Source organism: Lissotriton vulgaris, chromosome 3_2 (assembly GCF_964263255.1).
Source record: "Lissotriton vulgaris chromosome 3_2, aLisVul1.2, whole genome shotgun sequence".
Lineage (NCBI taxonomy): Eukaryota > Metazoa > Chordata > Amphibia > Caudata > Salamandridae > Lissotriton > Lissotriton vulgaris.
Genome location: NC_141690.1, coordinates 82,951,310 through 83,023,398, shown reverse-complemented (window position 1 = coordinate 83,023,398; position 72,089 = coordinate 82,951,310).

The window sequence follows — 72,089 nt, the reverse complement described above, 5'->3', positions numbered from 1 at the left end:
CCAAGAACGAAAACCAAGCACCGCCAAGAAGAGGGAGGAGACATATGAACCTCCCAGGCAGCAGCTGATTGGTGCAAAGGAGGCAAGGTTTCCAGATCCCGCCTCAAGGCATTCTGGGACATGTAGTCCCTGGTAGGAAAAAGCACATTACAACACACTTGGCACAGGACTTGAAGGCCTAGATTCCCCCTAAGAGCTACGGGTCCTAACAGTACCCCCCCCTAAAGGCCTACGCACAGGTCGAGGTTTGGAGGGATGAAGAGCATGGAACCTACGTATCAGTCTAGGGGCATGAATGTTATCAGCTGGTTCCCAGGTCCTGTCTTCTGGAGGGTAACCCACCCAGTCAATTAAATACTGGAGTCTACCCCTCGGCCTGCGTGAGTCTAGAACTCTTTGCACCTCGTATTCTATGTCTCCCTCAACCATGACAGGGGGGGGAGGAGGTTCCGGGAGTAGAGGGGCCACATAAGGTTTCAGAAGGGATGTATGAAAAACAGGATGTATCAGCATATCAGGGGGCAGGACCAATTTGAGAACCACCGGGGAAATGACTTTTTGTATTTCAAAGGGCCCTAGATAGCGTGGTTGTAATTTACGAGGCCCTTCGAGTCTCAAGTTCTTAGATGATAACCAAACCCTATCGCCTACTGAATAAACAGGAGCAGGTCTTCTATGTTTGTCCTCTTGGGCCTTCATTTGCTCTTTCGCCAGGGTTAGTTCTGATTTGGCTTGTTCCCATATCTGTAACAGGGTTTGGTGATGATCGAGAACCGCAGGGTTTAACGTATCAGAGGGGAGTACCTCAAGAGGGAGTATTTTGGGGTGATAACCAGTGGTGAAAAAGAACGGAGAAATCTTAGAAGCAGTGTGTGTAGAATTATTGTACGCAAATTCTGCTAGAGGTAGTGCTTGTACCCAATCCTGACATGAGGTGGTTATCAAACACCTGAGATACTGCTCTAAGGTTTGATTTGTCCTCTCTGTTTGCCCGTCTGTCTGGGGGTGATAGGCTGAGGATAACCTATGATCAATGTAGAGAGATTTGCATAACCCTTGCCAGAATCTAGAAACAAATTGGGGACCCCGGTCTGATACTATAACAGAAGGCAATCCATGTAACCGGACAATTTCTCGGATAAACACCTCTGCTAACTCCACTGCTGAGGGGATCTTTTTTAGGGGTACAAAATGGGCCATTTTGGACAACAGATCCACTACCACCAGAATGGTGGTATATCCATGAGTGTTGGGTAAATCTGTTATGAAGTCCATGCTAAGGGTGGTCCAGGGACAGTTGGGAACAGGAAGGGGCTGTAGTAATCCCACAGGTACGGAATGTGAGGCCTTTTGGCGGGCACATGTGGGACAGGTCTTGACATGATGCTTAACATCATGCGATAGTTGTGGCCACCAAAACCATCGTTGACAGAGACTCTTAGTTTTGTTTTCCCCCGGATGACCTGCTAAGGGCATATTGTGACACCATTGTAAAACAAGGTGGTGCAATTCTGTAGTAGGTAAAAAGATTTTATTGTCATGATACCACAGATTGTCCACGATGGTGTTTTTTGAATCTTGTAACCAGGTGAGCGGATCTAAAGGGGCATAAGCCTGTTCTAAGTGCTCCAAGAAGGTACGTGAATCAGGAATTCTTTCCCCTATAGCCACTAGTCTACTCTCAGGCATAAGAGGCAACGGCTTCTCCTGAACCCACTTGTTCTCCTTACCCAGTCTGGATAAAGCATCCGCCTTACCCTGTCTTATTCCTGGCCTGAAATGAATCACAAAATCATATTCCCCAAAAAATGCAACCCACCGTAGCTGTCTCGGTGTCAGGGCTTTAGCTGTTTGAAAGTATTGTAAGTTCTGATGATCAGAATAAACAGTGATCACATGAGGGGAACCTAAAAGGTAGTGACGCCATTTTTGGAAGGCTCGCTTGATTGCAAGGAGTTCCCTTTCCCCAATAGTATAATTTTGTTCTGATTGTGTCAAGGTTTTTGAAAAATACGCAATAGGATGGAGGGTACCTTTGATGCTGTCACGTTGCGATAACACGCCACCCACCGCGTATTGTGAAGCATCCACTTCCAAGAAGTAGGGTTGCGTTTCGTCTGCATGTTTCATAATGGGATCGGAAGTGAAACTGACCTTAAGAGCCTGAAAGGCTTTTTCGGCTTCCACATCCCAGATAAACTCAACCCCTTTTTTAAGCAGGCGTGTGATGGGAGCTACCAGGTCAGAAAAATGGTCCACAAACCTTCTATAAAAGTTGGCAAATCCTAGGAAGGATTGAATCTCCTTTACGGAAGTGGGACTGGCCCACTCTATGATGGCAGAAATTTTTGCAGGATCCATATGTATCCCCTTGGAGGAAATAACAAATCCTAAAAAGGCTACGCTGTGGGTATGGAAGATGCACTTGTCAAGTTTTGCAAATAGGTGATGTTCTTGTAGTTTTCCCAATATGGCTTGTACATGGGACACATGTTCAGACTCGTTAGAGGAATAAATTAGTATATCATCGATATACACAATGACAAAAATGTCCAGATACTCCTGCAGTATCTCGTTTATAAAAAACTGAAACGCTGCGGGAGCATTACATAGCCCGAAGGGCATGACGTTGTACTCATAGAGCCCAAATTTCGTTCGGAAGGCAGTCTTCCATTCATCCCCTCTTTTAACTTTGATCAGGTGATAGGCTCCTCTTAAGTCGAGTTTGGTAAAAATAGTGGCCTTTCTAACCTGATCAAGCAGCGTGGAAATGAGGGGAAGAGGATATTTGTTTTTTATAGTGGCTTTATTCAATACTCTGTAGTCTAGGCAAGCTCTGAGTCCCCCTTCCCGTTTAGGAATAAAAAAAAGGGGGGATGGATGACACTGGCGAGGTGGAATGACTGATGAAACCTTTGGCCAACATGTCTTGTAAATATTCTTGCAGGTATTTAGTCTCTGTTTCCGTAAGCGCATATATGCGACTAACAGGTAAATCAGCGCCTGGTATTAAATCTATCCTACAATCGTAGGAACGATGTGGCGGTAAGGCCACTGCTTTTACATCATCAAATACGTCAGCAAATTGTCTATATTCAAAAGGTAATGTAGCCCCGTCAATAGTGGTAGAGGCACAATACACAGGAGTATGCCAGTGGTTGATGTCTCTATAACAATGAGTAAGACAGTGAGCTGAGCGTAGGGTAACAGTTCTGGCTACCCAATCTATATGGGGATTATGAGTCTGAAGCCAGGGTACACCCAAGATAGCCCCAAAATTGGGGGTATCAATTAGGTCAAAGGATATGCTCTCACTATGACCATTGTCGCATAACACAAGAATGTCAGGGGTATGGTATTTCAACATCCCAGATGATAGGGCGGATCCGTCTACTGCTCTGACATTTTCAGGTACGTCCTTTTTTATGAACTGCATACCCAAGGATTTAGCTAGAGTGATATCCAGGAAGATACCTGTTGCCCCTGAGTCCAAAAGAAGAGCCATAGAATGTCTTCCCTGTGAAGGCAACACTAATACCACTGAAATGGTAAAAGGTTTGGGAATGGATGAATATGTGTTAGCCACATATTTAGAGGTCTGAGACAGATAGGGACTTGGAAGAGCGACCTCAGTACTCCCCAAGTCAACTAGTTTTCCGAAGGCATAGTCTTAGAGTATTTCGGCAACCCCCCACTCAAGGAATTTTTGGGCTTCACAGGACATTCACGGGCAAAATGGCCAGCCTATAGGCAAAGATTTAGCTTTCGCCTTTTTTCCTTTTCTTCTGGAGTTAATGGGCCACGAATACCTCCTATTTGCATGGGTTCGCTTGTGTCTTTGGGATCGCTCTTCACCTGCTTCGTTATTAAGAATTTAGGGAGGTCACTACGAGATTTTTCTCCCTTTCTTTCAGCCAGTCTGTGGTCTAATTTGACCACCAGGTCAATGAATTCAGCACAGTTTTCAGGAGGATCCACTATTTGTGATAAGATGTCTTTTAGTTCGTCTCGCAGACCTCTATAAAATATAGACGTTCTCTTATCATCCGGCCAGTGGGTCTCTGTCACTAATCTATTGAAGGCAGTGATATATGTCAATAAATCCTTTGACCCCTGTTTTAAGTTAAGAAGCTCGTTATCACTCGCCTGCATATAGGTGTGCCTAGAGAAAAGATTTTTCATTCTGTCTTTAAATAGGTTAAGGTTATATAGCACTGGATCGTCATTTTCTACCAAAGCCACTGCCCACGAGGCAGCATTCCCGCTTAAATAGGAAATGATAAAGGCGACCTTAGCCGCGTCATCCGGGAATGAAGCAGCTTTACACAGAAAAATCAGGTGGCATTGATTCAGAAAGACTTTGAATTTCTGACTATCTCCGCTAAATCTTTCAGGCATTGCTAAGGGAGTTTGAGGTGGAGTAACTACAGTAACCTGTACAGGAGTGGTCGGGTCCTGAGAGGCTCCCGAGGAGCTAACGCTAGACGCTGGAAAGTGAGAGGGTTGTATATAACTTTTTCTATGTCTAGCTTGTACTTCAGGGGTTTTACTGGCTTCTATTAATCGGGCGTTTTCTGCTAGTAACCTTTGGTTATCATTTCTGATTAGTTTTAGTTCCGTTTGCAGATTCACCACAGTGGTTGCTAACTCTCTTAATGTTACCTCATCTGTCTCGCCTAGCATGGCTGCGTCATCCATGACTGTCTACACTCGGGAGGAAAATAAAACGTGGGCTTGGTTTTCTGTCGGACTCACAACAGGTTCCAGGCAGAAACCAGCTTCCTCAGAAGTGTAGACAGTGTCTCTCTCTGTTACAAACGACACCACACACCCAGTGAAATAGAAACACACACAGGTCTGAGTGGTCGTTAGAAAAGAGAGAGACCAAAACCCATAGGTCTCCTGAATAGAAGATAGGGCACTTGGGAAGGATAAGCGAAGAGTACGCAGTAACCTGCAGAGGAGAAAGAAAACAACACATACAACAGGGTCTTAGCGGATTCAAAAAAAGGACACCAAACTAAGGAGACAATATGTGTATGTACCAAGTGTGCTGCAATGCTCTTACCTGCCCATGGAGTGCAGAGAACCCAAAAAGGTTTCCAAGAAAGAAAAGGTAAATACGAACCAAAAGATGGGTGTATACTTTGGTCTCTCCAAAACAAAAGGATAAGAAATTCCTTGGGATCAATAATAGTCTTGAGTCACTTCCCAATAGGTATCATCCCACAATAGATAAAGGTAGGTACAAGTTAATCCTCTCTGTGTAGGCAAAAAACACAACGTTCATGAATGCGTGCAAAATGTTCACCGAGAGACTTTCCAACTCGCTAACTTCGCGGCGGGTCTCAGTGCACCAAAAGAACTACGCGGAGAAATGTCCGCAAAACAAAGGCAGAGAGTTCTCAGCAGAATATTGCAGCGAGTAGGTGCGGAGGCACCGGGGAGCCGAAGAGAGACTGACGGCACCAGGCAGTGATTCCAGGCGGCACACCTGTGAGCCGTTTAGGGAGGAGGCGGGGTAAATCCAATCTCCACGTCGGGAAAGGGAAAAGGCCGGAGATTTGAAACAAAACTCCGTAGAGGATCTTGAAAGGGACCGCGTGAGCCCACGCGGTCTCGAGGAGAGCAATCTCCGGGATGGGGAAAGAGGGGAGACACACGACCACAGTTCACGGGGAACACAGGAACAGTATCAGAGAATACTCTGGTCGGGCACCAGGCAGGAATCCAAGAACGAAAACCAAGCACCGCCAAGAAGAGGGAGGAGACATATGAACCTCCCAGGCAGCAGCTGATTGGTGCAAAGGAGGCAAGGTTTCCAGATCCCGCCTCAAGGCATTCTGGGACATGTAGTCCCTGGTAGGAAAAAGCACATTACAACACACTTGGCACAGGACTTGAAGGCCTAGATTCCCCCTAAGAGCTACGGGTCCTAACAGTAAGGTGATTTCATGTGAAAGGCCAAATTATTCTTGTATTTGTTGCCAACAAACTCTTTATTGAAATCAGACTAGGGCTGTTGGCATCAATTGAGATGGAATATAAGATAAAGAGGGGCATATTTACAAGCCCCTTGCGCAATGTTTGACATGGGTGCAAGCAGAAAATGCATGCAGAGTAATAAAATTGCCACACACACAAGAATATGAAATGTCTTGAGAGATGTTTAAAGGGTTTTTCTAATGGCATAAATTGAGATAGAATATACCAAAAAAGAGAGGTATATTTACAAGGCCCTTGCGCAATGTTTGACATTAATGCTGGTATAGAGATAGTGTAATGGTTTCATTGGCGTATTTACAAGCCCCTTGCGCAATGTTTACTATTAATGCTGGTATAGAGATAGTGTAATGGTTTCATTGGCATATTTACAAGCCCTTTGCGCAATGTTTGACATTAATGCTGGTACAGAGATAGTGTAATGGTTTCATTGGCATATGTGCAAGCCCCTTTCGCAATGTTTGACATTAATGCTGGTATAGAGATAGTGTAATGGTTTCATTGGCATATTTACAAGCCCCTTGCGCAATGTTTGTCATTCATGCTGGTATAGAGATAGTGTAATGGTTTCATTGGCATAGTGACAAGCCCCTTACGCAATGTTTAATATTAATGCTGGTATAGAGATAGTGTAATGGTTTTATTGGCATATTTACAAGCCCCTTGCACAATGTTTGACATTAATGCTGGTATAGAGATAGTGTAATGGTTTCATTTACATATTTACAAGCCCCTTGCGCAATGTTTGACATTAATGCTGGTATACAGATAGTGTAATGGTTTCATTGGAATTTTTACAAGCCCCTTGCGCAATGTTTGACATTAATGCTGGTATGAAGATAGATGTGGTTAGCAGTCTTTTTCCTCTTCCTGCGTGTTATGTTTTAGTACCTGTTCAAGCGCCAGGACGCCCCTTTGCTGGGGCAGCTGTGCGCTGTATAAATATTATTAACATAACATAACATAACATAATGGTTTCATTGGCATATTTACAAGCCCCTTGCGCAATGTTTGACATTAATGCTGGTATAGAGATAGTGTAATGGTTTCCTTTGGCATATTTACAAGCCCCTTGCGCAATGTTTAACATTAATGCAGGTATAGAGATAGTGTAATGATTTCATTGGAATATTTACAAGCCCCTTGCGCAATGTTTAACATTAATGCTGGTATAGAGATAGTGTAATGGTTTCATTGGCATATTTACAAGCCCCTTGCGCAATGTTTAACATTAATGCTGGTATAGAGATATTGTAATGGTTTCATTGGCATATTTACAAACCCCTTGCTTAATGTATATTCTTGTCTGTGTGCCAGTTTTATTACTCTGCATGCATTTTCTGCTTGCATCCATGTTAAACATTGCGCAAGAGGATTGTAAATATGCCCCTCTTTTTTGTATATTGTATCTCAATTGATGCCATTAGTAAAATCCTTTACGCATCTCTCACACCATTTCATATGGTTTTCTATCTGCTATTCCTATCCCTCTCCATACATTCACTGCTTCCACCCATGTTAAATGTTGTGCAAGGCGCTTCTAAAAAAGGAGCATATTTACAAGCCAAATTAAACTATTAGCACTATCTCTATACCAGCATTGAATTTAAGCATGATAAACGATTTAAAAAGAAGTCCACCCTGTAAGCTAAAAGATACAAATTGTTAGCACACACAGCTAACATTATGCAAAAAGATGAAAATATAATTCCTTAATTCACTTACACACTCAGTGTGTTCCTTGTGAAAAAACTTAAAGCCAGGCATTTAAACAAAAAACATTTAGTATGGTAAATCGTTTTAGACACAGAAAGTGAGATGAGACACACACACAAACAGACAGATGGTGTAGGCAGAGATTGAGATGACACACACATACAAACAGAGATATGGTAGAAGGAGAGAGTGAGATGAGGCATGGAAAGACGGAGATGGTGCAGGCAGAGAGTGATATGAGACACACAAAGAGAGATGTGAACTAGCGTGTATATTGTTTTGTTAATGTAATTGCTATGTGCTATGTTGGTAGTGGTCTATATTTTGTCATATTTTTCTTTTCAACAGATTGTAAATATCTACAGAGTCATAATAGATTATGCCTACCAAGAACCGCAAACAAAGACTTTATAAGCAAGTTTTATCAATCAAGAGGACTCAATTAGAAGATTCATCCAGAAGACAATCTTCAGAGAAAAGAAAAAACGCTCCTGTTAATGCACCTGTGCTTCCTATTTTTTTGCAGGATAACTTGAATGGACTCTTGTGCAAAGGTAATGAGTTTCTGGCAACAAATGCATTACATCATCAAATTCTTAAGTTCAGGTGGGATATTTGCAACCATTGATGCATACATTGGTGGTGCTGTTGCTTCAGAAGAAGTGCTGGGAGTAGAGTCCTGCTCCTCTGATGATCTTTTTATTACAGCTTTACTCCAATTGTTTGGGTATATATTCTGGACATGGCATTCCATGCTATAAGTTCCAAAGCTGTACTGTTTCTGTGGATTCCCTCTTGAAAGTACTGTGTGACAGATTTTACATGTGACAAAAGGCGCATTTACCTTTTTCTCTCTTTCTGATTTTTTTTTTAATTTCCGTACTATGGACTCTCTCTGTGTTCTAGGGGTTTCAGGAACAAACTCTTCTGAAGACGAAGTAGAAGAATGAACTTTTTACACAAAACAATTGTTGCATCTGTGGTTCCTGTTCTTCTGCAAAATTACAATGGACTGTTGTACGAAGACTGCCAATTTATTGCAATGTATGCATTGCATCATTACATTTTTCAGTTCTGGTTGAATGTTTGCCACCATTGAAGATGGCATTGGTGGTACTCTGGTTCTTGCTGTAGATGTACTAGGAGAAAAGTCCTGCTCCTGACATCTTTGCACCACAGCTCTACTCCAATTGTTGGGTTGTATATTTTTTACATGGCGTTCCATGCTGAGGGTTCTGAATGAATATTTCTTATTAGGATTTCCTCTAGATAACACTGTGTCACAGATCTTGCAGGTGACCAGTGGTGCATTTACTTTCTTTTGATGTTCGGGAAAGCTGAAAAACTTCCAGACTAGAAAAAAGGTGTTGTTTCTCTGGAAGCCAAAGAAGAATGATCAACATGGGAGGGGTCTTTCAAGAATAAGAGTAGGAAGTATTATAAATCGATAAAATCTTTTGTTATAATGTCACATGGTTGGATGTAAGTTTATGGAGTGTTTACGGAGCGTTATGGAGTTCTCACGTAAGCTTATGTTGCGTTTACGTTTTATTTACAGAGCGCTTACGTCATCTTATGATGTGCTTACGTGGTACGCACCCTCGTGACATTTATAATTGTTTACATAAAGTTATATATGTTGTTTAAAATAAACATGTTCTTAATTATCTCAGTTAGTATGTTCCTTTATATTGTTTAATGATTATGTAGATATAATGATTTAGCACCCTTGTGAGATTTATAATTGTTTAAATAAAGTTATATATGTTGTTTAAAAGTTTAAAATAAACATGTTCTTTATTATCCCAGGTAATATGTTCCTTTATATTCTGCAATGAATACGTAGATATAACGATTTAAAGTTTATAAAACTTTCGAAGGTACATAAGAAATTCCTGTGTACATGCATATCTGTGCATGTACATTTGTGCCATGTGGCACACATACATGTCGTAAGACCATGTATGTGTGTGACATGGCACACAAGTCAGAATCAGGGGTGCAACAGGCTGTCAAAGTGACAACCTGTCTCCCTTGTCAATTCAGTAATTTTATTGATTCAGTATTTACTGATTCGGTAATTGCCATTGATTCCTATTGCCTCAAGACTTATAGGAATCAATGGCAATTACTAAATCGGTAAATACTGATTCGGTAAAATGACTGAATTATACAGATTTTGTAATTTCAAAAGAGAAATTACCTACATCCAAATTACCTACTCTTAAATATTGAAGTGGTATGATTTGGTATTTTTGAGTAGGTAAATCGAGATTACGTACATTTGGCCTTTTGAGTTGTAACATATGTATATACATATGTTAAATTTCAGTGTTTTGGAAGTAGTAAAATATACTATAGGTAAACAGCTTATAAGTTTATGCTGTACCACATCCTTATAGTTTTACACTTTGACATTCAGTATGACAAACTTTTACATACAAACATAAAAATGTAGTTATTTTTTTAACCAGTAGAGGTAGTTGTAAAAATAACTGTTTGGTACGCACCCTTACAAGATTTGTAATTACTTAAATAAAGTTATATATATTTCTTAAAAGTTGCTTAAATAAAGTTATATATGTTGTTTAAAAGTTGCTTAAATAAAGTTATATATGTTGTTAAAAATTAAAATAAACATGTTCTTTATTATCCCAGATAATGTGTACTTTTATATTATACAATGAATATGTAGATATAACGATAAAACTTTCGGGTGTAAAAAATGAATTGCTGTGTACATGCACATCTGTGCATGTACATTTGTGCCATGTGGCACACATACATGTCATAAGACCATGTATGTGTGTGACATGGCACACATGTCCGAATCAGGGGTGCAACAGGCTGTCAAAGTGACAACTTGTCCCCTTTGACTATTCGGTAATTTTACCGAATCGGTATTTACTGATTCAGTAATTGCCATTGATTCCTATTGGCCTCAAGGCCCATAGGAATCAATGGCAATTACCGAATTGGTAAATACCGATTCGGTAAAATGACTGAATTAAACAGATTCGGTAATTTTAAAAGACAAATTACCTACATCCCATTTACTTACTCTTAAATATTAAAGCGGTATGATATTGGACGCGATGTTGGTAGGTATTTACCGGTCGGTAATGGCTGAATTTGGCCGTTGCTGACCGGTAAATGCCTTTTCCTATGTAGGAGGCATTTATTTACCGATTTGGTATTTTTACTGATTCTGTATTTACCGAATCGGTAAAATTACCGAATCGGTAAATACAGACTCGGTAAAAATACCAAATCTGTCAATTCTAATGTAGGTCGCACTGTTGACAGTGCTAGAGGCGTCTAAGAATTCGTTATTTACCACCCAATACAATTGGGTGGTAAATAAGGAATTCCTGTGTACATGCACATCTGTGCATGTACACCTGTGCCATGTGGCACACATACATGCCCTAAGGGCATGTATGTGTATCACATTGCACACAAGCCAAAAACAGGGGTGCTACAGTGTGTCAAAGTGACACCCTGCTCCCCCTGGCAGGATTCGGTATTTACTGATTCGGTAATTACCGAATCGATATTTGCCATTGATTCCTATGGGCTTCAAAGTCCATAGGAATCAATGGCAAATACAGATTCGGTAATTATCAAATAGGTAATTACTGAATTTTACCGAATCGGTAATTAATTTGGTAAACATACCTATATCCCCATTGCCAGTTCTGAGATAACAAATTGGTATGATTCGGTATTTAAGAAGTAGTAATCTGGGATTACCTATATAGGGTCCTCGGTATTTATGAGTAGGCAAATCGAGATTACGTACATCTGGCCCATTGATTTGTAACATATTTATATACGTATGTTACATTTCAGTGATTTGGAAGTAGTACAGTATAGTATAGGTAAACACCTTATAGGTTTATGCTGTACCTTATCCTTATAGTTTTGCACTTTGACATTCACTATGACAAACTTTTACATACAAACATAGAAATGTAGTTCTTTCTTTAACCAGTAGAGGCAGTTCTAAAAAGAACAGTTTTTTTGTAGTTTTGTTTTGTTTGAAAAACGTAGAAAAATGAACTTTTTACACAAAATATTTGTTCAACAGGAACAAACTATGAAATTGAAAGAAAAAAATTATTTGCTGCATCTGTGGTTCCTGTTCTTCTGTAAAATTACTTCAATGGACTGTTGTCTGAAGGCTACTAATTTACTGCAATGTATGCATTGCATCATTACATTTTTCAGTTCTGGCTGAATGTTCGCCACCATTGAAGATGGCATTGGTGGTACTCCGGTTGTTGCTGTAGATGTACTAGGAGAAGAGTCCTCCTCCTGAGATCTTTGCACCACAGCTCTACTCCAATTGTTGCGGTGTATATTTTTTACATGGCGTTCCATGCTGTGGGTTCCAAATGAATATTTCTTATTTGGATTTCCTCTTGATAATACTGTGTCACAGATCTTGCAGTTGACCAGTGGTGCATTTACCTTCTTTTGATGTTCTGGAAAGCTGAAAAATTTCCAGACTACGGACTCCTTCTTCTTACTTGGGTGAGGGTTCTCTTCAACAAAGTCTTCATTAGAAGAATGGTCAGAGTCTGGATGTTCAGCCATTTGGAAGTATTTCTCTGTAGCTAGGAGCTGTAGAAAAAAGGTGTTGCTTCTCTGAAAGCCAAAGAAGAATGATGAACATGGGAGGGGTCTTTAACAATTGGAGTAGGAAGTATTATAAACCAATTAAATCTTTTGATTTGAGGTCACATGGTTGGACGTAAGCTTACGGAGCGCTTACGTTGCGTTTACGGAGCGCTTACGTAAGCTTACGGTGCATTTACGCTCTATTTACGGAGCCCTGACGTCATCTTACGATGCGTTTACGTATTACGCACCCTCGCAAGATTTATAATTGCCTAAAGTTATATATGGTCTTTAAAATTTTAAACGAACATGTTCTTTATTATCCCAGATAATGTGTACCTTAATATTGTGCAATGAATATGTAGATATAACGATTTAAAGTTTATAAAACTTTCGGGGGTAAGAGCTCGAAGCTTTTACGGTGCGCGGATGGTGCTCTTACATTGCGTGCATGTGCGACGTACCCTCGCGAGATTTGTTAATACTCAAAAAAGTAATATACCGTTGTTAAAAGTTTTTAAAAAACATTTTCTACATTTAAGCAGATATTGTCTACCTTTAAAATCTACGTTAAAAACGTCGATATTATGTTTTATAAACTTAAAAAATTTGTCGGGGTAAGAGCCCAGAGCGCTCACGGTGCGTGGACCCTGTAATTTTATTAAAAAAACTTAAAAATAAAAATTATATATATATTATATTAAATATATATATTCACTGAATAAACCATAGGTTTCAAGCCTTACATAGTTAGGTATTAGCATTTAAAAAACCTTGCAAATTCACTAAAAAAAACATAGGTTTCAGGTTATATATAGTTAGGTATTAGCATTTAAAAAACCTTGCAAATTCACTGAAAAAACCATAGGTTTCAGGTCATATTTAGTTAGGAATTAGCATTTAAAAAACATTGCAAATTCACTGAAAAAACCATAGGTTTCAGGTCCTATATAGTTAGGAATTAGCATTTAAAAAACCATTGAAATTGCTCCTATATAGTTAGTTGTACTAACTATATTTCGCGCACCCGCAATCCACTGCTGATGATGTCACATATTACATCATTCTTGACATGGTCAGGATAATGTCATCAGTGATGTCATCAGTGATGTCATTTGAGATGTCATCAGTGATGTCATCAGTGATGTCACTGACCATGTCATGAATGATGTAAGGAGGCAGGCGCATTTGCGGTAAGGAGTTGGTGGCAGCTACTCTCACCCCGCTTGGTGCCGACCTCGCACACAGAGCAGCCACGCTGGGCTAATTTAGAAATTTCTTGAGGGAGCTCGAGTTCGTTTTAAATATTTTGCACTTTGTCACAATTCCTGAATACTGATTTTTAAAGTATAAAATGTACTCCTGGACAGATATTTAGAGGCACGCTGTTTATAAATATTCACTTACTTGCATACATCTAGGCTACCAGAGTGGGACTGGTTTCTCTGCCTCCTGAACCCTGAACCGGCACTGCAGCCAATCGCGGTGTGTGGAGGGCGGGGCAGAGACGGGCCACACGGAGAGTCGAGCGGTTAGCGCTCTAGACCTCCGCATTTGCAAGGCTATTTAGCCCCTCGTCGGCCCCAGCGCGCAGCGTTGGTGCGCAGGGTGGCGCCTACACCTGCGCCTAAGACGAGCCAAAGACCAGCCCGTCTGCGCCCGTCCGCGACAGGACGGGGCCAGGGTCAGGAGACTATGGCAATATCCCCTACCAACACGAGGAATCCCTGTACTAGGCGCCTAACCTACACCTCACAGGTATTATTAGGGTTAAGGAACCAATTATCAAATGTATGTGATGTCACCTTACAATTCGACCTAGAAGGACCTTTTACATGCTACACTTGCCGTACACAGTTCGGCCTTGAGGTAGTGGCCAATAGCCATCAGCGGGATCTGGCCGCAAGGCGATGTAAAACACATAACACTGCCCCAGCTAAGACCACAGAGCACACTCCCCCTTCGGGGAGCAAAAATCTGCTCTGTAACGCGCGCTCGTTGGTGAAGCACGCCATACAGGTATGGGACCTGATATCCACAGAGAAGCCTGACCTATGTTTCTTAACAGAGACCTGGCTCAAGCCTCACTCAGTTCCAGCCATCACACTAGGCATCCCGATAGGATATAAGATAACCAGAATGGACCGCCCTAATAAATTAGGAGGGGGAGTAGCCATTGTATATATGAAGGAGCTAAACATCACAATCTTGGAGGAAATTAGTACCCCGCGGATGGAATTACTGATCCTTAAACGTACCTCCGCATCTAGGGAAAATAGAAGGGGTGCGGTATTGCATCGACCCCCAGGTTCGAGTGGAAATTTCTCCATCTCCCTTATGGAGGCTTTAGCACCATTTATAGAAGAAAATCAGAACTTCCTACTAGTAGGGGACTTCAATATGCATAGCGACTCAGAGAAATGCATGGAGGCTAGAAACCTCTTAATGGACATGGACTATTTAGGTCTTAAAAAGATTAACCAGGGATCTACACATGAGGCAGGCCATACTTTGGACTTGGTGTTCTCCAACTCACCTCTAACTACGTGTATATCCCCCACCCAGGTAGAATGGACTGATCATTTTATTTTAAAGTTCTATACTGATGCTTTGGATAAGCCACGCATACAGACCTCCTTGCCCACTAAAAGAAGACCCTGGCACAAATTAACGGTGGACACTTTCAGAGAAGCCTATCAAGCTCCCCTGATTAATGATTATACGGGAATAATGTCAACTGAACTTAAGCGGTTTGAAAATGCAGTTAGCGAAGCGATTAATTACACTATCCCGCTGAAAATATATAAACCCCGTCAGGCAGTCAAGCAAGAAATCTGGTATTCCGAGGATCTGAGACTGATGAAACAAAAAACCAGAAAGCTGGAAAAAGTATGGAGACAGTCTCGGAGGCCGGAGGACAAGCAACATCATATAACCTCACTTAGGTCATATCATAAGGCCATAAGGACAGCTCGTAAAAGCCACATCGCAATGCAACTCACAGAGGCAGGGAAAGACTCTAAAGTTTTATTTAAAATCTTACAAACTTTCACTAAGCCTGCGGCATGCGAGACTGTAGAGGTTGCATCTCAAGATCTATGTGACGGGATCTCACAATTCTTCATGAAGAAGATAGATGCGATCTACGGAAAGATAATGGCCTCAAAGACAACTGAGGTGGTTGATCCTAACAACCTTTCCCACAACAACACACAACAGAAGTCACAAGCTGACTGCCTAAGAAGCTTTCCCCCTATCTCCTTAGAGAAAGTTACTGCTTTAGTGACTGAGATTAAGAGTGGTAGCCCTCAGGACATCATCCCTGCCCGCATCATGCCTATGCTGGCTGAAGTCCTGGGCCCAGAAATCCAGCAGCTAATTAACCTGTCACTAAGCACGGGAGAGGTTCCGAGGGATTGGAAAAGGGCACTAGTGAGACCGTTGAGAAAGAATACCACTGTTCCTTGGACGGAACTTACCAACTTGAGACCTATTTCTCTCCTTCCCTTTATGGGTAAAGTGATAGAGAAATAGGCATTTGTCTAGATACATTGAGGAGACAAATGGACTGGATCCATCCCAGTCGGGTTTCAGGCCGAGACATAGCACCGAGACCACCTTGCTGTCAGTCGCAGACAATCTACACACGTTCCAGGATAAAGGTCATTCCGTTATCCTGGTTCTGTTGGATCTGTCTGCGGCGTTTGACACAGTGTCATATGACATCATGACCCCCAGGCTTGTTAACATCGGTCTGGAAGGTGGGGCTCTAGCGTGATTGAGGAGTTTCCTGACATATCGCACCCAAATAGTCACCTTGGGTGCCTATCAGTCAGAGGAGTTGGAGATCTCGAAGGGGGTGCCACAGGACTCTTGTTTGAGCCCCACTTTTTTTAATATCTATGTGGCCCCCCTAGCGAACATCATGAGGTCCCATGGGTTTATCCCTGTGTCATATGCGGATGACACCCAACTCCTCTTTCCTTTTAAATACTTCACGGATGAGGTCAGGAACTCCTTCTCCCAGGGGATGAAGGCAGTGGCCCACTGGATGGCATCTAACTTCCTGCAATGCAATGTTGCAAAAACTGAGGTGATGCTGTTCGGTGAGGCCAAACTCCTGTGGTCCCCCGACTGGTGGCCGCAAGATCTTGGCCCAGTCCCAGAGCCCAAGCAGTTGGTTTAAAATCTCGGTGTGCGTCTGGACCAGGAGCTGTCCCTTAAGCAACATGGGAACCAAGTGGTGGGGTCCTGCTTCCATGTCATCGGAATGCTGAGGAAAGTTTTTCCCTTGCTCCCTGACTCAACCAGGAGGACGTTAGTGCAGGCCTTAGTGTTGAGTCGCTTGGACTATTGCAATGGGTTGCTTCTATCAGCAAATGAGGGAGTAACTGCCAGATTGCAGGTAGTCCAGAATACCGCGGCCCGTCTTGTTCTAAATCAGCCCCCTCGCAACCCCTCCAAACCCCTCTTGAACACCCTGCATTGGCTTCACATTAAGCAAAGGGTGAAGTACAAGACTTGTTGCATTATATACAAGTGTCTCCAGAAGAAAGGCCCTGTGTATTTGTCTAACAGATTTTTCCCCTATAAACCCTTGAGATCCTTGGGATCTAGTGAACAAGCTCTGCTGCAGGTTCCGAGAGCAAAAAAGGTTAGACAGGGTGGTAGAGCCCTCTCAATTGCTGGCCCAACGCTGTGGAACAGCCTCCCACTTTCCTTGAGACTTTGCAAGGAGTATCTCCCGTTCAGAAAACAGTTAAAAACCTTTTTATTCCAAAACTAGTGTACATTTTATATACCTACTGTTATGTGCTGGAAGGTTGCCAAAGGCGCGGAGATACTCCTTTGGGAGGTGATCCTAACGCGTTATAAACCCGCAAATAAATAAATAAATAAATATGTGACATCATCAGCAGTGGATTGCGGGTGCGCGAAATATAGTTAGTACAACTAACTATATAGGAGCAATTTCAATGGTTTTTTAAATGCTAATTCCTAACTATATATGACCTGAAACCTATGTTTTTTTCAGTGAATATATATATATATATATATATATATATATATATATATATATATATATATATATATATATATATATATATATATATATATATATATATATATATATATATATATATATATATATATATGTATGTGTATATATATATATATATATATATATATATATTACCTACTGGCGGTCGCCAGTAGGTAGTTATAGTTAGGATAATTTTCAATGTTAAATCTCAACATTCTATTTTGAATAACTTTGGCGCCGGTTGACGAATCTGCCTGAAATTTTCAGGAAAATGGTCTCATGGCGGTCCGGTCCTTCCCTGAAAGTTTGGGGGGGATTCGTCAAGCGGGGGCCGAGATAAAAGGGGGGTCCCAAAACGCGTTTTCCCCATGTTAATTTCCATAGGGCGGTCGATTTCACTTTTAGCCCGAACGGCTGAATGGATTTCCACCAAACTTGGCAAAATTGTAGGGACTGGTAGCCCGATGTGCCTTTGCTATGTCTCAAGATATGTGCTCCAGTGGATTTTGAGTAATTTAGGTTCAAAAAAATATATATATCTATAGGCGCTCTCCCGTGCGCGCACCCGAGTGCGCTCCAGGCGCGACACGCGACTTGCGCGCAGGAAGCTGATTGGATCTCAGTTGTCTGTAAACATTCTAAACAGTGCGGAGCGGCCGCCATCTTGTGTCTCGGTAAAATCGAGACACAAGGGGTTTGAAAAAAAAAGGGGCAAATGACCATAAGGGGGAAGAGTAGACCCCCTCTGACCCCCTAGGTTTGATGTAGGGACTAAAATAGGGTCCTGCAGGGCATTAAAATTTTTTTTTCGTTTTGCGCGGGGGAAGCGCATGGTACGCGCACCGGCGAAGCACGGGGAAAATCCAGGACCATATTTATGAAGGCCTTGCGCTGTTAGTTTTGCGCTTCCTGTGCGTCAATTTTTGTGACGCACCAGCGGTGTAAAAAAATGCGCATTGTTATGCAATATTTAAAAAGTGACGCATCTATCTAGATGCGTCACTTTTTAAATATAGTGCAACGAGGTACATTTTATTACACTGCTGGTGTTATGCGTCACTTTTCTGTGCGCACTCCTTATGACATTCCAGATGTGTCATATTTAATGTATGACGAATCATGTTGCAGATACAATATGGCGCAGAGTTTTAAAAAGTGACCCATGTACCTAGATGCGTCACTTTTTAAAAATAGCGTCAGGTATAATGCATGCAGAGGGGGTGTTCTCCCGCAAAAAGCTTTGTAATAGCGACGCAGTGAAATCTTTGAGATTTCACTGCGTCAGTTTTAGGATGCTGTTGCGTCAAAATCTTGTGCCTGCTTTACAGCAGGTGTTAGACTGAGGCAAGACCTTTCATATGCTGCTTTCCCCATTTGAAAGGACACATTACTGGAGTTGCGTCACTTTTGTGACGCACTCCAGCAATGCGTTACTTGGAATGTCATAAGGAGTGCGCACAGAAAAGTGACGCATTGCACCAGTAGTGTAAAAAAATGTGCCGCGTTGCGTTATATTTAAAAAGTGAGGTATCTAGGTAGATGGGTCACTTTTTAAAATCAAGCGCCACATTATATCTGCGTGAGGTATAATGCATGCAGAGGGGGTGTTCTCCCACTAAAAGCTTTGTAATAGCGACGCAGTGAAATGTTTGAGATTTCACTGCGTCACTTTTAGGATGCTGTTGCATCCTTTAAATATAGTGCAACGAGGCACATTTTATTACACTGCTGGTGTGATGCGTCACTTTTCTGTCCACAGTCCTTATGACATTCCAGATGTGTCATATTTAATGTATGACGAATCATGTTGCAAGGAGTTACAGATACGTCAGTATTTCTGACATATGTGTAAACATAAAAGTGATGCGAGGCCGGCGCAAAATTTTGACGCAATAGCATCCTAAAAGTGACGCAGGGAAATCTCATAGATTTCAGTACGTTGTTATTACCAAGCTTTTTGCGCGGGATTGCCCCCTCTGCATACATTATACCTGATGCAGATACAATATGGCGCAGAGTTTTAAAAAGTGACCCATGTACCTAGATGCGTCACTTTTTAAAAAATAGTGTCAGGTATAATGCATGCAGAGGGGGTGTTCCTTGCAAAAAGCTTGGTAATAATGACGCAGTGCGTCACTTTTAGGATGCAGTTGCGCCAAAATCTTGCGCCTGCTTCACAGCAAACCTTTCACATGGTGCTTTTTCCATGTGAAAGGACACATTACTGGAGTTGCGTCACTTTTGTGACGCACTCCTGCAATGCGTTACTTTTGTGTTTACAGATATGTCAGAAATACTCCAGTTTATTCACTGTGTCATAACTTTCTTTTCTAACACTCACCTTCTTTCATTCCTCCTACTTCACTTCCTTTCACCTCTCATACCTTTCTGTTCTTTCTTACTCATTCTCCTTTCAATTATCAATGCACTATATTTCACTTACTCTTCATTTTTTAAGATTATAGCTCTTTGATGAGAATTGGAGGTAGTTCTGAAAAGAACTTTTGGTTTTCTTCTTTTAACTGAAGAGGAACAAAAACAGGGAATAGAAACTGCTCAACAGGAGCAAAAAGAAAAGAAAAAAATTAGGGGTGGGAAGGGCAGTGATGGTTCTCCAATGCCCGAACCATGAGCAGGACACTTTGCTCCCCATAGATGAGGAGTTGATTGCAGTATCTGCATCTGACGACCCCATGGTTGAATGCAGGTTGAATGTTTGCTACCTGCCCCTGAGATTGTTCTCTTCCAGAAGAAGTTGCTCCTCCTGTTGATGTAGAGGCCCCATCTCTGGGAACCTCCTGTGCCAGAGCCCTGACACTTTCCCGGGCAAAATTCTGGGGGTGCCTCCTCTCCACATGGCGAATCATGGTGAAGTTGCCAAAAGAGTATTTTTTTTGGGGGTTACCCCGTGACAGGACCTGTTTGCAGATCCTGCACTCTACTTTTGGTGCATTCACCTTCTTCTGGCCTTCTGGAAACTTAAAAAATTTCCAGATGAAATGTTCCTTCACCTTTGGGGTAGGAGGCTCTTCATCAATGAAGTCATCTTCACTGCTGGATGGTCTGGCAGCCATGATGAATCCAGGAATATGGAGCAGCAAAAAAGGCAGGTCTTTCAGTCACAAAAGTGAAAGAAGAAGTGAAGGAAATGGGTGGGGATTTCATTCATTGTAAAAAAAAACTGTTAGCAACCAATGAAAAGTGTTATTTGAGGGTCACATGACCCGACGCGTTTACGCTGCGCGCTCCGGAGCACTTCCGGGTGCGTTTACGCAGCGCGATCGTAGGCGCTTCCGGGGCGCAAACGTGGCGCGATCGTAGGCGCTTTTCCGTGCGTTTATGCGCCGCGCACGTATGCGCTTCCGAGGGCACTTACGTTGCGCGCCGAAGTGACGTCATCAATCTTTTATAGAAATGCATAATCATTTTCCATATTAAAAAAAACAAATTTTATTTGTATGGTACGAAATGTTTTGCATTATTATTAACTTTTCATTCATATTTTTTTTTCACGAACGACAGTTGCGCTCTAGGTGCGCTTTCAGATGAGCTCTCGGAGAAGCTTACAGGAGAGCTTAGCTGAAAGCTTCCCGGAGCGCGCACCCAGAGCGCAAAAGAAAAAAATTATAAGAAAAAATGAATACTTAAAAAAAAACAGCAAATTGTAAAAAAAAAAAGGTTAGAAACTCGATATACAAAGGAATTAGCATTTAAAAAACCTATGAAATTCACTGAAAAAACCATAGGTTTCACACCAGTTATAGTTAGGAATTAGCATTTAAAAAACCTATGAAATTCACTGAAAAAACCATAGGTTTCACACCAGTTATAGTTAGGAATTAGCATTTAAAAAACCTATTAAATTCACTGAAAAAACCATAGGTTTCACACCAGTTATAGTTAGCTGGAAATTTTACTGATATAAAACCATTGAAATTCCCACGTTATAGTTAGATGGACTCACTATAACTTGCGCGTGCAATGCACTGCTGATGATGTCTTATTAAGCCAGTTAACCAATCAATTTTTAAAAACCATCCATTTAGACACTTATTTAAACATTTATTCTTCCATCAACTTTTACATATACATATATAGAAAATATATTTATTTTTCAGAAAGACACACATTCACTGGATGGTGTCATCAGTGATGTCATGAGTGATGTCACTGACCATGTCATGAGTGATGTAATATGTGATGTCATCATATATATATATATATATATATATATATATATATTCACTGAAAAAACCATAGGTTATAGACCATATATAGTTAGGAATTAGCATTTACAAAACCTTATTTTACTCACACAAAACCATTGAAATTCCATATATAGTTAGTTGCACTAACTATATATCGCGCACCCGCAATCCACTGCTGATGATGTCACATATTACATCATTCATGACATGGTCAGTGACATCACTGATGACATCACTGATGACATCTCAAATGACATCACTGATGACATCACTGATGACATATCAAATGACATCACTGATGACATCTCAAATGAAATCACTGGTGACATCACTCATGATATCATTCATGTGATAATACAATGAACCTCTTCAGACTCTAATATAACCTTAGATACAATCAGTGTAAACAGACACTCACAGACTGTCACTCATCCATGGAGTTACTCACACAACTAGTCAGTCATGCAAACAATCAATCACACCTCCATTTCCTCAACTATACAGTTATACAAACTTTACTTATTCAAACATATACTAACACATATTTTCTCTCTTATACAATCCCTGATACAAGTTCACAATGATCCATACAGCCACTCACACATTCACTGGCTCTTATGCACAGTTATTTATATATGTCAACTCTCACATGTACTGTGTTTTACATATGTACTTACTTTGACATGTAGCACTGAGATATCCATTCACTCACCAATACACTCATGCACACAGTTAACCTCCCATAGAGCTGTTTCCACATGCACTTTTGAAACCATACATCTAGTGAATCAACTGCTCACACATCTATGCACAGAGTCATACACCTCCCAGCCACCCACACACACACTCAGTCTCCCATACAAATACTTGGGCAACCAATCAATAACCCATATAGTTAATCATCTAGCTACTGATCAACACATGCAGCAGTTTACAGAACAATAGACATAATGATGCACAAATTAAGACAGTTTAGTCACTAACCCATGCACTCAGTGAGACACATTTAATCACTCACTCATACAGTCAGTCATGCACCTACTAAATCCTTCATCCAGACACTTATAAATCCACTCATTCTTCAATATGTAAGACATATTTTAACTTTACAGAAACATACAGTCACTGGATGTTGTCATCAGTGATGTCATCAGTGATGTCATTTGAGATGTCATCAGTGATGTCATCAGTGATGTCACTGACCATGTCATGAATGATGTAATATGTGACATCATCAGCAGTGGATTGCGGGTGCGCGATATATAGTTAGTGCAACTAACTATATATGGAATTTCAATGGTTTTGTGTGAGTAAAATAAGGTTTTGTAAATGCTAATTCCTAACTATATATGGTCTATAACCTATGGTTTTTTCAGTGAATTTTCAAGGTTTTGTAAAGGCAAATTCCTAACTATATATGACCTAAAACCTATGGTTTTTCTGTGAATTTCAATGGTTTTTTAATACCAAATATCAAATGCTGTCAAATGTCAAGTACATGATAGGTAAAAACATTTTCGTGTTTATGCACGCTGATGTGCTTTGAACGCTGCCCCCCTTCCCCCCCTCTTTTCTCTTAGCAGTACTCTCTCTTTGCAGATAGTGAAGGGTAGTTAACGCAGGCCTTTGCCCCCGTTGTAATCCGTCGTGCCTGCTTCTCTCTCTATTTGATTGATTGCTATCCAAGCATTTACTGTTTTAGAATTGGTTCTCTTTGGTTCATTCTGTATTTACAAACAAGCACAGAGTCGCAATACTCTGTTTAGTCTTTGCAGATAGTGAAAAATAGTAATAAAAAACAAAAGGAATCGAGCAAAATCAGTAGGCCACTAATGGGATCTGTTTTTGACCTCGCTAAAATAGAAACATTAAGAACAACCCCTCATGAGAAATACGAAACTAGTAAGATGAACTTAGATCCACACCATGATGGCTGCAAGACAGCTCGACTCCGCCGCCCACCCCACCCCACCCAAAATAACGACAAACCCTATGCAAATATTATAAATATATACAACACACCAGCAAAGTAACAGGGTAAAACATTTTATTAAATAACTATTTACATAACTATTTTATACTTTTTGTTGCCCGATCCGGCTAGCTCAATCGATCGAGCATGAAACTCATGCACTCTGATAGCAAGCGTCGCTGCTGATGCTATGCAGACCAAAACTGGTTTTCAGTTTGTACATTCTTCTAGATTTTTCCATCCAAGGCTGGTTGAGTTTGTAGAACGATGGCTTCAAATTTTCAACATACGGTGTGGTGGCGCGGACTGGGAGGGGGCGCATGGCTCCTGCCCCCTCCCCAAGTAAGATTTTCATACGTGAGTGTACGTTCATGGTTTTGGTCCCTGAGTTGCTTCGATGTCACTGCCATGCTCAAATGGCATAAGTTCTGGATGTTGGGTGCTATAGTTCAGAGTTCTGAGCAGCGCTTGTAACACTGTCTGAAGCTTATTTGCACCTACTGCAGCTTCACTATTCTCAAAGTAAGTGAGGGCCGTTTGTGGACCTGACTGCATTTGAAAACAATGTGATATGGTACCTCCCTAAACCGCTTGATGGAGGCCCCCGAGGGGCGGTGTGATGGCACGGACTCAGAGAAGACGCTTGGCTCCGACCCCCTCCCCAAGTCTTATAGCACTGGTGTAGCCTGAGATCGCCCCCGACATAGGCGGCTGGCTCCCGGGGTCCGGCGGAACTTTTTGCCTTTTGATGACTCTTCCATTCTGGACCTTGTCCCACAATCCTGACCTGAAGACACGCTGTAGTGGGGCGCCCCTTTACCGTTTCAGTTGCCATTCCGCCCGCTTTTGCTACACTGTGCCTCTTCCGCCACTCAGCTGTTTACCGCCCGCTCTTGCGACTACAGCGTCTCGCTCACCATGTAGTTGAGTTGCTCCCGCTCTTGCGATGCAACGATAGGCGGCTGCCACAGGACTCTCAAAATGGCGGCCGGCTCTTCAGATTTGGGCGTGGTCCACTAAAATGGCCCTGGGACACCTTGGAATTCGGACGCTTGTCTTATAGGGCTTGGGTCCCATTCTCGAAAGCGTCCCCTCAGCCTTGAAGATTCTACAAAAGTCTTGGGGGCCCCCGACTCCCGCAGGCTTCTGGTGGGGAGCGGCTGCCATGATTGCTCGTGGAATGGCCACGACTGAGCTACAAGATGGTGGTGCTCTCATGCTGACGCCAGCTTCAGTCTGAAACATCCAGAAACACTGTAGACTACCAATTCGATCAGTTCCGGTAGCGCCCCAACATGACCCAGTAGAGAAGAACTTGCGCTCCCCTCTTTGACTGATGGTTCTTGTTGCCTGTCCCTTCTGTTGTCATTTAACAGAACTTTTTAGAAAGCTGAAAGGGGTTGTGTTCCGAACGCTGGTTGGTGGAGACATTTTGACTATATTCTGGACCTACGTTGTCGCGTAATGCGTTATATGACACGCCGCGTTAGCGCACCCGGAAGTGCTCCGGTGCGCGAAGCGCAGCTTCCCGGAAGCGATCCGGGGCACGGCGCGCAGCGCGTAACGTAAGCATAACAGGTCATGTGACTTGTTAATAAAACTTTTCATTGGTTCATTTTACTTTTGTTATTTGAATGATGAAAAGCTTGGTTATATGACCTAAAAATTCCGCTTTTTATTGGTTTCGAACATTATTTTTTCTTAAACATATATGTTATAATGTTCCAGGCTAATGTACTTTCCCGGAAAATTTACAACTGTCCTGCAAGTAAAATATATTCCTTTTTCGAGAAAAAGGGCGTTTCTTCGTCCCATGACGGAGCCGTTGAGTAAAAGAGGCTCGGCCTGCTGTCTTAGTCGCCGATACGCCTGATTATCAGATTCTTATCGATCACTTTATGTTGCAGGAGTGGAAAACACAACTGCCCTTGACCATTTATCTTTACTGCGTTCCTGCGTATTATACCTTTTATCCGTCATGTAATTGGACTGCTTTATTTCACTTGCCTTTTACTGATTCGAAAACAGTGACTAAAATTAAAAACTTTACCAATGTAAATACTACTACCATGTTTTGTTTTAAAAACCTTTATTGTGTAAATGTCAGTATACAAATACGGGCCTATAACCACGTGGGCCGTCCACGGAGCAAACTGAAATCGTATATGATGAGGAGACATTTACATTGTAGAAGAACGTAACGAGCGGGCCATTAGGTTGCAAGAACTAAGGTGTCTAACAGTTGCGGAATCGGTGGACGCACATTTTGTAATTAAAATACGACAGGGCCACTTTCAATAAAATTATCTAGATATACATTTGCGGGCAAGTACCATGGGTGACGTTAATTCGAACTTTCAATAGTACAGTAATCAATAACACATCAGAACTTAATATCAATAGGGATGTCGAAATATTCAATCAATTCTCGTCCCCGCCCGCCATGAGCATCAAAACTGCATTCATATCTCGTGATATCAAAGTTGTTCAACCAGTACACAACAAGGAGTTACGAGTCCCATTTATACCGGCGCCATTTTGGGCGAGGCCGGGCAGGTGCAGGATATAGTCAAAATTTCTCCACCAACCATCGGCCAGACCAGAACCCCTTTCGGCCCTTTATGCTACAAGATGATGTCTTCCATTCAGAAAATATTGTTGGCAGCATTTTGAAAGGAAAGATAAACAGCCGTTCTCCTAGTGAGTCTCACATTGTTACATTTAGGAAGAATGTTGAAGAGTAGTATGTTGAAAATCTGAAGCCATTGTTCTACAAACTCTCAACCAGCCTTGGATGGAAAAAAAAATCCTGAAGAATGTACAAACTGAAAACCAATTTTTGTCTGTATAGCATCAACAGCAACGCTTGACTCAGCTTTGTGTGAAGCCGCCATTTTGATTCAATCAATAACGCACACATTCAGGGACCTGGTCGTGTCTTCAGGTCAAACGGATTGTGGGACAAGATGCAGAAAGGAAAAGGAAAAAAGTTCCGCCGGACCCCGGGAGCCGGCCGCCTATGTCATGGGCAATCTTTGGCCACACCAGGGCGATAGTGAAGCTGCAGCAGGTGCAAATAAGTTTCAGACAGTGTTACAAGCACTGCTCAGAACTCTCAACTATGACACCACCTCGGTGCCATCCGGATCTTGGTGCCTTGTGCTGGTTCCGGCCTATTCACACATCGGTCCGCTACTGACACCACCTCACAGGCCAACGGGGCACCCCACGCCGACTTTCGGCGCAGCATTGTAGGATGGCCACACCAGAGCAGCAACTTGCTAAACACCACCTCGGTGCCATCCAGATCTCGGCGCGTTGTGCTGCCTTCGGCCTACTGTAGCCGCAAGTGCGAACACAACTCAACTGGATAACGAGTGAAACACCAAGGGGCGCCCCACTGCAACCGAGGAGCCTCCATCTTGGGGGCGACGCACAGCATCACCAATGCAGTCAGATCCTCAAACAGCCCCCACTGACTGACGCGACCTCACAGGCCAACGGGGCGCCCCACGCCGACTTTCGGCGCAGCATTGTAGTATGGCCACACCAGTGCGGCAACTTGCTGGACACCACCTCGGTGCCATCCGGATCTCGGCGCGTTGTGCTGCCTTCGGCCTATTCGCACATCGGTCCGCTACTGACGCCGCCTCACGTGCCAACGGATTTTCTACGCTTTTTATAGCCCAAAGCCGCATAACAGGTCATGTGACTTGTTTATAAAACTTTTCATTGGTTTATTTTACTTTTGGTTTCCTAATGATAGAAGGCTTGGTCATATGACCTAAAAATAACACTTTTCATTGGTTTAGAAAAAAAACATTTTCCCAAACGATGAAAGCCCCACCTTGTTTCTGGATGTTTCAGACTGAAGCTGGCATCAGCATGAAAGCACCACCATCTCGTGGCACCGTCGTGGTCATTCCGCGAGCAATCATGGCAGCGGCTCCCCACCGGAAGCCTGCAGGAGTCGGGGGCCCTCAAGACTTTTGTAAAATCTTCAAGGCTCAGGGGACATCCGAGTTCCAAGGTGTCCCAGGGCCATTTTAGTGGACCAGGCCCAAATCCGAAGAGCCGTCCGCCATTTTAAGAATCCTGTAGCAGCCGCCTATCGCTGCACCGCAAGAGTGGGCGCAACTCAACTACATGGTGAGCGAGACGCTGTAGCCGCAAGAGCGGGCGATATCCAGCTGAATGGAGGATGAGGCACAGTGTAGCAAAAGCGGGCGGAATGGCAACTGAAACGGTAAAGGGGCGCCCCACTACAGCACAGGAGCCGCCACCTGGGGAGGCCCGTTCACGCCGCCTCTCCCCCCCCACCCCCCCCCCCGGGGCGCCCCACGCCGTTTTTCGGAGCAGCATTGTAGGATGCCAAAACCAGTGCGGCAACTTACTGGACATCACTCTGGGTGCCATCCACATCTCAGGGCGTTCTGCTGCCTTGGGACTATTCGCACAACAGACCGCTACTGACGAGGCCTCCCCGCGCACCCCCCGGGACGCCCCACGCCGTTTTTCGGAGCTGCATTGTAGGATACCAAAAACCAGTGCGGTACCCAGGTAACATCACCTGGGTGCCATCCAGAACTCAGCACGTTGTGCTGCCTTGGGACTATTCGCACAAAACACAGCTACTGACCATTGTTGCTTCTTTTTTCAAAAAAATGTTTAAATGTATTTACTGTTTTTGTTGCGTTCTATATATTTATAAGTTATTAAAGTGTTATAATCCTACTACTTTGTTGGAGTATATTTTTAATGTGACACATAATTGTAAAAACTTTGATGTACAAAGAGGCATCCCTGGAATCTTCCGCTTCAGGCTCGGACCCACACACCCTCACAGTGAGAATCCCCTCCCCAAGCACAATACAGGATGGTTATCAGATAGTAGGAACCCGTATGGTGTGACGGATCTCAAGGGGTGGGGGCCTTCATCTACTGTAACTCCTTTGAAGAGGGATGATTCTCATACATGCCAACATTTCAGAAGAGCAAAGTGGGAGATTTTTTAAAAAAAAATCGGGAGAATGGGGCCTTGAATCGGGTTATTGTCATGTGTGGGCTTTGGAAGTGTGCTGCTGCAGGATCGGACATTTCAAACTCAAATGCACGTTCTTTTTCTTACCTTTCCGAAGCATGGAGCGCAATAGCAGGCAGAGAAAGGGTGATGCAAGTGTTGAACACTGCCTGGCCTGGCAAGTTGCTGGCAGTGCCCCCCCCCGCCCGCTCCTGAAACAGGGCACACACACCGCCGCCCCGAGTACTTCACAGATCTTTAAAAGACCATGCGCTTGTTAATGAGGCTTAAATGGTTTATCACCCCTTCTAGAGCCCCTGCATCGGCCCTCTGACGTTTCCTGGAAGAATTAGCACGTAACACAATACCAAGCCCTGTCAGCTGAATCCCCCGAGGAATCGGGTTTTTGCTTGCAGGAATCGGGAGGCGGGAGACTAGCACTGAAATCGGTAGTCTCACGCCTGAATCGGGAGGGTTGGCATGTCTGGATTCTCTACAGCTGGGGCCATAAACTACATCCGCAGGGCTAGGTGATAGCCTGGGACCGGCCTGGACAATCGGACACAGAGGAAGAGGAGTGTCAGAGGGAGGGGTAGTGAATAGGGTGAAAGGGAGGTGTCGGGCGGGCACAGGGTGTGATTCTCAGAGAAGAACAGCGCAGATGGGGGGAGGTTTATGGCCCATGCATGAGAGAGAGAGCGGGGGTGACCAGTGCGTGGGGGAGATGCTTGCGAGGGTGGGGAGCCGTGCTGAGAATCGACGGCGTGCAGAGAGTGGGTCTGGTCAAGGCATCTTAAATGGCTGCCGTGCACGACAAAATTGTGGCATTGGAAAAAAGGCAAGATGGCGCAGACAATGTTTATCAATAAGGATTAATTTATAACAAACTATTTTATCGCAGTGACAAATTGGTGGTCAACACTTCCTGATTTCCATCGAATCGAACGTTAACAGATGTCACGCAGCAAAAAAAATAAAACGCTCACGCACAGCCGCTGGAAGACATGTATCAACATATATGAGCCTCCTCAGCCACCCTCAGAAAACATAAGGGGTCAGGATACGTCTCCCGTACCCCCTTATACCCTGTAATTTAATTAAAACGAAACACAAAATGGCGAATTCCCGTTTCGCTACCAGTTTGCGGCCCAGTTCGCGGCCCGGGAAGCGCTTCTACCGTGAAAAATCAATTTTTTTTTATTTTCCCCACGGGACATCATTCCTAGGGGGTCAAGAGGGGTCTACCTTGCCCCCTTTCATTAAATTCCCCCTTCGTTTTTCACCTCTTCTTGTCTCTCGATCCTACCGAGAGACAAGATGGCGGCCGCTACGGACTGTTTAGAATGTTGACAGACACCGGAAAGCCAATCAGCTTCGCTACGCAAAGCTCCGTTACGCGAAAAGTAAGCGAACCGGAGCGCTGCCCGGAGCGCTGTTACAGATATATATCTTTTTTTGAACGTTAATTTCTCAAAATCCACTGAAGCACATATATTGAGACCTAGCAAAGGCACATCGGGCTAACAGTCCCTACAATTTTGGCAAGTTTCGTGCAAATCCATTCAGCCGTTCGAGCTAAAAGTGAGGCCAACCGCCCTATGGAAATTAACATGGGAAAAACGTGTTTTGGGACCCCCCTTTTTTCTCGGCTCCTCCTTGACGAAACCCCCCCAAATTTTCAAAGGCTGCTCAGAAACAAAATGTGCCATTTTCCTGAAAATTTCAGCCGATTCCGTCCACAAACGCCAAAGTTATTAGACATAGAATTTTCAAAAGTTCCATAGAGAAAAAATCCTAACTATATATACCTACTGGCTATTGCCAGTAGGTAATATATGTATATATATATATATATATATATATATATATATATATATATATATATATATATATATATATATATATATATATATATATATATATAAAAAAATCAATATAACTTGAAATTTACAAGTCAATGGGGAAAAGACAGTACGGAATTTCTCGATTTGAAGCTAAAAGTTACCAATAACAAACTAGAGAGCACCTTGTACAGAAAGAGCACGGCAGGGAATAGCTTACTTCATGCCCAGAGTTGTCACCCTAGCGCGCTCATCAGAAGTATCCCGATGGGAGAACTATTAAGGGCAAAGAGAAATTGCAGTACACCGCAAGGTTACATTGAAGAGGAAAAACAGATGTCTGACAGATTCAGAAACATGGGTTATTCGGAGAAAATCATCAACAGAGCAAAGAGAGCAGTGGCTGGAAAAGACAGAGAGACTTTGCTCTTAGAAAGGACAAATAAGGATAAGGAAGAGAATACTATCCAATTCATTACTACATATAGTAATCAATCATACATGATCAGAAAAAGTCTGACTCAGCTTTGGCCAATTCTGAAAACTGACTCAGACATCACAGATTATGTTGATCCATTCCCGCAAGTGACTTTCAAAAGGACAAAATCATTAAAAGATCAAATCTGCAAAGCAGTGGAAACCAAAAACCCAAAAATAGTTGGAATACAAGGCTTCTACACTTGTAGAAGCTGTAAAGCTAGCAGGAACAGTTGCAATAAGAAAGAGGTAACTCTATCTCGAGAAGCTGAAAAATTCCAAATAAAAGAACACACATCCTGTAACACAGAATTTGCGGTTTATGCTCTATTCTGTCCATGCAACATGAGTTATGTGGGCAGTACCATAGGCTAAGCTCAGAGTCCTGGAACATTTACGAGCAATAAAGAATGGCGACAAGTCATACCCGATCGCCAGACATTTTCAAAGCCAGCATAATCAGGATACATCATTACTGAGCTTCAGTGTGTTGGACACGATTAAGTTTGATGAAAGAGGTAGGAATAGAGTCCAAAACCTAAGGAGGCTAGAGTCAAGAATAATCATTCAGTACAAGACAATGACCTCTTAGGGCACAATTGCGATGAAGAGCTTGAAGTACATTTGGGTTAACCGGTTACAAATGAACATTACTGTTGTGTTGCATAATAGGGGTCAAAAATGGCTTACATCATTGTGAAATTTGATTTTAAGATCATATTTCGTTTTTAGGAGCTTAGAAGCAGTAGTCTACATGGTATGCAAATTGCTAATAAGAAATGTTGATTTTCTATTTTGATCTCTCCTAGATATAGATTTAAAAGTACATCTGGTCACAGGTTGTTTTATTTATTATTTTATTTGTTTTCTTTACTCTAGAACATATGAAGAAAAGAAGCGGTAGAATTTGCAGATATCAAGAGAATCTTTTGATGTATTCTTCACAAATTGAATGAAACTGTGGAGAATTAGAGGAATGAAATGCCCACTTGGGCTCAATAACTTTTTCTAAGTGCGTCGCTCAATATGAGCGAAAAAAAGAAATTGTGACAAGGGGATACACTAAGGAATTTTACCAATGTGGTGAAAATTAGCTGAGAATGCCCACTAGGGCTAGATACCTCACAGTTAAAAGAGTCTGTTCTGATCCATTAAGAGCTAAGACGAAAGTAACCTAGGTAAAATTACTCCTACTTTTCAAACACCCCTGTCTTCACTTTCATTTAGAAATCCCCCTAAAACCCTATGGTACTAAAAATTGAATTAAAATGAGTTAACTGAAAAAATAAGGGTTAAATATTCAATATGCCGCTAGTACAGATATGTATTTGGAGACAGAAAAGGAATTATTCACATTTGTTTTCTTTTAAAGAATCACAGTTATAGTCTGTTTTTCTGTTTCATTTTTTGCACAACCATCACATGACTATTTAAGTTGCACTTGGGATGTTATAATTTACTCGTGAGCAAGGGTCACTGACCTGAAACGCGTAGAGTGTTTGCCTTAAAACTGTCGAATTAAAGGCTGTTGGGAGATCCAAGTGTTCGTGTGGCTTTCTTCTGAAGATGCATTGAAGAAACTTCTGACTTTATATATATATATATTCACTGAAAAAAACCATAGGTTTCACACCAGTTATAGTTAGGAATTAGCATTTAAAAAACCTATTAAATTCACTGAAAAAAACATAGGTTTCCCACCAGTTATAGTTAGCTGGAAATTTTACTGATATAAAACCATTGAAATTCCCACGTTATAGTTAGTCGGACTCACTATAACTTGCGCGTGCAATGCACTGCTGATGACATCACATATTACATCACTCATGACATGGTCAGTGACATCACTCATGACACCATCCTTGTGACATAGTGACAGACCTCCTTTCACTATAATGTAACCCTTGAGACTCATATTCAAAAATAGAAACTGAAATTTTTAAAAAAATGGAGATACCTATATCAGTTACAACAAGCAATTCAGTAATTCCACTATCTATATACACATCCACTCATTCACCAACAGTTCTATATAGTCACTCATACATATACTCACTCATCATATGAAGTGATACACCTATACATCCTGTTACACACCGACATTCATCCAAAAGTTAATCACACACATATTCACACGTGCAAATAAACTATTGGACATCCATTTATTTGAATATAGAGTTATACACACACTTCCACCTTACTTCTATTTAAAATTACACATATTTATTCTCTTAAACAATCACTTATAGAAACACATACTTATTTAAACAGGAACTCTTACAATCTCTTACTCTCACATATACTCACTTATATACATCAATATTCATATATACTAGATTAAAACATATGTAGTTACTGATAAAGACACTAGTGAGACAGTCATTCACTCACTAACAAACACATATAGACACTCATCCACCCATACAGTCCTGTACATATGTTGTCTTCAAAACACATACAAACAAAGAGTCAGTCACTCATGCTTCTATGTGCTAAGTAATACCCCCACCAAACCATATAGACACTCATACTGATACTAATAAAAATATCTAATAACCCATATACATACACATGAGTGGATGTGTATTAGATGGTGGTATTACTGAATTGGTTGTTGTAACTGGTATGGGTATATCCACTTTTTTGAAAATATTAGTTTCTATTTTTGAATATGTGTTTCATGGGTTACATTACACTGAAAGGAGGTCTGTCACTGTGTCACAAGGATGGTGTCATCAGTGATGTCATGAGTGATGTCACTGACCATGTCATGAGTGATGTAATATGTGATGTCATCAGCAGTGCATTGCACGCGCAAGTTATAGTGAGTCCGACTAACTATAACGTGGGAATTTCAATGGTTTTATATCAGTAAAATTTCCAGCTAACTATAACTGGTGTGAAACCTATGTTTTTTTCAGTGAATTTAATAGGTTTTTTAAATGCTAATTCCTAACTATAACTGGTGTGAAACCTATGGTTTTTTTCAGTGAATTTCATAGGTTTTTTAAATGCTAATTCCTTACTATAAGTTTCACTTTATAAATAAGACTGTTAGCACTCTAGTTGTTCTTTTTAACACTCTGGTACATTCTGTCATTGGGCTACAGTTGTGCTACATCTAGTTGAATTTTGGGCTACATTTACAATTTTTGATCTCTGGTGGCCATCTTTGGGCTTCATTGGGCTACTTTGGGCTACATTTGGGCTACATTTTGGCTCTAACATATATTAAGCCCAATGTAGCACAATACATATTTTTATAAAGTTAATTTTTTTACAAACCACTTCAGAATAGGGCTACCTGTCTCTACAATTATCCCATTTTTTTTTTTTTAATTTTTGGGGGGAGCGCTCCCAGAGCGCGCCCCGGAGTGCGCCCCGAAAAGCGTATTTCTGAAAAGCGCCCCCGGGCGCGCTCCGGGGAGCGTCTCGTGAGCGCCAATATCCCAAACGAAAACATGATCGTGACGTATCGCGTAGCCGCGACCGCGTGATACGCACGGCGTAAGCGCACCCGGAAGTACTCGAACGAATACGATCGCAAAACGTAAACTTCCGACGCGCTTACGCTGCGCGCCCCCGTGCGCGTAGCGTAAGCGCGTCGGGTCATGTGAGCAGAAAATAACACTTTTCATTGGTTCATAACAGTTTTAGTTTCATAATGATGAAGCCCCTGGTCTTGTGACCTGAAAATAACACTTCTCATTGGTTCAGGACAGTTTTGTTTTCCAAATGATGAAAGCCCCCACCTTTTTTCCTTATTCTGACTTTGTCCTTTGACTGAGGAAGATCTGTTTGGAACTCTCTGTACCTTTTTGTACTTTAAAATGGCTTCAGTAGCAGCAGCAGCAGGTGCATCTCAGCCACCACCACCACCACCACCACCAAGAGGACCAGCTCCAAATTATATTGGTGGTCAAGAACAGGAGGAGGAGGAAGAGGAAGAGGAGGAGGGGAGAAGAAGATGGCTGCCTGAAGAAAACACACCTTATAAACCCAAACCACACTTCATTTGGCAGTTTTTTTCAATCCCAGAGGGGCAAAAAAAGGTGAATGCGCCCAAAGTCACTTGCCTCATCTGCAATGATGAACTTTCACGGGGCAACCCAAATAAGAAATATTCTTTTGGTAACTATACCATGATTCGGCACATGACAAGAAAGCATCCAAACAACTACTCTCGCGCAGAGTTCCGGGAACTGGCCAGTAACCTCCCCCAGTCATCAAGGACCCCCTCCCAAAGAAAACAACCCTCTTCCTCGCAACCAGAAACATCTGAGGTGATGCCTTGCATTCAGCCAAGATTTGCTGATTTTAAAATTACTTGTAAGGCTTGTGGCAAGCTTATCTCCTATGGGGAACAAAGTGTTAAGCTCATCGTCCTTGCAGGTGATAATCACAAGTGCCCCAAAAAGAAATAATTTTTTGGGTTTTTTGTTTTTTTGCTCCAGTTGAGCCAGTTTCAATTCCCTTTTTTTGTTTCTCCCCCTAAAAAATACAAAAAAAATATAAAACTGTTTTGAAAAGCCAAAAAAAGTTTAAAAAGTTCCAAAAACACAAAAAAAATATAAAACAACAAAAAGAAGAAAAAAAAAAGTTCTTTTAAGAACTACCTCCAATTTCTAAATGAAAACTTCATTTTTTTAAAACTCTGTCATCTTTTTCCCTCATTTTACGCTCCCCGGTGCGCTACCTGGTGCGCGCACCGAGCGCTTCCCCCGCGCAAAACGAAAAAAAAAAAATATTTTAAATGCCCCGCGGGGCCCTTTTATAGCCCCCACATCAAACCTAGGGGGTCAAAGGGGTCTATCCCTGACGCCTTATGGTCAGTTCCCACTTTGTTTTAGCCACCTCTTATGTCTCGATTTTACCGAGACACAAGATGGCGACCGCTCTGGACTGTTTGGAATGTTTACAGACACCCGAGAGCCAATCAGCTTTCCATGCGCACCTCGCGTGTCGCGCCTGGAGCGCACTCCGGTGCGCGCACCTGTGCGCTGCTATAGATATATATATTTTTTTGGACCTAAATTACTCAAAATCCACTGGAGCACATATCTTGAGACATAGCAAAGGCACATCGGGCTACCAGTCCCTACAATTTTGCCAAGTTTGGTGTAAATCCATTCAGCCGTTCGGGCTAAAAGTGAAATCGACCGCCCTATGGAAATTAACATGGGGAAAACGCGTTTTGGGACCCCCCTTTTATCTCGGCCCCCGCTTGACGAATCCCCCCCAAACTTTCAGGGAAGGACCGGACCGCCATGAGACCATTTTCCTGAAAATTTCAGGCAGATTCGTCAACCGGCGCCAAAGTTATTCAAAATAGAATGTTGAGATTTAACATTGAAAATTATCCTAACTATAACTACCTACTGGCGACCGCCAGTAGGTAATATACATATATATATATATATATATATATATATATATATATATATATATATAGATATATATATATATATATATATATATATATATATATATATATATATATATATATATATATATATATATATATATATATATATATGCAGCAACAGCAGTTTTACAAAGGCTCCGCATTAAGTCGACCCAGGAAAACCACACGAATCCAACAAGTAGATAAAGGCACAAGATTTATTTAAAGCTTCAGTCCAACAAAATCTGACGCGTTTCGGGCATCCGCCCTTGCTCACAGACAGTCAGTTAATGCGGCATACACATTTAAATACCCAGTGCTTTACAGTTTTTTTGTCTTTCAATTAGCATTTTTTTCTTTCTTTTTTTCTTTTTTTCATTTTTTCAAACACTGCACCATGTGATGATGAAAAGAAAAGACATACTCCATTATAGGCATTAAAGAGTCTGTTTTCCAAACAATACTAACATTACTTCATATGTACTACTCACAAATAAAAGGGTTCAAATCCACAAGTGAAAAAATTATTTCTTGTAAAATACATTAATATTATAAAATGCATTTAAATTTATATCGCCAGTGGCTACAATTGCGACAGTGCAAGATGAAATCCAGCAAAAAACATGGCGTGTTACAATTCAATTAAAAAAGACATTATTGTTTTCTTTTTTTGGATAAAACCCAAGCATTGTGCAAAATACGCAATTATGTGCAAACTTTGTTTGGCAAAATAAAGTGCAAATGCAAAATGCAATTGTCGTTTATATATATACACTTATAAAGTGACATTGTGCAATGTTGTGCAAAATGATGCAAAACAGTAAGCAATTGGATAAAATCCAATATGGATGGGTTATAAATGTCTTCATCAAATAACACGGCAATAAAGAAGTTAAATGCCAGAGATGCAAATGGCCAACAATAAATTTTGAGCAACAACAGGTAGTACAGAAGTATATATATATATATATATATATATATATATATATATATATATATATATATATATGGCTGAAACTGACGAGTGACACACTGACGAAGGCTCACGCCAAAACGCGTCTGTGCTTACCTGTTCCCTTTGATTAAAAACTTTGGTTAACTCTTGGACTACGAGTGCTGCCTCTTTCTTGAGAAAGCGAAGAAGAGTTTGAGCGGCAATGTTATGCGGTTTTCCCGCGAACCGCTAGCAGCACCCGTTCGTGAGTGCACAGCTTTCCGTGGGAGGTGAGCGTTTTCCGAGGAGGAAATACGCTGTGCACCGTTGCAGCTGCTGGACAACAACTTAAGGATTATAACAAGACCGGCAGGACGCCGCGGAAGGAGAGCGCTGGATTGACTCCGGAGCCCCTGACGACAGACGGACTTGCCGGTGAGCGGATTCCTTTTATTTCCATTCACGCATGAATGCTACGCGTGTAGCAGCATCAACACAACAGAACGTCAGTAGCACCGAGAGTAGCCAGACGGGAGGGAACAAGCACTGGGGTTGCTAAGCACTACGTAAGCAACCGCCCTTGTCACAAGACCCATTTACAGCGGCAAAACTGCAAAATGTTTTCCGATACAGAGCGCATGAATGCGGCAAAGGATATGTTTAAACGCAAGGGGGCGTCAACACAAGCGGCGAATAAAACAACAACGCCTGCAGAAGCACCACAGGATCGCAAACTAAAAGAGACATTCACTAAGCTGGAGAAGCTATATGAGCGCGAAGTGCGCAAGTGGTGGCAGGCTACAAGCTTAACAAACTACATTGAGGAAAAGAGAGTACCTAGGGGGCTGTGAGTGCACACGGTACCCTCGTATGAACACCCGGACCCCCAACTACTTACAGACTGGTTCGACCACACAGCATCCTATTGCGAAGGCACTTTGAAAATCTTAGTTAAATATGCCTGGAGCGATAGGGGGAAAGTTCTGGAAGAAATTGATACAATCAATGAAGAGCTAGAAAAAGAAACGGATACAGGAATAAAAACAACAATATCTCAAATGAGAGATCAAATGAAAGCGAGATTGGCGAAATACGAACAAAAAATCAGAATGCGCAAACAAGAAAAATATGAGCGCGATGCCAACGACTACGCAACCCGGCGCGTTTTAACATATGCAAAGAAATACGATGCCCCCCGTAAAGCTCTTCAGAAAAGAACCATGACAGCGATGACAAGCAGTATGCCGGAAACAGAACCTGCCACCTCAGAGTCAGACCTGACTAAGAACGAGTCAGGGGATGAACTACGGAGGCAGAATGACTCGGATTCACAAGACGTGCTGCATAGTGCACAAGAAGCCCTACCAAAGAAGACTCCTTTTCAGGAGGAATACGAAGTAATCAAAAGTTCCTGGCTAAGGGGCGGCAAAAACAAACCACCCAATGTAGATGCAAATGCGGATGCAGATGCTACTGCAACAGCAACATCAACCAGAGGAGGAGGAGGGCGAGGAGGGCAGGCGGCGGGAAGAGGGGGCAGAGGAAACACAAGAACCTCCCGATGGACGAGCCGTCAGACGAACAAGAAGCAGTAACTGTGAATCCTGAAAACATCAATCAAGCCAGCCTAACTGTAGTAAACCTAACATCTAAACAATTGACGGAAGCAGAAACGGAAGTTCTAAGTCTGGGTCTCACCTTCTGTCCCACCAATGACCTCGAATACACGCAAACAAGAATCGACTTGATTCGATTCACCCGAAAGCTGAAGCTCCATAAACATTTCAAACTGCGCCCGCATCTAAAAAATACTAAGAAGAGTCCTCAAACCAACTAAATGGATATACTCAGCGCAAAAGATCTACCAGCTATTGAGGCATTAGAGGACTTACGATTGGATCAGGACTCCGATCAACAACAGGAAAACCTGACTATCGCACAACGTGCTGTCCTCCAAGGGGTCGAGCAAGAAAGAGAGGAGAGCTCATTCAAACCTGCATCGACCTTTGTACCACAAACATCTTGGGATGCAATAGATGTCTTTACGGAGGCAATGAAAAGAGACCTGACAGCATACAGAAAATCGCAACCGTCAATCTCAACAAACAATATCACTGAATGCCAACGCCAAGCTTTGAAGGGCTTGATCAGCGACAAATCTATAGTGATCAAGCCCTCGGACAAGGGGGGCAACGTGGTTCTTATGAGTAGAGACCTATATAGAACTGAAGCATTGAGGCAACTAGCGGATAGGAATTTCTACGAGGAATGTACAAATGCAGTATACCAAACAAGCATAACTAGATATGATGCTCTAGTACAAAAATGGTACAACTACAACATGCTCGGAAAGGACGAAAATCTATTTCTAAGGAACCACACCCCCATGTTACCAACTTTTTACCATCTCCCCAAACTTCATAAAAACATGGAAAATCCCCCCCGGCCGCCCAATAATATCTTCCATTGGCAGCCTGACCGAGAACATGTCACGTTTCGTTGATAACATTTTGTTTACCTTAGTGATTAAGTTGAAATCCTACATAAGGGACACGAAAGACTTCCTGACCAAGATCCAGGAATTAACATGGGACTCTGGGTACCTGCTAATGGTTTTAGACATTACTAGTCTTTACACCTGTATAGACCACAGGCAGGGTCTTGAAGCCATTAAACATGCTCTAGGTCAACGTCAAATGAATTACGCATGCCACAATTAAATGATCATGGAGTTCACAGAATTTTGCTTCACCAACAATATTTTCCTTTTTGAGGATCAGTTGTGTATACAAACATCAGGGACGGCGATGGGTACCTGCTTCGCTCTCAGCTATGCGAACCTTTTCGTTGGCTGGTGGGAGGAGCAGGTACCCAGGAGCTGCACAGCAGGTACTGATACAGGGCATGTAAAATGCTGGCATCGTTATATTGACGATTTGTTTATTGTTTGGGATGGAGGGATGGACTCAGCAGAATAATTTATTAAAATTCTAAACAGCAATGATCTCAACCTGCATTTTTCGGGTTCGGTCAGTCCGGTGAGAGCGGAGTACCTTGACCTGAAGGTGTACATTGAGAATAATCAGATGCATACCACCCTGCATAGAAAGGACACTGCTGGCAATTCGACACTCTTTGCCAGCAGTAGCCATCCCACCCAACTAAAGAACAGCATTCCCTACGGAGAGCTATTGAGAATCCGCAGGAACTGCTCAAAGGACTCCGATTTTGAGGCGGCCGCTTCAGAATGTATAACTAGATTTTCCATGAGGGGTTATGGCAATAACTTACTAAAAAACACCCTGAAGAAGGTAAGGAAGATGCAAAGATCTCAACTCTTGGCAAATGATGATCCTATAGAGGGAAGGAACAGAAAACCGAGCAAGAAAAACGGTAAATTCAGACTCATTACTCCATACTCCAAGGGAGCAGGAGATCTGAAAGCCATGCTTAATAAGAACTGGCACATCTTGAAAACGGACAGTGTACTCGCGGATGACCTACCTGCTCATCCTTTAATCACTTTTAGCAGGGCTAGGTCACTTAGCGACATGCTTGTCTCGAGTCATCTAGACAAACCGACACCCAAAACTAATTCTTTGAAGCGGATGGCTGGCTTCTTTCCCTGCGGCCACTGCAAGGCCTGCAGTGGCAGCAGACGGGTGCTATCATTTGATATACCTGACACCGGTAAAAAAGTGCCGATCAAGCACTTTATTACGTGCAGCTCCCAGTTTGTAGTTTATTGTTTAGTCTGCCCGTGTGGCCTACGTTACATAGGCAGCACTATCAAGGAACTCAAACTGAGGATCCTGGAGCACCAACGGGCAATCGAGAAAGTTGACATCACATATCCGGTTGCCCGGCATTTTGCGGAGGAGCACAGGAAAGACCGCAAACAACTCAGATTTTTTGGATTGGACATTGTTCCACCCAATATAAGAGGAGGGGATAGATTAAGGAGACTCCACAGACTTGAGTCCAGATACATTGTAGATCTCTCCACTAAACACCCTGGGGGACTCAATAGCGGTGAAGAATTAGCATATCATCTGGGAAGATAAGACTGTAGGAAGAAGATATACTCTCTTTTAGGAAGTTGGGTACATCAACTGTCAGTCCAGCAATAATATGTACACTTCTCCTATAGCACTTTGATCGAATCACTGTATTACCGTATTTCTCAAATATGTTTTTCTAATATGCTTTCTAATATACTTCTAATCCTGATTCTGTTCCTGATTTTGATTTTTGATTTTGATTTTGATTTTGAATCTGATAACAATTTCAAATGTGACACCCCTTTGCAGACTATGACAGGCCACCATAGGTGTGGAAATATGTAGATATGTATATAGCAATGTATATACATAATGTGAATAGAATTAGCCAGCGTGGATACAGGACCAAATATGATAGGTCTGCTGTGACTACTATTTACTAATTGAGGCCCTTTTTTATCACAACGGATTGTATTTCATAACAGTTTAATTATGATGTTTGATGTAGATATTCTCATCTAGAATTGACTGTTATTTAAGTCCCTGGAGCCTCCTCTTGGTTAACCCAGTTGTGTTACCCATATATAAATACACCGCATGGTGCCCTCTCTGGTCCTATACATTCTTTTTTCTTCTTTCCTTTGTTGGCTTATTGCTGTATAAGAGCGTCCTTCTGATTTATACTCCATGGAACAAAAATCATTCTTTGATTTATCGAGAAGAATTTTTATGATGAATTTTTATGATGAATTTGGGATGTTTCTTCATATGAAGGATGGTATTACTCTTTCCATGTGCCTGATAATTTGCCTTAAGATTTGCACTGTTTGTTTATTTGTAAATATTACATTGTACATAAAATCATAGGACACTAGCCGATCCACGGCTCTATTTCAACGTGAGAACACACACGTAGTAATCAGATAAGACCCCCATTTGGATAGAACACCTTTCCAATATAACGCCCACAGTGGCTATAAGGGGTATAGTCCTATGTTTATGTCTATGTTTATGAATCTGTTTATTTAATGGGATGTCTGAAACTGACGAGTGACACACTGACGAAGGCTCACGCCGAAACGCGTCTGTGCTTACCTGTTCCCTTTGATTAAAAACTTTGGTTAACTCTTGGACTACGAGTGCTGCCTCTTTCTTGAGAAAACGAAGAAGAGTTTGAGCGACAATATATATATATATATATGTATATATATATATATATGTATGCATATATATGTTGGAACTGGCCCTTCTTGCAGGGTCATCCCCATACTTTTTGCTTCTTCCTCCCTTATTTTTCCTGACCCGTGGCTGTTGGCAATAGGACTCTGCGCACTTTACCCCTGTTTTTAAATACTGTGTTTGAGAACAGCACTTTTAGAAAGTTTCTGTTCTCTTGTCTGACCCTTCTGTGTGCCTTGGCCTGTTTGTGTATTGACTGTCTGGTTTGAGAGTGACTGGGGCTGGGGATTCCCCAGGAGGCTGGCTGAGTCAGCCCTAGGCTGGATGACTGCATTTGCGACCTGAGTGGTGGGATTAGTTAGCACCTGGGCCTGAATAGGGCTGTGCCTGCCTGCCACAATTCTGGCTCCACCTCCTGCTTGGTGGCTGACGACCCTGCCCCTCACTCTAAAAGGAATGGAGAAGCCTGGCAAACAAAGTACTCAAGCAACACCCAGAACTCTTTCAGACCGGGCTCAGGGCCCACTTGCACAAAGAGAACAAATACTTTTAGGGGTATAAGTACAGGACCCCTGACAACAGAAAATTAGATCATCCTGGAATCAAGAAGGAACCTCTGCCAAGGAGAAAGCTGAATCTGAAGAAGGAAGACTGTCCTGCTGTTGCTCTGCTGGACTGACCTGTTGCTTTGCTGCCAAGGAGAGGGGAAGGACTTTGCTGTTGTGCTGTGTCCCCTTTCTTGAAGTAATCTCCAAGTGCCTGAGAAGAGCTGGCTCCCTGTTATGAAGTCCCAGGAACAAAAGGAATTCACCCCCAACTTCCCTGAACTCTGCTGAGAGAGTTCTGTCCTTCCTAGAGTGCTTGATCCAGTTGTGGGGCCTCTGGAAGTTGTACCTGTGCTGGGAAGCTTGAAACTAAGCTTGAGAGACTTTTTGCAATTGAAAAGTTATCGCATCGCTCGCTGTGGAGTGCCTCCCCGACAGTGCGAGAAGTTTCCCGTCGCTACGAAAGTCGAGATCTTCGCAGCGCCTATTGCCGCTGTCAGAGCCGTTGCATCCTTCGTTTGCGGGATGCACCCGATCGGTGCGGGAAGCCTAACATCGCTGCGAGTGTCGTCGCAGAGCCTGTCGTCGCTGGGTGAGATCGCCGCACTGCTTGCTTGCGAACCGCATCACATCACTGCGAGTGTCGTCGCAGAAGCCATCGTATCCAGGAGCTGCAAGAGAGAAGATCACCGCTGGTTCATGCATCGTCGCCCCGGAGATCGTCGCAACTCCAGAGATCGCCGAATCGTGCCTTTGCGAGAACAAACTTTCTACGGAACCTACGCACCGGAATCCATACAAGTGGCCTTCCTCCCCATACAGACCGGATTCGTCGCAACAAGCCTGCTGCTGCAGCGGGGCGGTCGCATCGCCTCCCCAGGGTCTCAGGAGCAACGCATCGCTTGTTTTCCACTGCACCAGCTTTTGCTTTTGGAACTTTGTCATACCTCAAGGTAGTGTGTCTGAAACGTGACGCAACAGTGAACTTTTCACGCAACTGTGGATTATTTTATTACAACCTTAAGAACTCTTTTGAAACCATATTCTTGAACTTTGTATGTTGGATTTTTGTCGTTTTGGTCTTGTGTAGTTTAGATTAAATACCTTTATTTTTCTAAACTGTTGTGGAGTCAGTTTGTGGTGTTTTCACTGTGTTACTGTGAGTGTTGGTACAAATACTTTACACATTGCCTCCTGAATAGCCTTGACTGCTCGTGCCAAGCTACCTAGAGGGTGAGCAGGGGTTATCTCAGAGGGTTTCCTCCTTACCCTGACTAGAATCAATAGTCCCTTTTTGGACAGTGGTACCTACCTCTGCCATCAAGAGACCCCCAGTTCTAACAATATATATATATATATAATATATATATATATATTATATATATATATATATATATATATATATATATATATATACATATATGCCAAAAAAGAACAAAAAAGAAGCAGAGAACTCTGGGTAGTTCTCAAGTTTAGGTGGAAAGCAGATGCCTGAAGTTTACCTGTACATCAGACATGAAACAACTGGATTTCTTAGACATTACAAATTACATTGAGAACAATACTGTCCATTCAAAGACCTTCTAGAAACCTACAGCAATGAATAGCCTATTTTCCTACAATAGCTTCCATCCTCGACCTCTGAGGGAGACTTACCATACAGCCAGTTTTTACGCATAAGACTTAACTGTAGCACTCTCAAAGACTACGAAGAACAATCTAAAGAATTGGAAGAGAAATTAGAGAAGAGAAGTTACCCAGTTAAAACCATCGAGCTTGTAACCAACCAAGAGAGAGATTGCTAGAAACAACACCACGAGAAACACAGGTGGATTTACTCACCTGCGTAACAACTTACAATACGTCATCAAATGAGATAAAGAAGTTTGTAAACAGAAACTGGAGAATTATCACATCCAATACCCTTCAATGGCCTAAACCGAGATTTGCAAAGAAAAGAACTCAAAACATTAAGGACCACCTGGTTTATAGAAGACCAACACCGGTAATCAGTAAAGAAAGCCTTACAGCAGCATGGAATTTGATCATGCACAGTATGTAAGCTGACAAAGATCACCAAGAAACTACAACTATTATCACATCTTTTCCTGGAATTTTCGTCAACACACGTCAACACCACTCATGTGATCCATATGATCACATGCCCATGTCAATGCAGGTATATAGGAATGATGTGTCGCAAAGTAAAACTTTGTATCGGCGAACACAAGAGCAACATCAATTGCAAAGAGCCACCACCAAGATGAGTAGGCACTACATTGAGAATAAACCACTCTGCAGAGGATCTAAAATGGGTGGTTCTGGAGACATTACATATAAAAACTAACAATGCAGAACGCATTCTGTTTGAGAAGGAGCAACGCTGGGTCCATCGATTAAAAACAGGCAGCGAAGGATTGAATGATAAAATTCCCAGGCACACATTGTAGTAAACAATCAATTATAGGGTCATTCTGACATCCTGAGCCCTTTAGTATCACCTCAAAGATTGGTCTTGTAATATACCAGATAGACGCTGGACTCAATGCACGGATTAAGATGAAAGAACAAAAGCCATCCTGACACACACAAAGAACCCAAAAACTGAAGGCTTGGTACATATTTTCTCTGATCAGAAAATATGCTACTAGGTCAAATAAATCATGAAAGCCAAAACGAAGCTGCCAACTCGAAATTATTGGTTACAATTCCAATAATAAACACGATTAACTAGAATAAACACTATTATCTAAGAGATCATCACTGGGAACCATGTAGCTCCCTACATTTGAAAAGATAATGAATCATCATAATGTATGTGACAATTCACAAGAAGAAATGGTTATATTTTAAATCAATACCTCCTTATAGGAATCATAAAACAGCCAGAATAAAATTTGAATAGGATAGACTGCTAACTTGATCTCCCATTAGCATGCTTTCCCTGGTTATTATGTCCCCCTTTATACCAACCACGGATGCCAACCAAAATGGGTAGAGGAGTCCTACCACTAATTCCATAGCCCTCTCTACATAAATGGACTCTCTACGCGGCCCCGCGTCTACCGAGAAGCTGCACAGTGACTTGTTTGTACCGGTAAGCTGCAGGCCCTCACACTCGAGATTCTTGGAACTCCTGTAATATTTAGATAATGATAACTTTCCACTCTTCCAGACTAAGGCTACTATACCGTTCGGCCCAGATCTCTGTACTGGGGTGAATGTATGACATTGTTCTGCATTCTGTCCATCAACTGTGGTTTTTGCACTATACCGCTCGGCGGCATCCTGAAGAATGATCCAATTGTTCATTTTGAAGGTAAACATTTCAATTTAAATATCACCGCCAATTTCCCTTTTTAAACATCCCCGCATGACTAATTATTAATATCACTGCACGAATGAGACGAAGTCCAAGAAGAACGTTAAATTTACCTCTATTGTATTAGCATATTGAATAACGTTACTGATAATGAATATTTGGAGAATGATGGGCATCATTAACCCCTTCGCTGCTGGTGTCGGCCAACGGCCATCGTGCACACTACCTTCGTAGTGCTGCGCACACCTGTTGGCCGACGCGGCCCCACCCACTGCGCTAATCCGCCGCACCGCGGCGGAATTGCCACCACGGTTAAGCGGTTAACCATCAAAACTCGCACTCTCTCACTAAATGTCGCTACATTCTAAGCATACTGTGCCATGTTTTTTAACGTCATACCTGAACTTATTGACTGACTGCAGTGACAAATCAAGACGCACACTCTCTGTTTCAATACTGGCGTTTTACTGCTGCACTCCAAGCATATTGTGCCGTGTACCTAAGGATACCACTGTAGTGATAAACTAAACACCATGTCAGGTATGCCTATTAACTCTTGTACTGGACAAACCATTTGAAAGCTCAGCATACTCACAATCTCTGTGTAATCTAGATACCTCACTTGCCATTTATGTGAGAACTAGCAGGGCACACTCAGTCTTTAAGTAAGACAGTGGAGATATTTATTTAAATATTTGTACAAATAACCGTAACACCAACTTCAAAATCATAGTGTTACAAAATAAGTAATCACATTGTACGCATAGGGTGCATGTCGAAGAATTATGATAATAATTACTTCTTTTCTTGCAATGCCAGATACCACAGATCTGAATGTATAAATGCAGGTGGTAAGTTAACCACTGTAATTAGGGGATGCAATAAGCACCTAAAACATCCTCGGTCCTAACGAAAGCCTTTAGATATCACAAGAAGGCTGAAACATGTTGACCCAATAGTGCGGTAGACTGGTAACTGAGTCTACGGATGCATCTTTTTTATTTTTATTTTCTCACATCACTGTTTTCCTAATAACATTTTTGTGCTACATAGTGATGTAGGAAATTTTAACTTCACTGCAAATGAGCACCTGCACACTCTCACCTCTTATAAATCTCTGGCCACTACTGGTAAATCAGTTAGTCTACCTCCGGGTGGAGGACAACATACATACTATCTAAGAACCCTACGATGATGCTGTAATATTACACAAAGGCCGAGAATCAAGATATACCGCCCCGACCTGTGTATGTTTCATGAGGTTTTTATATAGTTCCAACACTACTAAGACCCTGATTTCACAGGACAAGTGATCCATTTCCCCCTGATTTTTGATGTAACCTCTGAAAGACGAATGGATCACAGCTTCTTATTCCCTCCACATTGATAATAATATGTTTTCAAAACATATGAATTCTAGAAGAAACCCTGGTGTGACCACTCTAGTATATAAGACCCTTATTCCCCCCTGCAAATTAGAGGAGAATTCCTTCCATGCTGACACGTGGTCCTGCCTGCTCAATCTTCAACACGCAGCAGTCTGACATTACTTGTGGGGTGTTGTCCTCGAAGCAGAGACAGGGTCCTTCATTCTCAACCATCAGGTGAGGAGCAGGTTCATCCCTAGTGTTTTCTTGACCACCCACCTTCCTACATACATACATATACGCATGCACAGGCTATACAGAGAGGTCTATGTTAGGTAGATTTAGGCAAATTACTTAGAGTTGCTTTTTAGGAATACGCAAGTGCTACTGATTTTATTTGAACTGCTTATTTTCATCTTATTAGCACTTTGGTAGAAATTTATCTACTATTTACTATATTGGTACTTGCTATCTCTTTCGTATGCTTCTGTCTCCTGATTGTCACAGAAAATATGTTTTACGTAATACTTACGCTGGACCAATAAATAATTATTGAAACGTCCTAGTCGCCACCCTGCGTATTTTCTGAGAGTAAGTGACCACGAGTGACTGAGCGAAACGCACTTTCCTGTTTTCCATGATCCCTGAGGAATCAGGGTTGTCATGTTCTGTGGTTGCCAGGGACTACCTACATCACTGTAAGATACAGGAGGGTGGTAGTGGCACTGTAGAACTAGCTGGTCTAATGGCTGATATATCCTGTGGAGGTGTCCGGGAGCAGTTGGGACATCAAGCCCTCAGTTTAGGTCATCCAAAATGTGCAGGTCCTGGGGATTGATAGGAACTACACGATACTACCCAGAGTTCTCTGCTTCTTTTTTTGCATAATTTATGTGTCACTCTATGCCTGAAAGGGATTTGTTTTGATATATATATCAGCAAGCCTTTGATGAACGATCAGGAGATCTGAAAGGTGTCAGGATATGGTAATATTTGAAATAAAATGCTGGTTTGAAAGAAAGGTTTCTAATGAAACATCCTTATATATTTTACACAAGACAGCTCAATTGTCCTGACCCATGACGCCTCTGTTTCTGGTGCGAAATTTGTCGGCACAACCTCGTCAAACAAAATTATCAACAACTTCCTCGAGGTTAGAAAAAATGAAACTGCACTCGCAGGAACTAACGTATTCCCAATTCTTTCTTTATTCCATCAAAAACAACTGCTCCCAGGTCTCAAAAACTGACGCGTTTCGTTATCCCCTGATAACTTGCTCACGGTTACAACAAACAGGCTTGAATTCACCCATAAGAATGTTTTCAATGCATCATGTGACTCGTGATGTCAGTCTTACGTTAGTACAGCAGTGTATTCTGGTATATGTAGGCAAAGTCAGTGTGTATGTGATTTTTATTCCTAACTTAAATTAAAGTTAACTAATGTCAATTAATTTACATTTTTATGGTAACTGCTTTTTCTCTCCAAGTTGTTTGGCTTTAAATAGAACAAAGGTTTTTTTTTATACCCTCGTACTGAGTTGTTTCCAAGGATTTCTCCTGCTCGGTGAAGAGAGGGAATAGCTTGCCATACCTACTAGCATGCAGAGGGGAGAAGCGGAAGTGTTACTGCTTCTGTGGACTGTTAGCATGCCTCTGATGAAAGAGGGGAGCTCTGAAACACTTCAGGCTATGTAAAATACTTGAAATGAAATGCCGGCTTGAAGGTAAAGTTTCTGATGAAACATCCTTTGCTGAGTGAGTCTTCAATTTTCGACAACAATGAAGTCTTAATGTCTTAATGTCTTTAAGCTTAGGATTAGCACAGAGCCATCCATGCTGAGGGAGAAAGGAACAAAGTATTTTGTCATTTCTACAGCAAAGTTTTTAAGCATAGGACTAGCACAGGGCTATCCATGCTGAGCTGTAAAATTACAAAAGCATTTTACCTCTCCAGGCACAGTATTACAGCAACCCCTGACATGTGTTTCGCTATCCTTAGAGCCCTTCTGAGAGGTAGAGATTTGTCCAGACTCAAGGGAGAACCCAGTATAAGTCAGGGAAATGCACAGCTCTGATTGGCTGCTAACATTTCAACCAGGAAGTGTTGGCAGCGATCTTGGGACTTGGCTTCAAGCCGAGTTCCCCCAAAAAAGTGAAAATAAAGAAAAGGGGGGCAGGGTAGGAATACCCTGGTCCCAAGCCATGGTCTTGGGGTCCCCCCTGGACCCCGCCATGGCATAAAAGCATTAAAAAAAAATAATTCCCATAGATTCTCTACAGTTGATAATTCGCAGCAAGTTTAATTTTTTTTTTTTTTAAAAGCACTTGTTTAGCGCTTGCTTTAAAATAACCCCAGGGTGAGCCAGGTCCAGCGGGCATATGATTAATATAGGAGAGGCACATGGACCCCCCTCCTATGGCTTAACAGAGCTCGGGGACCAACACCTCCCCGGGACACTTTACATTATTAATGCAGACAGACCCACTAGGCCCTCCCGCAGCCCCGGGGCCTGCCACCTCCCTTGGGCTAATTTCAATTGTATGGGGGGTCTCATGGCCCTTTCCTACCCCGGGGCCCGTTACCTCTCTGGGGCTAAAATAAATAAATAATGATGTGTGTGGGGGCTCCTTTAGGAAGGATCCCCGTTCCTAAAATATAGCAAAAAAAAGCCAAAAAATTGCCAAGGCCCATCCCACTTTCTTCATTACTCTGCAAATGTGCCTCCTGGCATGTTACTGGTTGGGGAAGATGTACCCTTGGCTGCTAAGGGTCCTTAGGGGCCAAGAAGACCTCATGTTACCTCCAGTTAGCCCCACACAGTGGGACTGCTGGGACGTGGTCGGAGGCTATGCCCCATTTCTCCACCAGTCTGCAAATGTGCCTCTTGGTGCACTACTGGTGGGGGGAAGAGTTCCACTTGCCTACTTAGAGACTCAGGACTAAAGTGGAGTTCATACCCCAAGCAGCAGTGCACCAGGAGGCAAATTTTCAGAGTGGTGGAGCCACGCTCTGACAACCTCTCAGCAATCTAACTGTGTGGGTCTTACTGAAGGTAAGAGGAGGGCTAGTTGGCCCCCACGGACCATCAAGAGCCAAGGGAACTTCATCCCCCAACTAGTCGAATGCCAGGAGGCGCATTTGCAGAATGGTGGAAAAAGGGTGTGTGGCCATCAAAAACCTCTCAGCAAACCCACTGTGTGGGTCTCACAGGAGGTAACAAGAGGGGTAGTTGGCCCCCAAAGACTCTTAGTAGCCAAGGGGGCTTCATCCCCCTACTAGTAGTGTGCCACAAGGTGAGTTTGCTGAGTGGTGGAGAAAAGGGGCATGGCCTCCTACAATGTCTCAGCAATCCCACTGTCTGGGACTTACTAGAGGTAACAGGAGGGGTAGTTTGGCCCCAAAGACATCCTTGGAGGCCAACTACCCCTCCTGTTACCATCAGTAAGTCCCACAAAGCGGGATTGGTAAGAGATGTTTGAGGACACCCCCGTTTCCCCACTGCTCTGCAAACAAATCTGGTGCTGCACTACTGACTGGGGGATGAAAACCACTTTACTCCTGAGGGACCTGGGGCCAAGAAGCCCTTCTGGTACCTCCTGTAAGTCCTAAACAGCAGAATTGCGAAGAGCCGGTTCGAGGCCCAGCATCCTTACTTTACCAGTTTGCAAATGCGATTACTGGTTAAAAAACCATAGACATTTCCTGAAAAAACTAAAGGTTACAGGTAAAGTATAATTCAGAATTAGGGTATAAAAAAACTTAGAAAATCATTGAAAAAACCAATGGTTACAGGGACGTTATAGTTAGGAAATCGAATTTAGCCCATTTACTGCGGCGAATATTCCGCTATGGAGTGTGTGTTTCATGGAGTGGGAGGGTCTGCGTCCGCTGTTCGCCGACGCGAGCACTACAGAGCACGCAGTGGTTTAAGAAAACATACAAATTCACTGGAAATGCCAGTGGTTACGGGGATTTTAACATTAGGCTCAGAGTTCACTCATACCAAACCATTGAAATTCAGCAGTTGTAGTTACATAAGCTAACTATAACTTATAACATAATTAATGACATGGTCAGTAATATCACTCATGACATTATTGATAACATCAAATGAGGTTACTAATGACCTCACTGATAACATCATCCACAGAATCGTTACCCTCCCCATACAACCTCTTATATACCCGCTCATACACCAACACAACCACTCACATACCCATTCACAGACCCATACAGCCACTCATTCAACTACTCACTCACCCATACTGCCACTCACAAAGCCACTCAAAGACCCATACAGCTACTCACTTACCCACAAAACTACTCACTCACCCTCTCACAGACACACACACTCACACACATACACCCATACAACCACTCACATACCTATTCATACAGCCATTCCCACAACCACTCACTAACAGAGATACTTACTCACCCATACAGCCACTCACACATCCATTCACTCATTCACAAAACCCTTTACATGAAACCCTTACAAACCCATTCACGCATCCATAAAATCACTCCCACTCAATCATCTATACAGCCACTCACACAAATATTTACTGTGCAAAACACCCACTCATATACCCACTCACAGACCCATACACCCAAACAGCCAATCACTTACCCATATATCCACTTACACACCCAGTCACTTACCCAAAGAACCATTCAAACAGCCACTCAATCACCTATTTAGCCACTCATACATGCACACTCATCCACCCATAGAGCCACCCACACAGCCACCACAGCAACCTATACAGCCTCTAACACACTCACCCACCCATACAGCGACTCAAATGGTCACTGACTCACCCATACAGCTACTCACACACCCACTTATTTACCCATACAGCCACTCTCACACCCACACAGTCACTAAGATACTCACTTCCATTCACAGTGCCACTGAAATGCCATATGTTCATTAGTAGTACAGAAAGAATAGTAATTTAACTTATGCAGTACCTTAGTATATACCTTTAACTCTCAGAAAACCTTTACGAAACACTTACTCTCACTGGATGATGTTATCAGTGATGTCATCAGTGATGTAATTTGAGATTTCCTCAATGATGTCCCTGACAATGTCATAAGTGATGTAAAATGTCAGGTCATAAGCAGTGTATTGCGAGGGCGTACGTTATAGTTAGCTTAGGTAATGATAACTGCTGAATTTCAAGGGTTTTGTATGAACGAAATCTGAACCTAACTATGGATGTCATGTAACCTTTGTTCAGAGTCTATCAAATTGCCTCTTTGAATCAGAGACATAAAAGCAACAAAAGAACATCACAGGCAAGTGCCATGTGCATGTTCAAATTGGCATGGTATACAAAATAATGTTGTGCAAACTGCTGCAGAATGATGTGCAAAGCTACACATAAAGTGCAGAATTCTTCCTATCTTGGTTCCAAATTGCTCATCTGTTATACCAAAGAACCCCATTTCATCAGAGAGCAACCAATCAACACTAAAGCACAGACAATTATGGGTAAGTGCCCATTCTCAAAAGTACAAAGTGCATTGGTGCAAATTGGCATTTGTAGACAAAAAAAATCGAAAAATCAATTTTATAAAATCTCCCATACAGAGAACATACACAATTGCAAGAAGAACCATATAACAATAGATCAATATGTTTCATTCTGTGATATTAATTTGCTGCAGCCTTACTCCATACATGTTAATAAAGTATATTCAAATGAATCCATATCATATGACCATCAATCAAAAATTACACAAAGTGCTCTTGTGCATAAAACCACAATACCCATAGGCTGTAAATGTAAAATGTAAATGTATAGGCATTTATATAGCACACTACTTACCCGTAGGGTCCCAAGGCGCTTCGACCGCTGTGAAACCCTTCCTGGCTTCCCTGAGAGATGGTCCCTTAATGGGTATCTCCAGGGTGAGACCAGGCATCCCCGGCGGTCTGGTGGGGCCGTTAGTGAAGATGAGGCAAGCTAATGCCCAGAGTTGCCGAGTGTGATCGCTGATCAGAGTGGGCACCGAGGCGAGAGAATTATCGAGTCCGCTGACCCTGGTCCAGAAACCTGCCGCGCCGGGAATCGAACCCTGGTCCCGGGCCGTCCTCTGCTCTCGGGTCTGCCGCCTCTAACCAGTGAGCCACACTACTTCACTTCACTTCACTTCAGGCTGAAAATATATACACTAAAAATGTTACTCAGATTGGCTAAAATATATTAATTGTTTCTAAATCAGTACTCTCTGATCAATGGATGAATGTAAAGATCTTCTTCTATGTTCAAACCTGCCGGCACTTTCACATTGAACCTAAGGATATGTTTGTACTCCAGTTGCCTAAGTCAAACTCTCTGTTGCCTCCTCTAATCCTGTCTGGTGCTTGGTTTAATACAAAGTAAATAAAATCCTCTACCCTGCTCTCGTGTACTGCTTCAAAATGCATAGCTATAGGATATGTTTGATCCTTATGTTTAATAGTTCTGACATGTTGCAAAATACATGATGGACCTTCAGAATTACAACTATATACAACTTGGAGCAAGTACATCACAACACCTAGACAACAAACTAGCTCTTGCAGTGTAGTGTATGCTCAATTCTCCAAACTCCATCAGATAAAGGTAAGGCCAATTATGAGGTGTTGACCCAATTTTCACAAACCTTGCATTTATGTCACTGTTTGAAGCCACCACTCCCCATTAGCCACGTCCTTCATTGTTGCATTTCTGCAACCACAAGATTATCTCTCATTGATCTTGTTCTACAGAATGCAGTGTGAGGCCTGCAGTGTATCATTGTACCATGACAGGATCACTGTAAAGCAGATGCCAATGTAGCTGTAGGATCTGTCTTATTTCTGGTGCTGGATGCTAAAGCCTGTGATTAGTCAAATATCTTGCTGACTTTCTAAGCCTGTATTCGTATCTCTTGATGTTGAATTGGCTCTGATTCAGGCACCCTCAAGCACCTTCTCAGTACAACCCTGTACAGCAAACCTGTCACTGAGTTCTTGCTGGGATAATATGACCGGGATACCCGTCACCCCCTCCCAACACAATCCCCAATGATGGGAAGACGGACACAGTACTTGACTTTTGGAAGGCGGGAGGGAGTTACCCTCCCGGCCGTATTTATTAAAATATGAAACAAAATTAAAACATTAAAATAACAGTTTCAGATCATGTACAATTTCATTTTCACATTACGATGTTTATTGGCTAACCTTAACACAGCTCTAATACAAAGGTTCTCCTAGCCGATTCCAAACATCCTGCAAATGCATATACTCAAAATTAAATTGTACATCCTAACATTACGGGCCAACGGCAAGGTCGTAACCGGTGTCAGATCCCTAATACCAGAACTCCCCCCCTCACTTGTGAGGGGCGGGCGCACAGAGGACTGTACCTCTGTGCCAACTTCCAATTTCCCTTGTCTTAACGGGGGCCCCATATTTACTCGACGCCATCTTAGTGGTCGTCCGAGGACTCGTGTGAGGTGTCTAGAAGGTAGCGTAGACCCCCCTCCCACCCCACACTGCTTACCACATCCGCCGTCGCGGATGTCCTGGCCCCGGAAAATTCCCAGGAGGGGCCCGTAGCCCCTCCTCCCCAGGGAGGGGCCTATGACCGCCTTCCCTTTTGGCGCGCCCATCCTTAGAGGGGTACCGCCTCCCCGTGTGAGGGGCCAATGGCCGCCTCCCCCCGTGGCGCCCCACCTCTAGGGATCTTCCAATTACTGCTCACAGATCATGACCTTACCGCCACAGGCCGGATAGTTGACCGGCTATCTGGACCCCCCACAAACTCCTACTAAAGGTCATGGCTACACAAACTCTTTAACCAAGCTAAGAAGTCTCCTATGAGTAAGACATTCCCCTCTCGGGACAAATGGACCCCATCTTCAAGATACATATGGTCCCCCCGAATACATCCATGCGGAATACAGTGCAACTGGCCTGAACGAAACAACCTACTAAGTTTGTTATTAACTTTCTTTACTGACTGATTCAAAGCTGACACAGAGAGGGCCCCCCGCCACACCCTTCTAGGAATCATGTGTGACCATGCAATCGTGCACCCCGGAACCCTTCTCGCCAACCAACTCACTGTGGATAAAATTAACTCGAGAAGTACTTGTCGACCAATGGTTACCAAATCATTGCCCCCAAGAAGTACTATGATTACAGACGGCGGTGACCTCGTCCGCCCTAGCAGTCCCTCCATAAAAGTTTGAAACTGGTCAATACAGAGTCCGCCCCTTCCGTGGAAGGTCACCCTGCACCCGTATTCCCCAGCCACGTGAATCATGTCACCTGCTTTGAATACGTCTGCGGCTCGCCTCATGTATGAGTGGCCAACGACCCACACCACTCTTCCCTCAGCCGGTGATCTTTGACCGCTGGTCCCCAGGTGTCGGGTCAACTGCACAGTCCGGATCGCAAAGCCTGCTCGCGAAACTGTAAACCAAACAGAAAACAAGAAGCGTGAGTGCATGACATTAGCTTCACAACATGTGCAACCGCACATACCTCTTATAACAATTCGAGGACCAACGCCCCAACTGTTTCACCTTTTCAACACTCAGACCCCTGGCTGTAGCCTCTGTAGCAGCCCCTATCCGGAAGGAATGGGTCCCGAAATCGCTCGGGTTCAAGCCCGCTGCCGCGATTGCCATTGTTAACACCCGCTGGAACTGAAACCTAGTCAGTGGGGTGGCGTCGGTGTGCCTCAGCAAGCTTCCCCCCCATGATGCCGCCCTCTGCGCTAAATACTCCTCCACGCATTTTACCGGGCACATGGGAGACCCTGGAATCCGCTGGACTACCACACAGCCCCCGATCGCTCCCTGATCGGTCTTGGACCTGGCTATTGAGACTACCATCGTCTCACCCTTAATTTGAATGTGTTCTCCACACAGACCTCCCCCCGTATCCTGCTTATTCCTTGCTACCAGTTCGCTCACCCGCATAGCCCCATGGAATGCTCATGCAAAAGCGGCCCGGAATAGCACTGTCTCTGATTGAGATGAACATGTCGCAGGGAGTACGGACAATAACAGAGACAACCTCTCTAGACCTATCGGGTGCCTCTCATCCACTCTACGACCCTCAAGGCGTTGCCACCCACGCAGAGCCTTCCTTACGAGAAAGGACGAAGTGGGGTCCTGGATGCCATGAGCCTGCGCCATGAAGGCAATGGCGGCCCTGTGCCTATTGGCTGTTGCCAGTGATCGGCCTGCCTGATGTAGTGATACCAGAAATTTCAGGACATACTCCTCCTGCCCCCAATGCTCCCTCCTAGCTGAACCCAAAAATTCCCAATAGGAACGGAACGCCCCTTCATATGCCTTCCTTGTCCTGGGTGCTAGGCTCTCTCCCACGAGGTTTTGTAATCCGGGGCACCGAGAGACCAGAGAGCTTCGGGAAATGGTGCCGCCACCAAGTCCGCTGAGGGCAGAAAACCCCGGAAGGCCTGCATGTGGGAACGAGAGAGTGCATCAGCCGCCTGGTTCAGTACCCCAGGCACGTGTCTTGCCCTAAAGTGGACGTTTAGTCTCATACATAGCAGGACAATTTCTTTCAGCAATCTCAAAATCCATTTGCAGCGTGCTGCCTAATTATTGATACATTCAACAACGGTCATTTTATCAGACCAGAACACCACAGTGCGATCACGAAACCCATCTGGCCATGTTTTCAAGGCCACCAGAATGGGGAACAGCTCAAGAAACCCAATGTTACCTGTGAGCCCACTATCGTGCCACCACGCCGGCCATGTTCGTGCCGACCATTGATTACCAAAGATGGCGCCAAAGCCCACACTCTCTGCCGAGTCGGTCCACAACCCCAGCTCCTCGGAGGAAGCTGGCGGTTTGTTCCACACGACGTGACCGTTGAAATCCGCCAGAAATGCCAGCCATATGCACATATCCTGGCGAACCTCTGCTGACAGTCGTGTGCGGTGGTGCCCTTCCTTGAGGCCCACCATGGCTTGTGCGATAGAGCGGGAAAAGGGGCGAGCCATCGGTATCACTCTAAGGGCAAAGTTAATCTGACCCACAGCTTGCTGCAACTGATGGAGAGTTACTTTTTTCTCGCTGAGGCACATTTCAAGTGAGGCTACAAATTTCATTACCTTCTCCTTGGGCAAACGGAAGCACCCCTCTACAGAATCGAGCTCAATTCCCAGACACTCGAGTGAAGTAGACGGCCCTACCGTTTTGCCTGGTGCCAGTGGCACGCCAAAACGTTTCATGAGATTACAGAATTCCCTCAAAGCCTGTGCACATTCCGTGTCCCCAGCTGCCCCCAGGAACAGGAAATCATCAAGGTAATGCATAACCTGCGTAAAGCCCGTGGCTCTGGTGAACACCCATTGCAAAAAAGTACTGAACTTCTCAAAATACGCACAAGAGATGGAGCAACCCATCGGCATACATTTATCCATGTAGTAGCGTCCTTGAAACACAAAACCTAAGAGACGCTGATCGTGTGGGTGTACCGGGAGCAACCGGAACGCTGACTCGATATCTGATTTAGCCATCAGCGCTCCGGGACCCAGGCGATTCAACATGGCGACGGCCTCATCAAAGGATGAATACCGCACCGAACAAACTCCCGGGTCAATCGCATCGTTCACCGAAAGACCCCTAGGAGCGGACAAATTATGGATTAACCTGAACTCACCCGGGTCCTTCTTGGGGACTACTCCCAACGGTGAACAAACAAAGTTAACAACCGGCGGGTTTTCATATGGACCCGTAACCCGACCTCGAGCCACCTCCTTTGCAATCTTTACCTGTACCACCGCCGTATTTTGTTGAACGGATAGTTGGTTCTTACACTGTGCTTCCCCCCTGAAATCCCCCGCCGGGATGCGGAAACCATATGAGAAACCGTCTCGCAACACCCCGGCAGAGACATGATCAGGGTATTCGTTCAGCCAAGGGATCATTGCCATGATATCAACGGGAGTAGGTAACGGTGCCCCTCGGTCGATGTTAGACCTGTTTGGCCCCCCTCTACCTCCTGTATCACCATTCTTCGCTCTGCACGAACTCTCGGGGTGTGAAGACTGTCCGCACCCTGCACACTCATGCCTGAACTTGCATGTCCCTTGTGGCCTAGTGCACTTGCCCCTGTTAAAGCTCCAACAGACCCCTTTTCTACCCGAGTTCCCGTTACTCTTTGTGTGCTGATCACTGTTGGCGCCCACCCGAAAGGGCGCCGCCACATAATGGCGGGAAGGCTCCGCCCCATTCCCGCCGAAAGAAGATGACTTCGTTGTGTTCGGCATAACCTGCTTCTGCCAAGAAATGGAGTCGAAACAATCCCACGTCAGAGATGAGTCGTGCTCCTTGGCCTTACGAAATTTGTTATCATAACCCATCCATTGATTGCCTTCATACGTTTCATAAAATTCCATTATACGTGTCTGGTAACAAGCTAATCCCGACAATACTTCAGGCCTACGTTCCCCCATGATTGCAGTAAACATTCCAAACGCTCTGGCCCAATTAGCGATCGTTTCGTCTACCCTGAAACCTGCCATTTTGGCACGCCATACACTCGGATGCAACAACTCCTTCTGATGTCTAACGTGTTCTATCTCATAGTGATCGGTCAACAGCGAAAACATGTTCACATATTTATCCGCCCAAATCCTTTCTTTCACATCCATCGGGATATGTTGGACCACTTTTTCCCTCCTTGAGGGTAACGATCCCTCCCCCGCCATTGGCAACGGCTGCTTACCCGAACCAGTAGCTGGATCTGTTGTTGCTGCTTTTCCAACGCTCGACGCCGGTTGCTCCGAGGGATTTTGCAGGGAAACAAGAGGACAAGGCGCCTTCGCAGCATCTCTCGATTGCCGCAACTGCGTCATTATTAACCTGGCTTCCTCGGCCGTGTCTCCCGGTGCCACAGCACCCTCGCTGCTCTTGCCTAACCATGCTGCCAACTGGGCGGCCAGCTCGGGAGGCATATCCCCCTCGTTAACGGGTGTAACTACCACAGGGATCGGCTGTCCCGCGTTCGGGCTCAGAACTGGGGCCTCCTCTGGACTGACCGGGCTCGCCGGAGGTGACTCGGGAACCGGGGCCTCCCCCCCCTGCCGCCCTATTCTTGGCCCTTTTACCTCTCCCGGCAGGTACTACTCCCGGCAATGCTGGCCCGATGACTTTCTTCGGTCTACCCGCACCATTCATTGCCGCCAGCTGCTTCTTCATGTCCGCCATGTCTTTCATCAGCATGCGAAGCATTTGTTCGGTCCCAACCTTCTTTCCGACCTTCTTGCCAGGCATTGTTCACGGCTATTTGACTCGAGGTCCTGGATCCAAAGCTTCGGAATCACTGAAAGGAGAAACACAAAAATTACAAGTTCTCAAAATTGGCTCCTTGTTCCGTCTCGGGCTCACGTGCAACGAGGAGGTGCAGCTTCCAAGCACAGGAACAAGAGGATGCTTCCTTAGATTGTTGCTCTTTTATTCTTCCTCGGGAGGGCGTGTACCCTCCTCCGATCCACCTACGGGGCGTGGCCAACGGTGTAGGTGTCTAGGACAACCCCTCTTGGGCGGGAAAAGGCGCGCCCCGGCTACGCCGCTTCGGGCATACCAGCCGGGACACACCCCCCGCCCAAAATGGTTTCCCGGGGGGGTCAGGGCACCCTACCATACGTTCGGGGGGACCGAGTGGTCGCCCCTTTCCAATCTAGTTGTGCATTGCTGCTGCAGTTCCTCCGCATGTGGCAATTTTCTGCATACTGGATGCTATATCTTAACTTGTTAGGATAAAAACTGCGGGCATGCAACACTGTATTGCATGTAGTGGTCTTCCGAAAAGTGTTAATGTGCAGTTTACCTTGATCAATATATAAACAGTGAGGTCTTGGACTGCCTGTGCACTGACATGGGAAGTAAAATGTAATTTCACCTGATTGATATTGATTCTCTCCACAAATTTCTCTGCAGTGCCCTCAGTGCCTCGCCATATGCTAAATAAATTGTCTATATAACACGACCATAAGATCCCTTTATTTGTTATCTCTTAGGCATTCTCCTGGGCCAGCACCTGCTTCTCCCACCAGGCCATATGCAAACTGGTATAACTGGGGGTGAAGCAGGTGCCTCTGGCCATCCCTCTTAGCTGGCGATATAGGTCTGACACAAACAAAATTATATTATTATGTAGGCACCGGTGGATCATGTTAAGTAACATCTCTGTATGTTTGTATAATGTCAAAGGCCTAGAGCTGTGGACATATTCTACTGTTCTGAACCCATTATCATGGGAAATGCTGGAGTACAGGGACAACACGTCCAAAGTCATTAAAATAGACTAATCTTTACAATTTACATCATACACTTTTTTCAAAAAATTCCCAGTGTCTTGTACACAAGATGATAAATTCCTGGCAGATTCTTGGAGAAAGTAATCAATATATTTAGACGTGTTTTCAAACAAGCAGCCAATTGTAGAAATAATTGGACGGCCCAGTGGTTTGCTCACATTCTCATGAACCTTTCGTAAAAGGTAGAGGATGGGAAAAATCAGTGATCCTGTTTAAAGTATTAGAAATTCTGACTGAGTAATGAATCTTGATGAGCTCCACCTAGATAGTTCACTATGATATGTAACTTAAATGTTGAGATCCTTACTCTCATCAATTTTACAGTAACACTGCCCATCCCCCAACTGCCTATGGCTTCTTCTAGGTGCATGAGAAGTGGCCATGATACAATATTGCCAAGCCTTGTCTGCTTGTCTCGCTACTATGTTGTTTCTTTGGCGTAACCTACTCACTAGGCATTTCTATTGAGTTTGAAATTAATCTGTGAACGCCGTTGATAGTGTGCTCACTCTTTTGCAGTGTAGATATATTGTGTGAAGGATTGCTTACTTTTCCTCCAATATTGACTCAATAGTTTACCAATGCCTTTGCACAAGAAATTTTGGTTAACCTCTTCGCTGCGGTTAGAATTGCTCAGCGGTGCTGAAGAATTCCACGCATTCGTGGTTCAGACGCCCCCTGGCCATCCTCTGCACAAGCCCATCGTGACGTCAGATGGCCAAGGGCCGTCCAACGCACGGAAGCGGTTAAGTTACTAAACTCTGCATTGTATAAACGTCATCTCGAAGGACCATGGATTTTCATTCATTACACCTAGTGTTCTTTAAGAAATATATTTTCATCCTGTTCTTGTTAAGAGATAGCTTAGTGTTTGTTGGTGAATATGAAGGTAATATGAGATTGATTCCTATTATTATGTTTGTAATGTGTTATATGTATAGTTGGCCGTGCCAAAAGACTGGTGTTTTTCATTGAGCTGGGAGGCTGCTTGCCCATTGCCCAGCAGGCTCTAATGTGGTACATAACTATAATACAATGTTTTTGACCAGATTGATCGACAGGTTTAAGCTAACTTTATCTGATTGGTACTAAGAGGATTTTGTTGTAGAGAGAGAAGTGTTGTAGAGTTAGTAGCACTTTGATAACCATATGATTTTGTATGTAATTTTGTGTGCAAGTTTTGTCTAGCTTGTTCTGCTTGACAAAGGTGAACAATGGATGGAATTGGAAAGATGTTATTGATATTGTTTGAGGGAACGTTATAGTGGGTATCCAATTATGGCAAACTAAAGGCTGTTAGACATGGCTTCATTGGCCTGGTATTCCTCAAACATTTTGCTGTCACGCCACCTGTTTGGCTGAACCAGTTTTTGTTGGAATTAGGACTCTTTATAAGTTTTTTTCTGCTAATCTGTGGTAAAGTGTTTGTTCTCCCTCCCAAAACATGGTAAAATTGCCCTCTACCTAATTGATTCATTTAATTTCCCTGTAAGTCCCTAGTAGATGGTAGTATATGTTCCCAGGGTGCGTATATTCCCCGCTACTAGTTAGATACTACACTAATTGTTCCATCCACTAAAGGTAACCTTTTAAAACATGTTTCAGGCCTGCCACTGCCACTGCAGCCTGTAGTTCAGTTAGAAACTGCCATTTCGACCTGGCAAAATAAACCTTAAGCACAGGTTAATTTAGTCACATTTGTGGCTCACCCTGACAATGACTGTGGCAGGGTCCTGAGTGGGACTTCCACCCCCTCAACCAATAACCTGATTTCTTACAAAGGCATTTTGAAGGTGTGTTGGGTACATGTGTCAAATTTGATCTAATGAACAAGTACATGGTTCTTTAGTGTACCTTGGATGTACATGTTGTGTGTATCATAGCTACAGTTAACTATTCACCAAACCTAGGGCATGCTACATCCATGTGGGATGTTATATCAAGTGACAAATATAGTGATACTTGGGTATACTGTTGGAAAGGGTCAATACAAGAGAAGAAGGGCTCAACAGTAGGCCTGGGCATAATATAAATCCCATGATGTAATTCACATAATTTCAGGAATTTTGTTAGGCTTGTTGCGTGAAATTCCTCAAAATATTCTGCTTCAAGTACGTACACGCCATTCTCCTTAAACATTTAGGGTCTGATTACAAGTTTGGCAGTGAGGCGCTGAGTATGTAACTCCGCTGCACCACCAAACCCATGGTTGGTCCGCCTGCCAGATTACGAGTGTTTCTCATGTCTGACAGCCTTTTTTTTCACGTTGCCATGACGGTGCCTCAGAAAAAAGGCACCGCAATGGGAACACCTAAAATAGTTCTTGCATGACATGGGCTGTAAAGTCTATGCTGTGCAAGAACTAGGTTGCATGCACACAGTGGGGCACATGTTGTACCCCCTTGCATGCTCACCCTGGCCCAGGAGCAACAGGCCACCTTTGTTTCTCCTCTGCCAAGAATTTCATCGAAGAGGGACCGCCATGACAGTCGTGGAGGAGATGAAAATTGTAATATACTTGACAGGATTGCTGTGGTCCCGTCCAGCATATTGCTGCCTCTACACTGCTGTACTACTGGGATATGGGCAGTAAGGAAGGAATCAGATTGCTGTGTAGGACTGTTCCTATCACATTCTGCCTTTATCTGACACCACAGAGATACACTTCTTTTTGAGCAGGGTTCTGGAAATAACTTTAAACTACTGTGGATGTAGCAACTGTACAAGATTTGAGCAAACAAGAGTATTACCTCACATATTCACCAAACAGAGACTGGTCTTTTACGTGACCTCAAAGGTAAAACAGCATATTTCCATAAAATGTCAGCCTTGTTGTCAGATAGCAATAATAGATTATTAAAATGTAGGTTATTATTGAAGTCATGCAATAGTTTTGATTTCAGCACAAAGCTCTTCGGAGCCCTTCATTCTACCATGCTCTATACAGAGGCCAAATACTGGAGCCCAATAGTCAGTTGGCATGGTTCAGTCTCAATCTTGTTCCATTTTCATTCTATTGATACAACTTTATTTCAAAGAACAGTGATAATCCTAGCTGTAGGCAGTGGGGTGTGGTTTCTAACCATAACATTGCTTTTACCTCCTTTGGGGGTGGACAAATATTTCAGAAGGTCACAGTTAAACATTTTTCTAAAGTGCCACCATGTTTCCAACTAGGCAAAACATGAAACTGATGAGCATATCAAGAAATGTTTCATATGCTGATGATACTAACTCAGGTCTCTATTGTAAATGTAGAGGTATTATTTAAATCAACAAAGTACCTACAAGTACCTACAAGATCCAGTTTGAAAGCAGATGATCAGAATATGTGAGGATCAATTAAGACGTAGCAGACGATTGGCTTTTTCTGGTCATTTATCTGAACCCAAACACCATATTCATAGAGAATGTGCACCTTATACAGGAAAATACATTATTGCACCACATGTCTACCTTATTGTATCCATATTTTATTTATTTATAGAAATGTATAAAGCGCACAGCTACCCAACAGGGTTTCTCGGCGCTAAAGAAGGACCACAGTAACGCCATTGAACTATGGAACCTACTTGACACCACAGCGCCGGACATCGCCTTTCTCACAGAAACCTGGATGAACACTTCCTCAGCACCCGACATCGCCATTGCCATTCCGGACGGCTACAAGATCATCCGAAAAGATCGCACCACCAAACAAACAGGAGGAGGCATCGCCATCGTCCACAAGAACACCATCCGCATCTCTACTAGCTCCGACGATAACCTCGCTACCGCCGAACACCTCCACTTCCAGATCCACACTCAGAGGAACCCTCATCTACAGACCTCCAGGACCCCGCGCACAATTCTGCGAAGACATCACTGAATTCATCACCCCTCATGCCCTCCCCTCCGAGGACTACATCCTGCTAGGAGACATCAACTTCCACCTAGAAAAGAACAATGACAGCAACACCACCACCCTCCTGGACAACCTCGCCAATCTCGGACTCAAACAACTTGTCAACACCCCCACTCACAACGCAGGGCACACGCTCGACCCAATCTTCACCTCCAGCAAGCATATCTCCTTCGACCACACCACAGCCTACCAATGGACGGACCACAGCTGCGTACACTTCAGCTACAAAAAGACTACAACCCACAACCTCCCTCAACTAATTCCGCGCAGAAACTGGAACAAAATTACAACCGACCAACTCTTCACATCAATGCAACAAAACCTCCCTGCAAAATCATCGGACCCAAACCTTGCAGCAACCAACCTCACTCAATGGATCACCCATAGCGCAGATGAATTAGCACCCTTGAAAAAACAGCAATCCAAACAAATCAACAATAAAGCCCCTTGGTTTAATGAGGACCTCAAAAACTCAAAGAAGACCTGCCGCACCCTCGAGAAAGCCTGGAAAAAAGACTGAACCTCAGACAACCAAGCAGCCTTCAAGAACGCCATCCGCAAACACCACCAACTGATCCGATCCACCAAGAAATCAGCACTCAAAGACCGACTCGACAAAAACGCCCAAAACAGCAAGGAACTATTCAACATTGTCAAAGAATTCACCAACCCCCCCGCCGGCACGAACGACATCACCCCCTCCCAAGACCTCTGCGACTCCTTAGCCTCATTCTTCCACAACAAAATCGCAGACATACATAACAGCTTCGCAAATGAGACCGGAATCCAAGCCCCACCACCCTCACCTGAACCTAAACACCCCTCTAACAACCTCTGCGCCTGGAACCCAATCACCACTGAAGAAACCATCCGTCTGATGAACTCCATCCACTCAGGATCACCAACCGACCCATGTCCCCACCACATTTTCAACAAAGCAGACTCTGTTATCGCACCCCATCTCCGAGATGTCATCAACTGCTCCCTAAACGCTGCCACCTTCCCAGAAAGCTGGAAACACGCCGAACTCAGTGCCCTCCTGAAGAAACCCACAGCAGACCCCACCGAACTCAAGAATTACCGACCCATCTCACTCCTTCCTTTCCCTGCCAAAGTCATCGAGAAAGCCATCAATAATCAGCTCGCCGCCTTCCTCGAATCCAATAAATCCCTCAATCCTTCACAATCCGGCTTCCAAGCCAAACACAGCACGGAGACCGCCCTCATCGCAGCAACGGACGACATTCGAACACTACTGGACAATGGAGAAACAACCGCACTCATCCTACTTGACCTCTCCGCAGCATTCGACACAGTCTGCCATACCACCCTTATCAAACGCCTTAGCAACGTCGGGATACAAGGTAAAGCACTAGACTGGATAATCTCGTTCCTAGCCGGAAGAACTCAGAGAGTCCGCCTTCCCCCTTTCAGATCAGAGGCCACCGAAGTCATCTGTGGTGTACCACAAGGATCCTCACTCAGCCCCACCCTCTTCAACGTATACATGAGTCCCCTCGCATCCATCGCACACAAACACAACCTCAACATCATCTCCTACGCAGATGACACACAGCTCATCCTCTCCCTCACCAACGATCCCAGCTCCGCCAAAACCAACCTACACGAAGGAATGAAAGAAGTAGCCGAATGGATGAAAGACAGCCGCCTAAAACTAAACTCGGACAAAACTGAAGTCCTCATCTTAGGCTCATCCCCCTCCGCCTGGGACGATTCTTGGTGGCCACCGTCCCTGGGAAATGCACCCACACCTGCTTACCACGCACGCAACCTAGGCTTCATCCTAGACTCCTCCCTCTCAATGACCAGACAAGTCAACGCCGTCACCTCATCTTGCTTCAACATCCTACGCATGCTTAAAAAAATCTTCCGCTGGATCCCCACTGAAACAAGAAAAACGGTCACCCACGCACTGGTGACCAGCCGACTGGACTACGGAAACACACTCTACGCCGGAACCGCCGCCAAACTCCAGAAAAAACTCCAACGCATCCAAAATGCCTCAGCTAGACTTATACTGGACCTCCACTGCCGAGCTCACATCTCCGAGCACCTAAAAGACCTCCACTGGCTTCCCGTCAACAAGAGAAAATAACGTTCCGCCTCCTTACCCACGCACACAAAGCTCTCTACGACCTAGGACCCGACTGCCTCAACACACGCCTGTCCTTTTACACCCCCCCCGCCAACTACGATCATCCACACAAGCCCTCGCCGCATTCCCACGCATCCATAAATCCACCATGGGTGGAAGATCCTTCTCCTACTTAGCGGCCAAAACCTGGAACTCTCTCCCCACCCATCTCCGCCTTACCCAGAACCACCTCACCTTAAGAAAAGAACTAAAAACTTGGATATTCGACAAATAAACTTCCCCTTCCCCAAGCGCCTTGAGACCCTCTGGGTATATAGGGCGCTATACAAATGCCAAACTTGAACTTGAACTTAAGTCATAAGTCGCAGAGAGAGCAGAGGGAAGTTAAACATGATTATAAAGGAAGGTCTTTAAGTTTTTTGCTGGAGGCTAGGAGCGAGTGACACGACCAGAGGAAGATAATTCCACAGTTTGAGGCCAAGATATGTTACAAACATACACTGCCTCTAGGTGGAAGGACTTTGACTCATTTTCTACATGTACCCGTTTAATAACTCGTACCTTTCAACATCCCTATGAATTTAGTGATATGATGGTAATAGCACCACATTCTGAAAGTTGTCCCAGCCGCAGAGCTGCACTAATATCTACTGTACTTACTCTCTCCATCAACCATAAGAAATTGCTTGAAATCATGGTACATTCAACCACATCTTACGCTATGAGAAAAAAAAGGAGACAACGAGGTAAGGTGTGCTGTATTTGAACGTGTCACCAGTGCAATGGAAATAGCATCACACCCTTATCAGCCACTCAGTCCTTAGCTCCACCAAACATGAATGCCTTGTGCTGCCTATTCCCTCTCTTCACATGAGCAGGAACAGGTTCCTATCTATAGCCAGAAATGCTGGGTCATTCAGAGTTTCTCCTTTAATCAGCATGCAGAAGGGACTGCAGCTAGCACAGTAACAATTTTTCTACTGCAAGGAGGCAGAGTATGTCATTTCTATAACAACCATAATTTAGATACAAATGGCCGCCGCACAGAAGCTGAAACCTCCTTTCAGCTTACTGCACCATGCTAGGATTGTGCTAAAGGGACCACTTAGTCTGCTTTTTTATAACTCACATATTTCTTTACACCTACATATTAATATAAAACACAGTACAAAATGACTATGAAGAAGACAAGTGAACCTGACAAAATGCTTTTTGTCTCCAAATTGGCTCATTCGCCCATCAATCTGTCAGTAAATCTGTCTTTCACGCTGTCCATCTGTCCGTTTATAGATTTCAAGCAGTTATTGACACTGCACTACCTGAGACTTGGACACATCGTTCATGTTTCACTCGGTCTAATGAAACGTATGCACGAAATGATCAGTGCCTGTAACACAGAACAGGATCTGCCTGATGGTCAGGTGCAGAGGCTCAGTGCAGAGATGAGCACCTGTTTTATGGGCCTGCAGTGCGTAACATCAGTTAATTTAACCTAATATTTCTTTGAGCTGAGCTCCATTTTCAAACTGTACAGCTTGGAAATAGTGAGCAGGGTTTGCCTCAATCTGTTGGCGAACTGCGCTGTCTAAAACCATTTCCTTAGCCAGCAGCAGGGCAAATAAAATAAGGCACAGCACAAATACAGCACAGGGTGTAGAAGCAGTTCAAGCCTCTCTCACATGCACAAATCAGTTACAGCACAAGCAAAAGCATTGCAAGAATGCCAAACTCATGCCTTTGCCTCCCTATGCCAGCCCAATATATATATCCCAATCAACTTGCCAGTGACTGTTCTGGTGAGAGAGCTTCCGCCCACATGGTAGTAATACCTGCAAGCTGGCGTTTTCTCCCTGCACGTGGGGCTCATTGATCTTTTTTCCCACTCAGGTCTGCCATGTCCAATATCCAGGGAGAAAATATGTGTGCCGGAAGGCCAGCCCTAAATAGGGTAGGCATTCTGATTCATTTATGTGGTCACCTTGTTTTTAATGGACCACTGGGTCATATCTTTACAAAAGGGCAGTCGGATGTATGTCGTTACAACGCATACTTTTACAACGCATACCTTTACAACGCATTTTTTACACCGCAACATCCATTACAACGCATTCCATTACAACGCATGCCATTACAGCGAATTCTTTGAAACTACCTTTACAACGCATTCCACTACAACGCATACTAGATTTACAACGCATACAATTACAACGCATACCATTGCATTGCATGTATGGTAAGTATTGGATAGTGTAGGGGTAAAAATTACTATTCTAACTCCAGGGGGTGCAACAGTAGGGTAAGTGTTGGATAGTGTAGGGGTAAAAATTACTATTCTAACTCCAGGGGGTGCAACAGTAGGGTAAGTATTGGATAGCGTAGGGGTAAAAATTACTATTCTAACTCCAGGGGGTGCAACAGTAGGGTAAGTGTTGGATAGTGTAGGTATGCGTTGTAATGGTATGCGTTGTAATGACTGCGTTGTAATGACATGCGTTGTAGTGGTATGCGTTGTAGTGACATGCGTTGTAATGGTTGTGTTGTAATGGCATGCGTTGTAATGGATGTTGCGTTGTAAAAGTTTCATTGTAAAGGTAGTGCGTTTTAAAAGTTGCATTGTAAGTGTTGTTTCCCGGGCAGTCAGATGAGGATTGTTGGAAATGGCCCTTTTTGCGGGGTTATCCCCAAATTTTTTGCTCCTTCCTCCCTTGTTTTTCCTGACCTGTGGTTGTTGGCAATAGGACTCTGAGCACTTTACCACTGCTGATCAGTGCTAAAGTGCATCTGGTCTCCCTGTAAAGTATTACTGTGATTGGTTATCTATGATTGGCATATTTGTTTTACCTGTAAAGTCCCTGGTAAAGGGCACTGAGTGTGCCATGGCTGGTAATTCAATTTCAATTGTTTCACAAGCACGTGTTTTGGGCAGAGCACGTATAACCAGGTTTGCACGCAAAACAGATGAAATTGCAGAAAACTAAAGGATGAAATAGAAAAAATTGGTGTGCACTCTGTCTGTCACCCCCCTCGTTTTGATTTGCTGTGTGCTCCCATCTGTTCCTTTGGCAAAAAAAAGTCATGTTTTAGGCTGTAAGAAAGGGCATAATTTTTTGCTGTTGTCCCTCTCTTTTTCCTTTCAGATTTTGCTAATTTTAGGATTTTGTGCACTGTTACTCTACTGACTTATTTAACACTAATTCTATGGTAGATGGCTAAAAACAAAATGCACCAGTGAAAGTTAAATGTCATCTATGAGCTGCACTGTATTTACTCCATCCACGTATATGACACACTTATATATTGTGTGGGCAGTTGGGTTAATTCAGGCCAAGGTGAGGATGCCATCTCGCAGAACTGTAAGGACGACAGAGTTGCATGTAGTCGAGAACACGGTGGCAGGATTATGTCTCCTTTCATCAAGATCTATACCAAGACAACCTCTTTTCATTATGGTGAACCGTCCTAATTCAGAGATGATTGATTATCCCTTACTCTCTGAATTCACTGGTATTATGAGAGTCTTTCCTTTATTTATGAATCTAATATTCTTTGTTCTGCTTCTGCTGGTGACTTCTTTTGGATTAGGACTGGACTAATTAGCGATGTTTATCGGTGAACCCCCTGGCCATGCCCAGAAAAATGTTTATACCCACTGTGGCGACTAGTTCTATATAGTTCTTCTTTGCCCTGAAGAAGGTTGACCTCGGAGAGAGGTCTCTACCGAGAAGCACGTCAGCACTATCCCTACAACAATGTCGACCAGGAACTTTGGTTTTTTTTTTTAGCACCATTGGATGGAAGAACCTCTGGTCATGTATTACTTGACAATTTTGGAATACTTAGAATAAATTGTTATCACTCAATTAATTCTCTTCTGATCTATTGGAAAATAGTTGTGGTTGGTTTTTATCGATGTGTGATATGTTAGAACAATTGAATTGTGAGGTCGGTCAGGTTTGTATGGTTTGAGTGAATGGCAGTTTGAGTCAGTTATTAGGGGTTTTATGTTTCCGCAGGCAGGTACACTGAGAACTGTCTGTGCACTAATGCATATATTGTATTCTTGATGTGTCTTTGTGTGTACAAATTGTATAAAAATTAATATATGATTACATCTTATTACGTTATTTATGTTTAAAAAAGGAATGAATAAACATGTTCTGTGACGTTTCGCACACTTGTATAGATTACTAAATGCATTGTTTAGATTTTGTTACTAGGCAGGGCTTTGTTTTGTTTTGTTGACTGACCCTTGTATATTTCCAGACAGCACCATTGTAGTCTGGCTGGTCAACAGTGTAAAAGTGTTGCAGTGACGTATGGCTTGCACTTACACTGAGGAGAATAGCTCCGTATTGTTCTGGCTGGAAGTAGTGTGTCCTGTCACATTTTTTAATCTGAGCTGGAAGCCTGCAGAGCAGCATATGGGGAGAAGAAGGCTCAGAGGGACTAAACATAGGAATTTACTACCATTACCTTGGAAGATAAAAGGGCAGCCCTAGCCTATCGGATAAAATACAGCCATTTTTCTTGCTGCTGCGGTGAAGAAATCTCTTATTCTTGCATGAAAAAAGAGGGCTGTTGCCCTTGAGGAGAAGAAGGCAGTAGTTGCACCGGGTAAGTAATGTAATGTAATGTGTCTTGTAAAGCGCACTGCTGCCCTGAGGCGTTGTGGCGCTGTAGACCGCTGGGGAACCCGTCCTGGCTATCGCAGTGAGATGGTCCCTACTGGGTATCTCCAAGGTGAAACCAGGCATCCCCGGCGAATGTGGGGGGCCGTTGTAGAGATGAGAAAAGCTAATGCCCAGAGTTGCCAAGTGTGATCCCTGGTTAGAGTAGGCACCGAGGCGAGAATTATCAAGTCCGCTGACCCTGGTCCACGACTCTGCCGCGTCGGGAATTGAACCCTGGTCCCGGGCCGTTCTCTGCTTCCAGGTCTGCCGCCTCTAACCAGTGAGCCACACCACTCCACCCCAAGTGGGTTGTTACTTCTGAGATTGCCTTAAGAAAGCATACGTCAGATAAGTTTGGATGGAGAATTACCTTCTGGGACAACCTGTGCTG